General features: G+C 40.3%; 1 protein-coding gene across 2 annotated transcripts; it reads left to right on the top strand.

The window, feature by feature from the left end:
* Nucleotides 1–15,178: 15,178 nt before the first annotated feature.
* Nucleotides 15,179–42,706, top strand: FRG1 (FSHD region gene 1). Of its 2 annotated transcripts, XM_067144563.2 has the most exons (7): nucleotides 15,179–15,310; nucleotides 15,448–15,527; nucleotides 23,797–23,922; nucleotides 24,072–24,238; nucleotides 34,444–34,646; nucleotides 35,599–35,783; nucleotides 41,331–42,706. In XM_067144563.2, exons 1-6 carry the CDS (start codon nucleotides 15,252–15,254, stop codon nucleotides 35,744–35,746), a joined length of 783 nt encoding a protein of 260 aa, XP_067000664.2. In that variant the 5' UTR covers nucleotides 15,179–15,251; the 3' UTR covers nucleotides 35,747–35,783; nucleotides 41,331–42,706. The 2 variants fall into 2 exon arrangements, with proteins under 2 accessions (XP_067000664.2, XP_067000663.2); XM_067144562.2 differs by lacking the exon at nucleotides 41,331–42,706 and having other exon boundaries at nucleotides 35,599–35,850.
* Nucleotides 42,707–72,089: the final 29,383 nt, after the last annotated feature.

The raw sequence follows: 72,089 nt of genomic DNA, 5'->3' as shown, positions 1-72,089 counted from the left end.
TGACAGCGAAGCACACTAACCACTACACCACAGAGGCGGCATGTTGTAACTTCTAGATTTTAAAGTAGGAAAGACCATAATATATTATTAAGATAAAGTTGAATTGAAGAGGACAAATTTGGGTAAATGTTCATTTATAGGACGAGGAGAAAGAGATTAGAATACTTTATCAAGGGAAATGTTCGATAAATGTCCAAGTTCTTTGAAAACATTTCAGAAAAACTAGGTAAACAATTGATAGGGAATCAGCCACCTGGGGGACAGTCCTAAATGCAGATCACTAATGATTGATGATTAAAAGTTGTCTCCTCTTTTTCGAAGAATGAAAATATCAGCAAAAGGAAAGAAAGGGCAACGAAGAAAGTGAGATCAAAAGGCTTCCTAGGTTTCACAAACGTGATGATCGGAAGAAAACTGAAATCCCCCAGGAAGGTCTGATGGTAAAGAAAAGTATACAAATTGGCTCAAGTTAGTGGAAGGGCAGTAGCGGCGATTAGGTGGGCGAGGCGGGGAGGCAGTCCCCCCCCCCCCCACACACACACACACTTTTTGGTGAACATATTGCATTTTTATTCGCATTTTACTGGCTGAAATTAGAAGTTATTAAAAAAAGCAATTTGTACAAGCCATATTGTCTTATTAGCTAATTCTTTCCTTTATTTTCTTTAATTATAACAAAATGATTAACGGACATAGGCCTACGCACAAAATGTCGTTCATCCCGGCTAACCAATTTGTATAGCGCCACAGCAGGTATTTATTTATTTATTTATTTATTTATTTATTTATTTATTTATTTATTTATTTATTTATTTATTTATTTATTTATTTATTTAATTTATTGCCAAGGTCATGGGCACAGGTGTGATTCACCCGTTTGCCGCGCGCATTCGTCAGTATGGCAGTCACTTCAGTGTCTGTTAGTTTCTTAGTGTGTAGTCAAATACTAAATGATTTTAATTGTATAAGCATGGCGTACTTATATTTAATTAATGTATAATATTGTAATATTGTTCCTTTAGTGAAAGTTTTATTGTGTGCTATTGGATCAAAATCTTTTTAAAAAAAGGAGCTATTATTACTGCGCTTAAATTGGCAACCTCTCTGTCGAAATTCGCTCTGAGAGCATCAAAAGCTTGTTTCCTCAGTTATATCCCTATATCGCTATATCCCACAAACCCGGGTACTGTTTGTTGTCTGTATATTTTTTGTCCCCGCACATTTAATCCCCAATCGCCGCTACTGGAAGGGATGTCATGACTCAACTAGGTTGCATTCCATGGTTCAAAGTTGAGGTCTCCTGGGGAACACCAGTGAGTTCCGTTTCCCAGCAAATGATGTGTATTATTCTCGTTGGAAATGTACCGGCAGGTGAAAAAAAAGTGTGTGTGTGTGTGTGTGTGTGATTACATGTTCTCTAGATTCGGATAAACAATATAGAACCAATATTAGCATCCAAACACCTAGAAATCAAATATAGATTTACCTAGAGGTGCCGACGTGCCGGTGCTTTACAAAGAAATTCAATTTAGAATTAAACACGCACGGGATACTAGCACGGGATACTATAGTTACCCTTGTACTTACCAATAATGGCACCACACATGAAATGAAGTAATATGCTTGACAATGTGCAATAGTGAACTTTCAGTAACACTTGTCGCTAGTAGTATCATAGCAAGGTCTCTTTTCTTTGGTTGGGAGATAATCCTATCTCCAGAAACCGAGGACTCCTCACTGATACCGTATAACTGAGCATTGCATAGCCTTCTAGCCAGTGGCGGCGCGTTCTATATGTTCAGTGGTTCAGTGAAACCCCTAGAAGTACGGTAGATAACTTTTAGTAAAATGGTTTGTCAAGAACCTATTCCTTTAATTAGCTCATTATATTCGCGCGCGTAGCGATTTTGACACCAACACTGGTTGCTCTCCGTAACCAGCGAAGAGGTTCAGTTTCATGACTGTAGGACGTAAAAAAATGCGCATGGCGAGGGGCTCTGAGGAGCGAGGAAAACATAGCCCGGGAATCGCTGGCAACTGGACGAGCGATAGACACGAGCAGCCCCGAAATTAGCTGAAGAACTGTCACAGCGCGCGGTTAAAATTTGCTGTAATAGGTTTTGAAGGGTTTTTAATTTCATGATTTTACGATTATTCTGAGGTAATTCATCGTAATGAGCCAGAATATGTTGGTAACTACGGTTTTATATAGTATTAATAGGCGTACGTAGTCTAAGTTTGTATAATTAGTGAAACTTTTCATTAGTAATGCGCGTTTTATAAAAAGTAAGCAGCAAAATGTGTCAACACAAATAACAGTAGTCTGCCTAACACACTCTTGAAGCAGTTATTCCCATTCAAGCAACGTCTTCAAAATCAGAGGAAATTGGATCAGCTTAAAGTAATTGCACCTCATATTCTATGTCTTTTATTCTTCATTGCGTGGTAATTTCTCCGAGCTGTAGCTGTGTGCCTTCAAAGGAAAGTGGCGTTGCCAATCAAGCAATATCACTATTTTACATCTATGTAAATATCAAGTAACAATAACTCTGAACACGTTTATTTTCCACTGCAGTGAACCTTTTCAGACGTTTCATCCACGCGCCGCCACTGCTAAACTACTGGTATAACGCAGTGGTCACTAACAAGGTGAAGATATGGAAGAAACATCTGACTATGTGACCGAAGAACCTGATCAATTGTTTGATAATTGTCGCTAGTCTTATTTTGATGACAAGATGTTTTAGGATTAACTCGTTCATTCGACGTGCCGTCCAGGGTATTCGCAATATTCTTCTGTAGCACCACATTTCCAAAGAGTCGATCCTGCGGCAGTCTGTCATCTTTAACGTCCAGGTTTCTGCTGCACAGGTGGCAATGGGAAAAATTAGTGTCCACAACAAATTAAGTTTTGTCGTTGCAGTAATGACAGAGTAGCAAAATATTAGTTTATCCATGAAGTGGGAACCCGCTCGACGAGGTACTTTAAGGCAGAAACAGGTTACAAGAAGGACATTCCAGGAATAATTAATGAACAAGGGGAGTGTGTGTGTGAGGATCTTCAAAAGGCAAAAGGCAGTCAGCAGTATGTAAAGATTGTTGGTTACAAGGGTAATGTTCAGATAGAGGAGGTGACTAATACTAAAGAAGTATTAAAATGACATTTACAATAAGATACAAAAGTTGAAAACTAGAAAAGCGGCTGGAATTGATACGATTTCTGGGGATATAGTAAAGAAAATTGATTATTGTTTGGTTGAAGGAGCTATACCAAATAAATGGAGAGTTGCTATAGTAGCCCCTGTGTATAAAGGAAAGGGTGATAGACATAAAGCTATAAAAATAATGGCCTCCGGAAAGGCCTGGTGCAGGTCTTTTTCTAGTAGACGACCTATTAAGCGACCTGCATATCTGTGAAGATGAGGGCCCTACCTAGGATGACTTCTAATGTTGAATACGCCACACACACCCAGCCCCCGAGCCATTGGAATTAACCAGTTAAGGTTAAAATCCCCGAGCTGGCCGGGAATCGAACCCGGGACCCTCTGAACCGAAGGCAGTACGCTGACCATCCAGCCAACGAGTCGGACAGACATAAAGCTGAAAATTACAGACCAATAAGTTTGACATGCGTTGCATGTAAGCTTTGGGAAGGCATTATTTCTGATTATATTAGACATGTTTGCGAAATTAATAACTGGTTCGATAGAAGGCAGTTCGGTTTTAGGAAAGGTTATTCCACCGAAGCTCAACTTGTAGGATTCCAGCAAAATATAGCAGATATCTTGGATTCAGGAGGTCAAATGGACTGTATCGCGATTGACCTGTCTAAAGCATTTGATAGGGTGGATCATCGGAGACTACTAGAAAAAATGATTGCAATTGGACTAGACAAAATAGTGACTGAATGGGTTGCTACATTTCTAGAAAATAGATCTCAGAGAATTAGAGTAGGCGAAGCTTTATCTGACCCTGTAATAATTAAGAGGAGAATTCCTCAAGGCAGTATTATTGAACCTTTACGTTTCCTTATATATATCAACTAGCTGATGTACCCGTGCTTCGCTACGGGATTCTAAGAAAGATTGTCTTTGTGGTTTTCCTAACTACAGTTAGTTAACTTAGGCCATTACAAAAACGTCAGTAGGAATGTAGCGATCAAAAGCAATGTTATCATATAAAATACTCGCTCAAACGAAAGACCGTACATTTTCTCACTTTTAACGAACAGTACTACGATGTCGATCTAACAGTCCAAAGTTCCAGTGCTGCAATGACCAGACCGCAACAGCCGTGAACACTCCTTTGCCATTGTTCCGTAAAATATACACACTGCTCACTCCAATCAGTGCCTCAGAGTAGGGATTGAATAGCTCGAATGCTATGATGAACCAATGCGTTACGTACCAGTAGACCCTAGTATCAAAAAATGTATAACCAGAGGAATGACATGCTTAAGAAGAAAGTTATCTAACTCCCCAGCTACTTCTCGCCAATTCCCCAGCTACTTCTCGCCAATATTCAGGCAGGCTGTTATACTTGGTACGACCGGGCGAGTTGGCCGTGCGGTTAGGGGTGCGCATCTGCGAGTTTGCTTTCGGGAGTAGTGGGTTCGAAAACCACTGTCGACAGCCCTGAAGATAGTTTTCCGTGGTCTCCCATTTTCATACCAGGCTGTACCATAATTAAGGCCAGGGCCGCTTCCTTCACACTCCTAGCCCTTCCCTATCCCATCGTCGCCATAATACCTACCTGTGTCGGTGCGACGTAAAGCAAATTTTTAAAAAACGCTGTATACAGCAGTAAAGAAATGGCGTATGGCTTTTAGTGCCGATAGTGTCCGAAGACTGTCTTGTTCGGCTCGCCAGGTGCAGGTCTTTCGATTTGACGCTCTTAGGTGATCTGCGCGTCATGATGAGGATGAAATGATGATGAAGACGACACATACACCCAGCCCCCGTGCCAGAGAAATTAACCAATGATGATTAAAATTCCCGACCCTGTCGGGAATCGAACCCGGGACCCCTGTGACCAAAGGCCAGCACGCTAACCTTTTAGCCATGGAGCCGGACTATACAGCGGAAATCCAATCTATCGGACATGACTGGCAACAGAAGAAACAAAGCACATCTCAACAAACAATGGTCAATGTAATGTTATTGTTGTTCAATGTTATGAGCTTTGTGTATTGTAGGCCTTCACATTTAGTTTTCTTTCGACTATGTGACATACGAAATTATTTATAGCGTAGACTGTAGTTCCTTATTCCCCGACTTTACATAACGATTTTCATAAAATTATGTCGACCCATTTTCTCGTGACTTGGCGCTGATATGAGTTAGCAACAAAAGTCCAAATTCATGAATATCTCTGTTATCATAGCCGGTACGGTAAAAATGTATAAGACATAAATGATCGGAAAATTTAATACTATGTAACTTTAGTAATGTAGTATTTGTCGATAGGACCACTAATAACATCAATATTTGACAATTAAATTTTAGGTTTTCCTCTAAACTACCATTCCACTCAGCGTGAATAAAATTATTTATAACGACTTATTTCCCGATTTTGCATACCGATTTTCATTAAGATAGGACTACTAATAACATAAACATTTGAGAATTTAAATTTAGGCCTTCCCCTAAACTACCATTTCTTTCAGCGCGAATAAACTTATTTATGGCTTAGATTGTAGCGACTTATTTCCCGACTTTGCATACTGATTTTCATTAAATTCTCTTCAGCAGTTTTCTCGTGATGCGTGTACATACAGACAGACAGGCAGACAGACAGAAGGTACGGAAAATTAAAAAAGTGCATTTCCTTGCTACTATACAGAAATACCATCATTTTTAAATTCTGAGCAATGTACAGACAAAACTCTTATTTTATATATATAGATGATAGATGATATGAGTAAAGAAGTGGAATCAGAAGTAAGGCTTTTTGCGGATGATGTTATTCTGTACAGAGTAATAAATAAGTTACAAGTTTATGAGCAACTGCAAAATGACCTCGATAATGTTGTGAGATGGACAGCAGGCAATGGTAGCCTATGATGATAAACGGAGTTAAAAGTCAGGTTGTGAGTTTCACAAATAGGAAAAGTCCTCTTAGTTTTAATTACTGTGTAGATGGGGTGAAAGTTCGTTTTGGGGATCATTGTAAGTATCTAGGTGTTAACATTAGACTGTGGTGTTAATATAAGGAAAGATCTTCATTGGGGTTATCACATAAACGGGATTGTAAATAAAGGGTACAGATCTCTGCACATGGTTATGAGGGTGTTTAGGGGCTGCAGTAAGGATGTAAAGGAGAGGGCATGGAAGTCTCTGGCAATACCCCAATACCCCAACTAGAGTATGGTTCCTTGAGTATGATTACTTGATTCAAGAACTGGAAAAAATCCAAAGAAAAGCAGCTCGATTTGTTCTGGGTAATTTACGACAAAAGAGTAGCGTTACGAAAATGTTGCAAAGTTTGGGTTGGGAAGAGTTGGGAGAAAAAAGACGAGCTGTCAGCGGAGAGATGGCGTGGAATGACACTATACTGAGAGTCAACTCAAGACCTTAGCGGTCCCTTTGATGTTAGTCAGATTTCTGGTCGGTGAACAGGCTTCCGCAGCGCCAAATAGTTCCCTAGGTTTGTTACTTGTTCCTGAAGTCAGGAGCTTTCTTCAGTTTGGTTAGATATTCTGGCGAACTGACTTGACGAATTAAAATTTTCGACATGTATAAATACGGGAAATATATCACAGGTTATATGTTATTCGGGTTCGTTACCAACTCTTATATTTCATACGTAGATGGCTATGAATAGTTATTGTTTTCAGTGGTGTATGTAGCAAAATAATTTAATATGATGTTGGTATCTTATTGCACTGTGTACTTAGTAAGTTTGTTCGAATTCATTCCACTGCTGATAAGTTCGCATAATATGTGCGACGTGAAGGATGGATCCAAGAAAACTGTTGGCAATACTGGCTGCATCAGCATGTTGATTGTTGAGTATTCATAATGGCTGCCAGCTGTGAGCAAGACGTGTGTGATGCTGTGACGCTTGAGTCCCCTGTGAAATACTTTAAAGCTAACAAAAGTGGAGAAAAATAAAGTAGAAAATCTAAACCAAATTGTTTTAAACGTTTACAGTAGCCTACGAGATTAGAATCCACTGTGGACTGTGGAAGACGTGAAAAAGTCCGCGCAGCTGATCGGCGTTTCTGTGTACAGTGTTTACGCCGCTCGCCTGGAATTTAAACTCCACGGAAAATCCAAGTCCCGAGCGAAAGATCGATGTGTCAGCTCAGCATTCGCCGTAAATAAAACAGGAAGGGCCCTAACACGGTATGGGAATAGGATCCTTGGCTTATTCGATGATGATGGATGATAATAATAATAATAATAATAATAATAATAATAATAATGTATATTTACTTTATATTCGTAACCGCCCTCTACCTGCAGAAATGTTGTCATGAGAGGATCATGAGTTCGTTTTTACCTTCCGAATGACGAGACTACAATATTCATAACATTCCTGGAAGCATGTATTTTGCAATCCCACTCACGGGTGGGTTTTTCAGCTTTTTTAACTGTGAGAAACTGCCACTGACAGTCGTTGCACGAGAGCGGAATCGTCTACTTATGTTGTAAGTCTCCATGTGCCTCACACAAATTGCATTATGAAATAAAAATAAACCTCTTTCTCTTGCCTCGGTATTCGTCAGTAATCTGTAGGTTTTACATGGCCAATAAAGGAATAAATAGGTATGGTACGTAATCAAAGTACAGCTATGTGAAGGGAAGTGATTTCGTTTGATGCTTCACTATTTCAGAATGAAGTACTGTACTTGTCAGATGGACGCACGGCGTTAATGATAAGTTGGTTGTGACGGAGATGGAGAACGGTGACGAGACGGGAAGGGGGAACAGGGGGCATGTTCACATGCGGAAGGATACTTTTCCTAAGCTCTTGACTTGAATTTCAGTATAGTAGACGGATAAATTTGAGTGGCGTCTTTAAAAGTAGGTAAGATCACCGTAGGAAGATAAAGTTGGAATTCAAGAGGACAAATTGGGGCAAATATTCGTTTATAGGAAGGGAAGTTAGGGATTGGAATAACTTACCAAGGGAGATGTTCAATAAATTTCCAAATTCTTTGAAATCATTTAAGAAAAGGCTAGGATAACTACAGATAGGGAATCTGCCACCTGGGCGACTGCCCTAAGTGATCGATTGATTGAATTGACATTACATGGGAGGAGTTTTGAGTTTATGGTTATTTAATGTAACTTTAAAGCTTTTCAGTCTATCGAAAATACTGTAAAATAACACCAAATAAACAAAGAATGGCATGTTTCGTTCTACAAGGACGTCCTCAGATTCTATCAAATCACTTTAAATTACGCATATGTATGTACAGTATTGTTTAACGTTGCGTAAAATTATCGATGTCCGCCTCTGTGGTGTAGTAGTTAGTGTGATTAGCTGCCACCCCCGGAGGTCCGGGTTCGATTCCCGGCTCTGCCACGAAATTTGAAAAGTGGTACGAGGGCTAGAACGGGGTCCACTCAGCCTCGGGAGGTCAACTGAATAGAGGTAGGTTCGATTCCCACCTCAGCCATCCTGGAAGTGGTTTCCCGTTGTTTCCCACTTCCCCTCCAGGCCTAATGGCCGCATCCTTCCCTCTTCCTTGTCTATCCCTTCCCATCCCCCGCAAGGCCCCTGTTCAGCATAACAGGTGAGGTTGCCTGGGCGAGGTACTGGTCATCCTCCCAGGTTGTATCCCCCGACCCAGAGTCTGAAGCTCCAGGACACTGCCCTTGAGGCGGTAGAGGTGAGATCCCTCGGTGAGTCAGAGGGAAAAATCAACCCTGGAGGGTAAACAGATTAAGAAAGGAAAAAAGAAAAATTATCGATTGACTTCATGAACGAGTGAGACAAATGATGATTGCCACCTTAGTAACTTTGAGAAGGTTTTTTTTTACTTAGCCTAAGCTGCAGATCGTTTCTAATCTTACGTTTGGAATGAAGCCAATTGTCCGCCTCTGTGGTGTAGTGGTTAGCGTGATTAGCTGCCACCCCCGGAGGCCCGGGTTCGATTCCCGGCTCTGCCACGAAATTTGAAAAGTGGCACGAGGGCTGGAACGGGGTCCACTCAGCCTCGGGAGGTCAACTGAGTAGAGGTGGGTTCGATTCCCACCTCAGCCATCCTGGAAGTGGTTTTCCGTGGTTTCCCACTTCTCTTCCAGGCAAATGCCGGGATGGTACCTAACTTAAGGCCACGGCCTCCTCCTTCCCTCTTCCTTGCCTATCCCTTCCAATCTTCCCATCCTCCCGCAAGGACCCTGTTCAGCATAGCAGGTGAGGCCGCCTGGGCGAGATACTGGTCATCCTCCCCAGTTTTCATTCTGTCCCTGATGGTGACGCCGTCTCTCAGGCCAGGCAGATTTGCAACGGTGAAGGAGAAGGTGATAAGGTTGGCGACTATGGCCTATACTAGGAACTGTCCCGGCATTCACCTTAGTGCAGGAAAATGGAAAACCACGGAAAACCATTTCAGGACATCCGACAGTGGGGACCATTCCCTGTGCGTCTCCCGAATACAGAGGCGTAGAGCCACAGTAGAGCCGTTGCCACTCCTCCCCTGCTCGGTTGGTCGGTCGGAGTGCAGAGCTGTCGGACCACGGACTAGAAGTGGCCACTTGTAGGCCGGATCTTACCCTGCAACCGCTGTCCTCCCTTGCATCGGTCGTGGTTGCTATGAAGGAGTGTGCCTAACGTAGACAACAACTCTCTTCAGGATCTAGGGGCGGGGAAGTAGGGCGTGCTGTGGCAATGACAATGTTGTTCTGGGATGACACTGTTCAGTTCAGGGGAAATGCTGCTTGTCATCTTATAATGTATTTTGTGAATTACGGAGTAAATGAAAAAAATGATTTTGATGAAATAAATTAATGGCCGCCTCTGGGGTGTGGTTGTTAGTGTGATTAACTGCCACCCCCCAGAGGCCCGGGTTCGATTCCCGGCTCTGCCACGAAATTTGAAAAGTGGTGCGAGGGCTGGAACGGGGTCCACTCAGCCTCGGGAGGTCAACTGAGTAGAGGGGCGGGGGGTTCGATTCCGTCCTCAGCCATGCTGGAAGTGGTTTTCTGTGGTTTCCCACTTCTCTTCCAGGCGAATGCCGGGATGGTACCTAACTTAAGGCCACGGCCTCCTCCTTCCCTCTTCATTGCCTATCCCTTCCAATCTTCCCATCCTCCCGCAAGGCCCCTGTTCAGCATAGCAGGTGAGGCCGCCTGGGCGAGGTACTGGTCATCCTCCCCAGTTGTATCCACCGACCGAGTGTCTGAAGCTCCAGGACACTACCCTTGGGGCGGTAGAGGTGGGATCCCTCGCTGAGTCCGAGTGGAAAACCGATCCTGGAGGTAAAAAATATGATGATGAAGAAGAAGAGTATCTTGTAAGACTTTATTTTTAGTGATATATAATACGAATAACTTACTAAAATGTCTCGAGTAGCAAGAGCGCTCTCTGCATTCAGAGCACTGCAGCGGTTACTGGAAGAAGGATCCAAGTTGATATTTTATAATTTTAGAAAAAAGTACATCACTATCAAACACTGATACAAAATTAACTACCTATAGTTAGAAATATAGCACTTCACCGATGATCTAAAGCTATTTTCCTATTTCTAACATTTTCAAATTTTAAATATCATCATCATCATCATCATCTGTTTAGCCTCCAGGGTCGGCTTTTCCCTCGGACACAGCGAGGGATCACACCTCTACCGCCTCAAGGGCAGTGTCCTGGAGCTTCAGACTCTTGGTCGGTGATACAACTGGGGAGAATGACCAGTACCTCGCCCAGGCGGCCTCACCTGCTATGCTGAACAGGGGCCTTGTGGAGGGATGGGAAGATTGGAAGGGATAGAGACAAGGAAGAGGGAAGGAAGCGGCCGTGGCCTTATGTTAGGTACCATCCCGGCATTCGCCTGGAGGAGAAGTGGGAAACCACGGAAAACCACTTCCAGGATGGCTGAGGTGGGAATCGAACCCACCTCTACTCAGTTGACCTCCCGAGGCTGAGTGGACCCCGTTCCAGCCCTCATACCACTTTTCAAATTTTCGTGGCAGAGCCGGGAATCGAACCCGGGCCTCCCGGGGTGGCAGCTAATCACGCTAACCACTACACCACAGAGGCGGACAAAATTTTAAATATAACATTTAAAAATAAATATTGGGCCCTTTTTCTACAATCCACCTTTTCAAATTAGTAAAATCCTTGGTAAAATATCTATTCAGAATATATTTTGAAAGCAAATCGAATTCTAAAATTGTAAATTAATAAAATTATACTTCTGGAACATTACGTTGCTGTAACACAACTAGAATACTAAACAACAAATCATAGTTCTAATGTAATAATATAAACATCGAATATTATATTCCTGCAATAATGTTCAAATTATATTTTAAGTTCTATGATCTTCAATAATATTACTTTTTATACATATTAAACACATTCATTTCTTCTATATTGGAATGACACATTATTTCAAGTCTTACTTTTCATCATTCTCACCTTGCACACCATTACCTTTACAAGATGTCAGCTTCAGACAGAACAAGGACTGCGTATTTGTGATATATTTAAGAGCTTCTTGACTTTCCTTAGCTTTGCTGTCTTTATAGGTAGAATCATTATGTATACAGGTTCAGCAAGTTGGTTATGCGGTGAGGGACGCGCAATTGTGAACTTTCATTCGAAATATAGTAAATATAGTAGGTTCGAACCCCACTGTCAGCAGCCCTGCAGATTATTATTATTATTATTATTATTATTATTATTATTATTATTATTATTATTATTATTATTATTATTATTATTATTGTATTATACAAGTGCTGGGGCTGTTGCTTAATTAACGCCACGTCCGCTTCCATCCAACTCCTAATCCTTTCCTATCCCATCGACGCCATAAGACCTATCTGTGTCGGCGCGACGTAAAGCAACTAGCAAAGAAGTGAGAAACCACCCAAAACCACTTTGAGAATGGCTGAGGTGGGAATCGAACCCTCCTCTACTCAGTTGACCTCCTGAGGCTTAGTGGATCCCGTTTCAGCCTTCGTACCACTTTTCAAATTTCGTGGCAGAGCCGGAAATGGAACCCGGGGCTCCGGGGATGACAGCTAACCACACTAACCACGGTTACTAGACTATATAGACGGTAGGGTCATCAGTTGGGTGCGCAGTAGCAAGTAGTCTACTGATGGTGTTTACCTTGTCAACAGTGTAAGAGTTTAATTTTTCTGTGCTGTGCTATGCCATGGTGTGTTGTGCTGTCACCGGTTGCTCTAACCACGATAGACACCAGAAGGATTTAGACATTAAATTTCATCGTTTTCCAAAGAATTGTGACATTAAAGTGGATTAATGCCTGTAAACGGGTTGACTCGTTTACTATTGAGAATGCTCGTGTATGCTCTGTACACTTCGACAACTCGGACTACATAAGGGACTTGAAGGGTGAGTTGTTAAACCTTCCAATTAGACGTGATTTAAGGCCTGACGCAGTACCACATTTAAATTTGCCACTCCAGATTTAACGCCATAGTAGCCTCCGAAGACTACCGAATTCCACGTTTTAAGGAGACTTAACATCTAAGAGAAGATTTTGTTTTTGGGCAGGGGGGGGGGGCAAATGGCACACTGCCCCCAAGATCATTTGGTGGGGGCTGAGGACCCCCCCCCCCCCCCACACACACACACAAAATCGTCGTCACTGTGCTGAGAGGTGGAACCAACTTCCAAGTGTACGAATAGAAAAGCTGTAAAGGAAGTTCATATTTTTTGTGCTTTCTAGGATTGTTCATATATTTTCTGAATGTGATATATAATATTTGAGTTCATGTATTAAAAATAGCCGTTATGCTTTATCAGGTTCCTGCCAGAAAAGTTTAAACAAAAATATATTTACCGTATTTCATAAAACGCAGAGTGATCAGACTTCCGCCTCTGTGGTGTAGTGGTTAGCGTGATTAGCTGCCACCCCCGGAGGCCCGGGTTCGATTCCCGGCTCTGCCACGAAATTTGAAAAGTGGCACGAGGGCTGGAACGGGGTCCACTCAGCCTCGGGAGGTCAACTGAGTAGAGGTGGGTTCGATTCCCACCTCAGCCATCCTGGAAGTGGTTTTCCGTGGTTTCCCACTTCTCCTCCAGGCGAATGCCGGGATGGTACCTAACATAAGGCCACGGCCGCTTCCTTCCCTCTTCCTTGCCTATCCCTTCCAATCTTCCCATCCCTCCACAAGGCCCCTGTTCAGCATAGCAGGTGAGGCCGCCTGGGTGAGGTACGGTCATACTCCCCAGTTGTATCCCCGACCAAGAGTCTGCAGCTCCAGGACACTGCCCTTGAGGCGGTAGAGGTGGGATCCCTCGCTAAGTCCGAAGGAAAAACCGAACCTGGAGGGTAAACAGATGATGATGATGATGATGATCAGACTTTCTTGACACCCCTGATAACCACTTTATGGCTTAAAACAGTAGTAGGTCATTATTTTTCCTTGTAAATTTTGTATTATTCCACCCCCATGCGAAAAAGTCAGTGAGCCACTTTACGATAAAAAAAGAAGTAAATAATATTTCCCCTTACAAATTTTGTCATATTCCAGACCCTGGGGTTTTGAAAAGTAATTTTACCGTTAAGTTATTTCGAAAGTAATTAGAAATTCTAATAAGTAAAACATTTCTCAGGTAACTAGGACTATATAATTCGGCCCAATTGTTGTATATTTTTCTTGCACTTTTCCCATCTCTGCTTGTACTGTAGCAAATGCAGTAGAGTCTCTACTGTATTTGACCAAATACAGTAGAGACAATACACGACACTTACGGATTTCGCCTTGCTAAATTGGGAGACAATTCGACGGTGGCGCTCCTAGTGACTTGACCTGGACAAATCGCGCTAAATTCAAATATCAATGGAAATGTATATACGGAAATGGATAAATAAATCACGTCTAGAAAGACAGTGGTATTGAGATATTAACTTCGAAGTTGCTAAAGCAATTCTGGATAAATGAATGAAGAATTATTTAAAAGGTTATTATTCAAAGACTGAAATTAGACATATAAACAAGGTGTGAAATGGACTGCTGTGAAATGGTTTGATCTTTCATTTATGCATTACTTTTTTAGCTTTAGCATACCTGCCTGAAATCTTACGGTTGGATTTGTCTTTTTTCCTCATTTAAAAACAATGTATCATCACATTGAGACATTTGTCAATAAAAATATCGGCACATTCCTTACACATAGCTGGACAATTTTCCTCTTAACATGAAGCCAACTAACAGAAAGAAAATCTATAAAATCCCGGCTTTAATCTGAGAAGAGGGATAAAAGAAAGAAAAGTTTGAAAATGTTGCCGATAGTGATGCTTTGAGGAATATTTACGCACAATTAGAGTAAAAATGTAACATACCCTTGGCTGTATAGTCGAGGATTTTTAAAGTCGCTGGCCTGGAAATGATCTGAACAGATCTTATAATTCTTATACATGCGTAACGTCCCTTCTTTCTTGTACACTTTATCCAAATCGCTTCTGTGACATTTCAAAACCCACAGATCACACCTACAACAACACATCGGTATTGAAGGTTAACTGCTGCACTATACAATAAAATATGCGTATTATATTTTAAGCCCGTTAAAACATGGGTCGAGCAGGTCAGAAGATTATGAAGTACTATAAAAATCTCTGTCACTGGAAGAATATATATACAAACACAATATTACTTACATGTTCTTGTCACGAGGGAACCTGAAGAACGAACGCGCATTTTTCTCTACTTCGTAATTACTGCAGCCAAACACAGCACATACCTTTCCCCTCATGTTGAGAGGAGATATCAAGGAATGACACACGCTACTATTTAATTATGTCAACTCACTGAAAACGCATAAATAACACCAAAAACTTCACACAAAAATACACGTGCTCTTATGACAGAATCAGTACCATTCAGGTCTATCCGCTAGAGTGAGCTCCAATAGCTGTCCCTCGATATCTCGCTCAGTGTCGTGTATTGTCTCTACTGTATTTGATTTGACTCACCGCCGTCTCGAGGATTCAACACCTCACGGATATTTTGTGCTCGTAGTTGTATGCTGGCCAACCTGAGGCACTGATCTGAGGATGCAGTAAGAAACAAAACACTGACGTTCTGATATATTTGTAAACAATGTCAGAGTATGATAAAGTTCGGGTCGGCAGACTTGTATTGAAAGGAGAGAAACTCAAGTATGTATGTAATTTCTTACGTAGTAGTTATCATTCTTAAAGTAGGCATGATATTTGTTCTTTGAGTTATACTAATTTTTGTTTTAGATTTACTTTAAAAGATAGGTTATGTTACTTTTTCTCTGTTTTTCGTACAGAACGAAGAAAAGGAAACACAAGAAACAAGGCAGGGATGAAGAAGGAACTACTGTTAGAGATGAAGATGCTTCTGCCCATGGTAACTTTCGCACCTACGTGGTAGTTGATTGGAAATTGACTGTTATTTGTGTTTTCGGTAAAAATTCAACCCTCGTTACATATCGTTTGTAACGTTCTAAGGAAGTAGAAATTAAAGAAATCTTACTTGGAATGAGTGTTGGAGGAGAGATGTGTTAATAGCGATGTCCGGGAACCCACCATCCTGCCCCCAGAAGTGCATTTAGTTTTATAACCTAACTAAGAGTATTACACACCATTTCCATTGCTGAAGTAACAACTTGCATTCCTTTCGGCCAACAGAAATTGTCACATCGTGAATGATTTTACTTGGATTACGTTACCAATTCCAGCAGATTAAAAGCACAGATAATTGAAATACAGTTCAACCTGACTTATACGTATATCAAGGGGAAGAGAAAAAAACTACTTGTAACTCAGAACTACTTAGAAATCAGACTTATGCAATACATCACATATTTACTGAAAAACCAATGGAATAGACCTACAAATGTAAATCCTTGCAAATAATAAATACATTAAGACAGAAAATATTATTTTGAACTTGGCCCAGCCTTAAAGAAATCAGATAGTTTGGCTTGTTACTCTTTTCTTGCATTAAGAGTACAAACCTCCTTTAGCAAACTTAGTAATGAATTCAAAGCAGTTTCACTACAACTTTTCGCACTGATGTAATGCCTACACACTTCGATTGCACTTAACACTTCACTCAGTTCAGGTGTCAAGATTTAAGTCGTTATCTCCATCTACAATGTCACTACCGCTTGTAGCTGGTCGATCACCGCCGCCTTGTTGGCATACATCAGCAATAATTTTGTCATCCGGTAGTTCTCCACATACAGCCAGATTGTCATCGAAATGCACAAAAGTATCGAATTCTACACTCTCCGGTAGCGTTAGCTCATTGCCAGACAAAACTTCGTCCCCATAATCATCATTAGAGGCAGCCTCTTCTAGTAAGACACCAGGTTTGCGGAAACAGTTGCTAATTGTGGAGGACGACACCTGCTTCCAGGCAGCCGAAATAAAGTCCATGGCTTGAAGCAAATTAATGGAGAGAGGTTCAAATTCTTGCATCACTCAGTGTTATTAAATGTTGAACCAGCATTTTTCTATAATGCACTTTGAAATTTGCAATGATGACCAAATCAAGCGGTTGTAGAATGGTACAGTTAGGAGGGAAAAATTCCACTCGGACATTCTCCAAAACGATTTGAGGTGGATGTGCTGCACATCGATCCATAAGAAGAAGGATCTTCTTCTGTTTCTTTTTCATTTTAATGTCCAGTTTTTTTCAACCACTGTTCCATTGGATTCATATTCCTTAGGTTTTGTTTTCGCACCCTTAAAACACCTTAAATTCTTCGATTTTCTTGTCACAAGTGGAGGAAGTTTATCAGATCCATCTGCATTGGTGGCGAGAAGTGCTGTTACACGAATTTTAATTTTCTTCCCTCCATGGCATGTGTCACCTTTTTCAACTAATGTTTTATTAGGAAGGAGATTGCAGAATAGGCTGGTCTCATCACAACTGTAGATGTTTGGAGGCTGATAATCGCTTACAATACCCGGCAGAACCTCTTCTTTCCACTTTTGCACCGTGACGTCGTCCGCAGATTTTGAGTCACCGCAAATTGTTCTCCCTGTGTTTCCATGACGATCTTTAAATCCTTGCAGCTATCCTGGTGAAGCCTTGAAAGCAGCAGTGATACTCATCATTTTAGCTAAATCGATCGCCTTTGCCTTCTGCATGTTTCCACTAATTTGGTAGAGCTGCAGCCCGCTTTTCCTGGAACCATGTGAAAAGTGATTCCTCCAAATCTACATACCATCCTTCTTGCTGACGGCTGCGCTTTACTGATTTTGAACCCAGTTTTAAGAAATCCAAAATAGGGTTTCTTTTACTGATGACTGTACATAGCGTGGTATAATCAATCAGTCAATACTGATCTGCATTTAGGGCAGTCGCCCAGGTGGCAGATTCCCTATCTGTTGCTTTCCTAGCCTTTTCCGAAATGATTTCAAAGAAATTGGAAATTTATTGAACATCTCCCTTGGTAAGTTATTCCAATCCCTAACTCCCCTTCCTATAAATGAATATTTGCCCCAGTTTGTCCTCTTGAATTCCAACTTTATCTTCATATTGTGATCTTTCCTACTTTTATAGACGCCATTCAAACCTATTCGTCTACTAATGTCATTCCACGCCATCTCTCCGCTGACAGCTCGGAACATACCACTTATGATATAGATGTTGATTCCCATAGGGAATCTGAAATATTTGTCCTGAATGTGCAAATTTATAATACCAATTTAAATGGTCCGTTATTGGACATTATAAATTTTCCAGCTAGCTCATTCTTGGTTGCCAGCGTTTCGCCCTCGTGTGCTAGGGTGGGCTCATCAGTTGGTACCTAGCACACCTACCAATACGCTGGCTAGTGCATACCGTGGAGGCCACTGCGTAGGCTAACTGGAGCCACCGGCAGTGCCAATGCACTAAGAGACTTTGTCTCATCACTAAAAATTGATGCCTGCTTGGCCATCAGATGATATAGATGTTGATTCCCATAGGGAATCTGAAATATTTGTCCTGAATGAGCAAATTTATAATACCAATTTAAATGGTCCGTTATTGGACATTATAAATTTTCCAGCTAGCTCATTCTTGGTTGCCAGCGTTTCGCCCTCGTGTGCTAGGGTGGGCTCATCAGTTGGTACCTAGCACACCTACCAATACGCTGGCTAGTGCATACCGTGGAGGCCACTGCGTAGGCTAACTGGAGCCACCGGCAGTGCCAATGCACTAAGAGACTTTGTCTCATCACTAAAAATTGATGCCTGCTTGGCCATCAGATGATATAGATGTTGATTCCCATAGGGAATCTGAAATATTTGTCCTGAATGAGCAAATTTATAATACCAATTTAAATGGTCCGTTATTGGACATTATAAATTTTCCAGCTAGCTCATTCTTGGTTGCCAGCGTTTCGCCCTCGTGTGCTAGGGTGGGCTCATCAGTTGGTACCTAGCACACCTACCAATACGCTGGCTAGTGCATACCGTGGAGGCCACTGCGTAGGCTAACTGGAGCCACCGGCAGTGCCAATGCACTAAGAGACTTTGTCTCATCACTAAAAATTGATGCCTGCTTGGCCATCAGATGATATAGATGTTGATTCCCATAGGGAATCTGAAATATTTGTCCTGAATGAGCAAATTTATAATACCAATTTAAATGGTCCGTTATTGGACATTATAAATTTTCCAGCTAGCTCATTCTTGGTTGCCAGCGTTTCGCCCTCGTGTGCTAGGGTGGGCTCATCAGTTGGTACCTAGCACACCTACCAATACGCTGGCTAGTGCATACCGTGGAGGCCACTGCGTAGGCTAACTGGAGCCACCGGCAGTGCCAATGCACTAAGAGACTTTGTCTCATCACTAAAAATTGATGCCTGCTTGGCCATCAGATGATATAGATGTTGATTCCCATAGGGAATCTGAAATATTTGTCCTGAATGAGCAAATTTATAATACCAATTTAAATGGTCCGTTATTGGACATTATAAATTTTCCAGCTAGCTCATTCTTGGTTGCCAGCGTTTCGCCCTCGTGTGCTAGGGTGGGCTCATCAGTTGGTACCTAGCACACCTACCAATACGCTGGCTAGTGCATACCGTGGAGGCCACTGCGTAGGCTAACTGGAGCCACCGGCAGTGCCAATGCACTAAGAGACTTTGTCTCATCACTAAAAATTGATGCCTGCTTGGCCATCAGATGATATAGATGTTGATTCCCATAGGGAATCTGAAATATTTGTCCTGAATGAGCAAATTTATAATACCAATTTAAATGGTCCGTTATTGGACATTATAAATTTTCCAGCTAGCTCATTCTTGGTTGCCAGCGTTTCGCCCTCGTGTGCTAGGGTGGGCTCATCAGTTGGTACCTAGCACACCTACCAATACGCTGGCTAGTGCATACCGTGGAGGCCACTGCGTAGGCTAACTGGAGCCACCGGCAGTGCCAATGCACTAAGAGACTTTGTCTCATCACTAAAAATTGATGCCTGCTTGGCCATCAGATGATATAGATGTTGATTCCCATAGGGAATCTGAAATATTTGTCCTGAATGAGCAAATTTATAATACCAATTTAAATGGTCCGTTATTGGACATTATAAATTTTCCAGCTAGCTCATTCTTGGTTGCCAGCCGGTGGCTCCAGTTAGCCTACGCAGTGGCCTCCACGGTATGCACTAGCCAGCGTATTGGTAGGTGTGCTAGGTACCAACTGATGAGCCCACCCTAGCACACGAGGGCGAAACGCTGGCAACCAAGAATGAGCTAGCTGGAAAATTTATAATGTCCAATAACGGACCATTTAAATTGGTATTATAAATTTGCTCATTCAGGACAAATATTTCAGATTCCCTATGGGAATCAACATCTATATCATCTGATGGCCAAGCAGGCATCAATTTTTAGTGATGAGACAAAGTCTCTTAGTGCATTGGCACTGCCGGTGGCTCCAGTTAGCCTACGCAGTGGCCTCCACGGTATGCACTAGCCAGCGTATTGGTAGGTGTGCTAGGTACCAACTGATGAGCCCACCCTAGCACACGAGGGCGAAACGCTGGCAACCAAGAATGAGCTAGCTGGAAAATTTATAATGTCCAATAACGGACCATTTAAATTGGTATTATAAATTTGCTCATTCAGGACAAATATTTCAGATTCCCTATGGGAATCAACATCTATATCATCTGATGGCCAAGCAGGCATCAATTTTTAGTGATGAGACAAAGTCTCTTAGTGCATTGGCACTGCCGGTGGCTCCAGTTAGCCTACGCAGTGGCCTCCACGGTATGCACTAGCCAGCGTATTGGTAGGTGTGCTAGGTACCAACTGATGAGCCCACCCTAGCACACGAGGGCGAAACGCTGGCAACCAAGAATGAGCTAGCTGGAAAATTTATAATGTCCAATAACGGACCATTTAAATTGGTATTATAAATTTGCTCATTCAGGACAAATATTTCAGATTCCCTATGGGAATCAACATCTATATCATCTGATGGCCAAGCAGGCATCAATTTTTAGTGATGAGACAAAGTCTCTTAGTGCATTGGCACTGCCGGTGGCTCCAGTTAGCCTACGCAGTGGCCTCCACGGTATGCACTAGCCAGCGTATTGGTAGGTGTGCTAGGTACCAACTGATGAGCCCACCCTAGCACACGAGGGCGAAACGCTGGCAACCAAGAATGAGCTAGCTGGAAAATTTATAATGTCCAATAACGGACCATTTAAATTGGTATTACATACCACTTAGTCGAGCAGCTCTTCTTCTTTCTCTCAATTCTTCCCAACCCAAACATTGCAACATTTTTGTAACGCTACTCTTTTGTCGGAAATCACCCAGAACAAATCGAGTTGCTTTTCTTTGGATTTTTTTCCAGTTCTTGAATCAGGTAATCCTGGTGAGGGTCCCATACACTGGAACCATACTCTAGTTGGGGTCTTACCAGAGACTTATATGCACTCTCCTTTACATCCTTACTACAACCCCTAAACACCCTCATAACCATGTGCAGAGATCGGTACCCTTTATTTACAATCCCATTTATGTGATTACCCCAGTGAAATGCCTTTGCTGGCGGGACCTAGTGTTTACAGTGCACTAAGTCTTCTGGTATGGGCTAGAGCAATTTTGTTACTTTCATTGATCTGTCTCTGTCTTATCCTTGGCTTTGACAAAATGAAAGTGACTGAGGTATGAGCGATGCTAGTAATGCCATTCCTTACGCAGCCAGTCCCTGCTATGAATGGTGTGAAAATATTGCTCATAAGGTCTGTTGGTGCATGCATTTCAGTGGGCTTGGCAGACTGATATGTAATAGCAACTTCTGGCTCGGTGAGGAAAGCAACGGGAAACTACCTCACTCCTCATTTCCCTAGTACGCCTCTTCAGTGATGCCTAGGCCATCTATGACAGCTCATGGTGGAACTGTTGGGGATCCAACCAGCCTTCGGGCTGATGACTAAACATACATACACCCCAGTGAAGATCTTTCCTTATATTAACACCTAGATACTTACAATGATCCCCAAAAGGGGAAGTCTGAAGCAACTTCAGTTTTTGTTTTGTGTGGATTAGGGTCCACCTCTCGTTTAACTTCTCCTTTTTCTGCTCTCCATGGCTAATCAAAAGCAACTGAATGACAAAACTACTGTTCAACAGTAAACACCAGATACCGGCATCGTGGACATTTTACTTCTCTGTTGTTTCCACGAAAGAAATCCTCATATTCAAACAAATTTACTGTATTTTCTTCTGTTTCCGCACCGAAACCGACCACTCTGCTTATAATGTACTTTAATCTTTGGCGGCGTGTCAAAAACGACGAACGTAGAGGAGGAGCGAAGGGGACTCGCCTTTGTTAAGCCGCCAGTAAGTAAGGGTCAACAATGTCACTCGGCGAAACTCTGTGTTCTGTTTCAGCACCGAAACCCGATCACTCTACTTCCGCCTACGCCGACAAAGAGGAAACTTTGTAAATACAATAGTTCCTTTTTAAAAAGCACATTCTCTTTACAATTATGCAAAACTCAGTTATATTTCACTGGCACTTAATACGTATAACAGCGAATTACGTATAAACGGATTACGTATAAATAAGGTTTAATTAACACGCTTTAAATGATATTTTGCCGGGACCTAAAGGAAATTACGTACAAATACGAATTACGTAGAACAGAGTTACGTATAAAGCAGGTTTAACTGTATATGAAGGAAACAATGTAGATTACAGAACAGCAATAATGTTACATGAAACTTACCCTATTGTAGAGATCGGTACCAATTGTCTTTTCCACAGGAAGCCATAGGCCTAAGGCCGCTTCGTGGCTTCTAACGTGGCACCCCCTTTGCTTGTCTCCATATCTCTGGTCTTGTCCAGACCCTACCCTAACTTATCCAGAGCAGTGGTCTTGTCCAGGCCCTACCCTAACCAGTTCAGACCAGTCATCTTTTCCACAGGCCCCTTTTGTTTATCTCCATATCACTGATCTTGTCCAGACCCTATCCTGACCTATCCAGATCATAGGTCTTATCCAGCCTCTACTCTAACCAGTTCAGACCAGTGTCCTCTGCAAGAGGTATACAAACGACAGTCGTTCCGCACGTATGTGTGTAGAAAGTGGTAACAAGGGCCAAGGTATCAGTTCTTGTTACATATTGTTTCTAACATTCTAAGGAAGTAAAAATTAAATAATTACTTGGAATGAGTGTTAGAGGAGGGATGTGTTCATAGCGATGTCTGGGAACCTGCCATCCCACCCCAAGAAGTGCATTCACTTTGTGAAACGTGGCCCTGGTCGGTGCAGTCACTTTGACCTGCACTGAACTGCAGTATGCAAAAGTAGCTTCTTATGCTGCCAACTGCCAATCTGTTTCAGTGATCGTTTTTAAGATTAGATAGTCGCTCACATTTTTATTTGCACTTTTCCTTGTGTTTTAACATGATTCACAACTTCAAACCGTCCACCATGTCCAGAATCAAATTTTGATGTGCACAACATACATTGTACATTTTCTCCACTACTGGTGATAATAGGAAACTCATTTTGTATGTTACTGTTAAAATTACACCTTTGCTTCAGTACCGGTATGTTAAAACATTGATTTCGTAGCTAAAATCTAAACTCACCAGCTACCAGAAGAACTGAACCAGTCAAAATTAAAAAAATACAACTTAAAATCACACTAGTACTACCGATAACACAAAACATTGACAGTAAAAAAGGTAAGGAGTATTCAGGAAATTGTGCAAGTGGCGCCTCCTATGAAACAAACAAAATAATTCCTAAAACCATCAAAAGTACAGTAGTTAGTGGGACATAGAAACAATAACATTATTATTATTATTATTATTATTATTATTATTATTATTATTATTATTATTATTATTATTATGAAACAAAAATAATGTAGTGTAAAATACATTGGCCAAGCGGAATCACAAAAAACGTGGGAATTTTGAGTGTACGCAACAAAACTTTCAGGACATATGGACATTTTGCCCAAAAACGGGACTGTTCCAGAAAAAGCGGAATGAATGCCACCATAGACTTGATATGTATTTTTTTTTTTTTTTTTTTGTGGAAATTATATCTGAACATATAGAACCATAAATAATAATTGATAAAATGTTAATTGTGTTGACTCTGAACATTGGCATTGATATTGTAACACACTTTCCAAATGTTTCAGGTGGTTGGTGGAAGACTGTACGGATAGAAGAAATCACAGGATCCATTGGAATTGAATTTGGGAATCAAACTTATGTTAAAGCTCTGGACAATGGTCTTTTCACCCTTGGAGCACCTCATTCTGAAGGTAATTGAATAGTGTGTATTAATTTGCAATTTTAAGATTTTTTTTATCACTCTGTATGTAGTGTTACCAATTATCTAGACCAAATTTATGATTGTTCCTTCTTTCTTTTCATCCTGTTATTATTTTACATAATTTGGTATCTCTTCCAGGTGAAGGTCCTGCTCCAGAAGAAATCTTGACAGCAATTAAAGTGAATGATACAAAGATTGCTCTTAAATCCGGTTATGGCAAATATCTACGTGTTGGGCCGGATGGTGTAGTGACTGGAAGGTCAGATGCAGTTGGGGCCATGGAACAGTGGGAGCCTGTTTTTCAAGTAAAAATAATATTGTGTCATAATCTGTGAGCTTCATATCTGTATTGATGATTCACACAAATGCAAAAAGGAGAAGAATTCCACCTATTCTGGCTATACGATCTACTCCATCCTGTAGCAGGTAACTCTGGCCTGAAAATGTCATGTTTTGAATATATGTTAATACAAGTATTGATTAGGTGGAATTCTTCTCCTCTTTGCATTTATAATAATATTGGTTTTATATTCTGCTAACTACTTTTGCAGTTTTCATAGGCTTCAGGATGCCAAAATTTTATCCCACAGTAGGTTTTTTAATGTGCCAGTAAATCTACCAGTATTCGAGCACCTTCAGATACAATAACTCCGGACTGAGTCAGAATCAAACCAACCAACTTGGGCTCGGAAGGCTGTTGCTTCTAACATCTCAGCTACTCAGTCCAGTGTTTATCAAGTAAATTTCATACTACTATACCATAGGAAGGAATTCACAAGCTTGAAATATGTTAATGACTGTGTCTTTCATAGACTGGTTTAATGTAATTTTGCTTGTCACCCTATCCTACAACAACTTTTCCATTTCTGCATGATTAATTCAGCCTCTGCCTACTGTATGATTATCACATTCATGATAAGGACTACCATTACAGCAACACCTTTTTAAATACAAGTATCAATTCACTCTTTTACTTCTACTTCTACTTCTTCTCCATGCCTGTGCAGGGAACTCTTGGTTCGGGCAGTGGATCATTGAACTCCATTTCATTCTTTCCTTGTCTTGATCCACTTTGACACTTCATGTAAGATATTATTATGGTGGGTTCACCACATCCAAAGGCATTTTACACCTGATTGGCAGGTTTCATTGTGGCTGCCCGTAACCTGGAGAATAGATGTTGCATGCTAGATTTCAGTGGCATTTCTTCCACTGAGGGACCAGCAATCACCTAAAGGAGCTCCTCTACTTGATGCCATAGACCTCATTAGAGAGTCTAGGTATTTACCACATCTCAATACTTAGCATTGAGTTTCTGGCTATACGATCTACACCATCCTGTAGCAACATGAAAATCTCATGTTTTGAATATATTTTAATAAATAGTGATAGAGCAGCTAGATTCTTTTTCCAGAAATCAGAGTTGCATTCTTGTAAATTCTAACATTTTCTTCAGTTGTATAATTGCTGTTGATATTGTAGATATATTTTTCTACATGAGAGAGTAAAATCCATACACATTCATTATTTAAGAACTACATTAATTACTCTGTCCGGAATAGGCTTTGTGCTGGTACCAGGCTTCACCATCTCCCTTCCTATTTAACATATCACATCATTCATTCATCTCATTAACTCCTCTGATGAGGTTGTCATCAGGAAGGGCATCTGGTCATAAAAACTTGCTACAAAGATTCATCTCACTTCATACCTGACCCTGGAGAAACTGGGCAAGGTTTGAGCATACAATACATATATTACTCTGTCCTTTCTTCTTCTTCTTCTTCTTCTTCTTCTTCTTCTTCTTCTTCTCCTTCTTCTTCTTCTTCTTCTTCTTCTTCTTCTTCTTCTTCTTCTTCTTCTATGTGCCCTGCCCAGTCTCCCGGCCGTTGGCGATCAATGTGGAGAGTGCTTTTCTGTCTTCAGCAACACGGTACAGTTCTTTGGTGATTTTTATGCCTGTCCAGTCTTTAATATTCTTAAGGCGTGTTGTTCTCCTTCTGCCTACTCCTTGGCGCCCTTCAATTTTGCCTTTCAAAATTAGATGTAAAACTGTGTATTTTTCACCACACAAAACATGCCCTAGGTATGCAATTTTTCTGCATTCTATGATGGTTACCAGTTCTTTTTTTGCATTTTGCTCTCTGTATTACTTATTCATTGGTGGCATGGTCAGTCCACGAGACTCTAAGCATTCTTCTATGAAGCCAAAGTTCTAAGGCTTCCAATCTTTTGATGGTGGCCTATTTTAACGTCCAAGCTTCCATAAAGGAGAGTAGACCAAATATAACATTTCACCATACGCTGCCGAAGTTTTAAATTTAATGCATCATCACACAACAATGTCTTCATCTTCCTGAATGTTGATCTCGCAATTTCTGTTCTGCTCTTAATTTCTAGGTCTGGGTTCAAATCATCCGTTATCCAACAACGAAGATATTTAAGTTTATTTACTTCTTGAATTTGTTGGTCTTTAAGTTTCAGAGTAGCATTATTTCTTCCTCTGCTGAAAACCATTAGTTTTTTTTTTGTTTTTTTTTAATGTTGATGTTTAGACCCATCTCTTCCCCAACTCTATTAATTTTGCCTGGCCAAGGCGGTAAAGGCGTACTCGGTTCGCCCGGAAGGACTTGGGTTTGAATCCCCGCCAGGAAGTCGTAAAATTTAAGAAATGAGATTTCCACTTCCGGAGGTGCATATAGCCCTGAGGTTCACTCGGCCTACACCAAAAATGAGTACCAGGTTAATTCGTGGGGACATAGGCGGCCGGGCATAGAGCTAACCACTCTACCCCATCAAGTGCCGAGGTTACGAATAGTGGAAGTCTTTACCTTCCACCACTCCCAGGGCCTTCATGGCCTGTACAGAGATAACTTTGCTTTGCTTTAATAGTTGCAAGCTTTCAACACTATTAGCAAGAATTAGTGTGTCATTTGCATATCACAAATTACTTATTAGTTCTCCATTTACTTTAACTCCCACTTCCACTGCCTTAAATATGGCATCTGAATAGATGTTAAACAACAACGGAGACAGAACACAGCCTTGACGAACTCCTCATCGGATTTCTATATAGTCCGTTGTATCGTCATCAACCTTCACCACAACCTTCTGATGCCAATACAGGTTTTCAATCATTCTGATATCTTTATCATCAATTAGAGTTTGCCACAGTAGTCTGATGAGTTTGGTATGTTTTACTCTGTCTAAAGCCTTTTCATAATCTATGAAACAGGCGAAGACATCCTTTTGTTGATCACAACATTCCTGAAGAAGAGTCGTTAAATTGAAAATAGCCTCACGAGTTCCATATCCATTCCGAAATTCAAACTGGGTATCATCCAGGTTTTCCTCACATTTCTTCCTTATTCGAGGATGGATAACTTTCAAGAAAGATTTTAACAAATGGCTCATTAGGCTAATGAGACGATATTCACCACTTTTTTTGAGGTGGTTTTCTTTGGAAGGGGAATGAAAGTAGAGGATAGCCAATCTTGAGGTAATTTTCCGGAGTTATAGATGTTATTAAAAAGGTCCACTATCTTATTAATTTGCTCTTCATTGATAAGTTCTTGTTTTATTTCACTGCTTACCAATTTTCTTTGGTCAGTTCGGTTGAAATGTTTCTTTTCTGTAAAATTTTCAGTTTCAGTTGTACATCAGCAACTAGTGGATTATGATCAGAACCTATATCTGCTCCTGGGTGTCTAGTAACTCTTTTAATGAAGTTTCTGAACCTCTTATTTATGAGAATGTAATCAATTTGGTTCCTTATAGGAACATGATGTTCACTGTCATCAGGTGAAACCCAAGTGTATAATCGGCGATCAGGAAATTGATACGGTGTGTTTGTAATAACCGTTTCATTTTCTTGACAAAATTCGTATAACCTATCCTCGTATTCATTGGATTCTCCAAGGCCCCAATTTCCTACCAAATTTCTTCGTTGGCCCTTGCCGATCTTAGCATTGAAATCTCCCATTATCATGGTTATGCTACAACTTTTTGTTGATTCCAGAATGTTTTGCAAGCTTTCATAGAATCTTTCCACCTCAGTATCTTACTTTTTATCTGCTGTTGGAGCATATACTTGTATTATATTGATCTTGAAGGGTTGTCCATGTAGTTGTAAAAGCATGAGTCTGTCTGATATTGGCACAAAATTGGTGACATATTTCACAAATTCTGATTTTACAAATATTGCTACATCATTTCTGTGACTTTTATCAGTTTCAGGACTGCCAGAATAGTATAGATTTCCATCTTCTCTTTGACAGGTATCTTTACCTGGCCACCTCAGTTCACTTATCCCAAGGATAGAAATTTTTAACCTCGTCATTTCTTTAACCATGTTATCATGTTTGCCAGCCATGAACAAACTTCTTACATTCCATGTTGCTAATCTTGTGTTGGACTTCATTACTTTGAGCCAGGGAATTCTTCGCACCCCCTGCCCACTAAAGGGCTGCCTGGGACTAGGGGCCATTATTTCATTTACTCTCTCCATAATGATATTCTGGGGAAAAATATACCAGAGTGGTTTCCCGTTGCCTTCTCTAGTTACTATTCAGCCGCCCCTAACCTGGGGAACATAAGCTATTGGTAGCCGCCCCTAACATGGGATACAGTGGCATTTCCTCCACTGAAGGACCATTACCCACCTAAAGGAGCTCATCCACCCTAAGATGTTGGCTCCTATAGGGTGCTGGGTTATTTCCCGCCACCCAACACTTGGTGTTGAGACTCTGGCTGTACGGTCTACTCCATTACCGTAGCAAGATAACCTTTACTTTTATCAAAACCTTACAAACACAAGCCAGTACCACTACCCTGGGTACTGTATTCTGTGAATGTTTAGTAGTGGAAACAACATTTAAGTTTATGTGTATCTACTGATTTCATAGATTTTACTCCTCTGACAACGGATGTGTTATTTTCACTCTACATTTTAGAGACTTTGATAGACTTCAGCAATAGAACCAAAATTTAAGAATTGTAAACGTTTAAGGAGACATATTAACAAAGGATATTGAATGGATTATGTACATTTATTACTAGACTAGCTGATGTACCCGTGCTTCGCTACAGAATTCTAAATTGTATACAGAATTGTAGGTTAGGTAGTGTAAACGTTGTGAACAAGATTGTATTAAGTTGCATAGCTCTTAACCTTGCCCTAAAAAGACGACGGGGAAGTCACCAAGGTCTTTTCTCATATGAAGACTGGGTTAGGGAATTTTCATTGTAATGGTAGGCCAGGTTGCCTACCGTCAGTCACAATCAGGTTGGGGAGTTTTAATTATAATGGCAGACACTCACTCTCCGCCTGCCTTTATAGATTCTCAAAAAGACTCTCTTAGTGGTTTTCCCAACTGAAATGAACATGGGTCATTACAATGACGTCAGTAGGAATGGCCCGATTAAAAGCAATGCTTTTAAATGAAATACTCGATCAAATGAAAAACCATACATTTTCTCACTTTTAACGAACAGTACTATGCTGCCGAACTAACAGTCCAAAGCTATAGAGCCGGAATGACCAAGACGCAGACATCCGTGATCCGTGAACACTCTTCGTCCTTTTTTCGGCGGGGGGGTTCGAATAGTGAATAGTACCGGAGCAAAACCTATGCCCATTTACTTATCTGTTTCCTGGGAGTACCCAATGAGTCGGAAAATCTCAATTCACTACACTGGCAAGGGAAATAACTATCTGACGTGGAGGCAATTTTTCCTCCAAGCCAGAGAAGAAACCACATCTTTGCTGCTAATTTGGAATAAAATGAATGTAGATTTAATAAAAGTGAAGAGGAAGAAGCTTTTCTTAAGAAACGGCTCTTTTCAGGGTTGAATTTTGAGTTATGTAGTGAATTGTGGTACTATAATTTGGAATAGGCCTAAATTGTAATTCTAGATTGGTTCATACTACTACTACTACTACTACTACTACTACTACTACTACTACTACTACTACTACTACTACTACTAACTGAGCCTCTGACTTAAGTGCGCACACTGCTCATTCATAACAGCGCATCAGAGTAGGTATCGAATTACTGGAATACTATGATGAACCAGTGTGTTACGTACCAGCAGTATCAGAAAATGTATGAACCAGAGGAATGACATGCTAAAGAAGAAAGTTATCTAACTCCTCAGCTATTTCCCACCAATATTCAGTTAGGCTGTTATACTCGGTATGCAGCAGTAATCCCATCTATCGGAGCATAAGAGACAAAGAACATTACAACAAACAACGGTCAGTGTAATGTTATTGTTGATCAATGTTACGCGCTTTCGGTATTGTAGGCCTTCACATTATTGTCTTCCGGTTCTGAAATACCACTCTTATCATAGTTGATAGGTGAAACTGAATAAAACATAAATGATCAGAAATTGTATTCTCTACAACTTTTGTTATGTAGTGCTTTTCCATAGGACTAATAACATAGGTATTCAAAAATTAAATTTTAGGTGCCTTCCCCTAAACTACCATTTCACCCAGGGTGAATAACATTGTTTATAGCTTAAACTGTAGTTTCTTATTCCCCGACTCTATATACCGATTTTCATTAAATTCTGTTTACCCATTTTCTCGGGGCTCGGCGTTGATATGGACTTAGCAAAAAAAATCCAAATTCAGTGAAAATGCATAAGACGTAAATGATCGGAAATTTAATTATATATAACTTTAGTTGTGTAGTATTTATCGATATGACCACTAATACTATAAATATTTGAGAAATAATTTTAGGCCTTCCCCTAAACTACCATTTCACTCAGCGTGAATAAAATGATTTACTGTATAGCCTAGATTGTAGTGGCTCACCCCCGACTTTACATACCAATTTTTATTAAATTCTCTTTAGCCATTTTCTCGTGATGCGTGTACATACATACATACAGACAGACAGACAGACAGAAATTACGGAAAAGTAAAAACTGCATTTTCTTGTTACTGTGGACCTGTTCGATACAGAAATACCATTCCTTTCAAATTCTGAGCAATGTACAGACACAACTCTTATTTTATATATATATAGATGTGTGTTAGATAATTTAACTTGCTAACTGAATAAAAAGATAGGTCATTTGACTGTGATATACCGAAACACAGAGAAAGTAATTTTAGGACAAAACTTATAGTTATTTAATTGCAGTAATTTTCTCTAATTATATTGGCTTTAAAAGAAATAAATGTGAATCACGTTCCTCAATATGTCCTTTAAAAGACAGGTCAGTTGATGCATATGAAGATGGTGGTGGTGGTGGTGGTGGTGGTAATGATGATGACAGTGTTCTCCCCAAGACCTTTTTAGAGGGTGCACCGCCCTGCCTTTTCACAGACCGCCCATCTAACATAACCTAGATATGTGTGCTAGTTACATAATATTAATACCTATCTGAGTCTTTTGGTGCTCCAATTAAAATCTAAATACTGCAAAACTGTTCATTTAGATGATAAATCTTCATTACTGTCAGCTAATTGCATCAATTACATTGGAGTTTAAATGTTTAGGTTGACTGTCACGTAGTGTCGTGCGTGAGCGGTGCCTGGATTAGCGTGGAATTGCATGTGATCGGTGGTCTCTGTAGTGAGCCTCGGTGTTGCATGATTATGGCAGAGCAGTAGAACACTAGAAATTCAAAATACTCTGTTATGTCTTTTTTTGTGATAGTAACACTAAAATAATTCAATTTTGCAGTTAATGTTTACCTGTCTGATATTATAGCCCTGAGGGTTATACAGTGAAATGTTAACATTTTCATTTCTTACGTAGTATGCCTTTGCTGGCGAGACGTAGTGTTTACAGTGCACTATCTCTTCTGGTATGGGCTGTATCAAATTTGTTACTTTCATTGACCCCTCTCAGTCTCATCCTTGGCTTTGACAATATGAAAGTGATTGAGGTATGAGTGATGCTAGTAATACTATTGCTTATGCAGCCAGTACCTGTTATGAATGGTGTGAAAATATCGCTCATAGGGTCGGTTGGTGCATACATTTCACTGGGCTTGGCAGACTGATATGTAATAGCAATGGCTGACTCGGTGAGGAAAGCAATGGGAAACTATCTCACTCCTCATTTCCCTAGTACGCCTAATCAGTGACGCCTAGGCTATTTATGACAGCTGTTGGCGGAGCTGCAGAGGATCAAACCAGCCTTCGGGCTGAATACCCAACATACATACATACGTAGAATTCCCCCACCCAGAATCTCATTCTTGCCGCCTGGCTGACAAAAATTTCTGGGCAGAACACTGGATGATGATGATGATGATGATGATGATGATGATCTTGCTGGGTTTAGGAGCTTGTGTGTTATATTAAATGGGTTTCTGGAGAAGTTGGTCTTTTTTTGTAAAATTTTTCCAGATGCACTGCTGCCTATAGGCTAATTATACTACCTTGTTTAGAACTAACATCAGGCCATAATTCCTGTGTTCTTAACTAGAGTATATTAAAGTAGAAATGATCACCTGAATGGGTATTAGTATTGGTAGAGTGCCAGCCTCCGGATCCCAAGATAGCGGGTTCAAACCCGGCAGAGGTAGTGGATTTTTGAAGGGCGGAAAAGAGTCCATTTGACACTCCATATCGTATGACGTCAGCATGTAAAAGATCTCTGGTGACACATTTTGTGTTTACCCGACAAAATTCATTAAAACTCAGCTATAGACACACAAGAGAAATTCGGTTTATGCTGTCTGCCATCTAGTAGGCCTAGAGTAAAACGGAATGTCAAAATTGACTAGCAGATAGCCAGATGGCGTCAAATTAAAATGTCTGCACACGGTAGCTAAGGCCATACGAGTATTATTATCCCGTCAATGTCACAATGTTTTAGTGGCACACTGCTACGTGGTACTAGTCACATCTTTTGTTGCACAACTCACACACACAACAATCGCTCGGACTGTGGTACAATTTATCCATACATATCTTGTGATGGAAGCTTTGAATGATGAATTGTGTCACTACGTGTCTTAATTCTTGATTTTCCTTCATCCAGTTTCTTTCAGTCATGGCACTTGGTGCTTAGAAGTCTAGTTATATCTCTCTCCTGTTAGTCTGTCTTCTATTCAGGTGCTTGGTGTGCTGTTCTGTAGACGGGAGGAAGAGTCGTATTCTGGGGTCTTCATTGTAAGACTCCTTAGCGAGTTGATGGATCGTTCTTGATGGTGCTGTTTTCTCAACTCTCAGAGCGTATTTAATAATAATAATAATAATAATAATAATAATAATAATAATAATAATAATATTGTTTTTACATTCCACTAACAATTTTTTGGTCTTTGGAGCTGCCATAATTTTGTCCCATAGGAGTTCTTTTATGTGCCAGTAAATCTACCGACGCAAGGCTGACATATTTGAGTACCTTCAAATGTCACCGGACTGAGCCAGGATCAAACCTGCCAAGTTGGGCTCAGAACTCAGAAGGCCAGTGCTCTACCATCCAAGCTTATTTAAGAAAGCGCACTTTGACACTTTCAATTTGCTCAGAGTCCCTGTGTTGTAGCTTTTCCCAAATCAGCTCCAGTCTGTGGGGAAGATAGTGGAGTCAAAAAGCATCGTTGCTGTTAGAGATAGTGGTGGCAGAGAGCTGACAGATTCTTTATGGAGAAAATTGCTCTTGTGGCTGCTGCTGTTCTTTCATGAATATGGCATCTGAAAGACCTTGTTGTAGATTGGAGGGTGATTTCTAGATATTTAAAATTTCTGACATTTGTTAAGGGTTCGCCATTCATATTGAGAATATCCCTCGCCAAGTTTTTCCTTCGCCGGGTTGAGTGGCTCGGACGGTTGAGGCGCTGGCCTTCTGACCCCAACTTGGCAGTTTCGATCCTGGCTCAGTCTGGTGGTATTTGAAGGTGTTCAAATACATCAGTTTTTCCTTCCTTTTCTAAAGGTCAGTTGGGTCTTCTTTAAATTGATAGTGAGACTTTTTTTTTTCCACCCATTTGTTCAATTCTAATACAGCTGCTTGAAGGTCGTCTCTATTTGATGAACCCAGTACCGTGTCATCTGCATAAAGGAGTTTTGTTTCCGTTGTACATTTCATTGTATCTATGATGTCTGCTGTTAGTGTATTGAATAACAAAGGGCTCATGGGATCACCCTGTAGGACCCTCCCTTACTTTGTTTGAAGGTGTCCAATGTGTCAACGCTATCATCAATTTGTACAAAGTTGACTGCCAAGATGTTTTATAATGACCTGACTGGTGGATGTGTTTTCCCGATCATATCTTTTATCTTCGTTATATTTACGGTCTGGAGTATACAGCTCCAGTAATGAGTCTTTGTTTTATTCCTCTGGTTTGGACATTATATTCCCAAGTACTGTATATAATTTGAGTTGTGCAGATTATTATGATCATTAGTTTATGGGAAATGTTGCTGTAACTTACATAAAGATAATTAAAAGTTCAAAATTGTGGTGGTAGTCATATATTATTTGTTCCAGTATGGAAGATATTTTACATTCGTTTTCTCGTGGTCTGTTTTCAGGATGGCAAACTAGCCCTTCTTGGATGTAATGGTTGCTTTATGTCTGTTGCTCAAGATGATGATTCTGTAGTTGCAGTAAGTAAAACTGCTGGGAAGGATGAAATTATGCAAATTCGATCCTCAACTGCCAGGGAAAACGAGAATGTTAAAGAGTTACCTGCAGAGGAACAAGGTAGCCTTGCACAAGTGGAGGAGAATTATGTGTAAGTATCCAATATTACTACTTGATTTTAACATTAGTCTTGGAATTTTTTTCTTGTTTTCATTTTCTGCTTTCATATAAAATATGTCCCTGTACATAAAAATTTAATAATACATTCATATGCCAGTTTACAGCGTTTTCAGGTTAAAAATGGGTGTCAGGAACAGGAATAATGGGATTAACATTTCAAAAACCAGTTTATTTGCAGTTTTCTATAAAAATACCTAAGAATAGACCATAAGAAAGAAAAAAAGAAAGCATGCATTTGCTGGGACTGGACTCAGCATAATGTTATGTTCACTTTTTTTTTTTGTCCGTTACATGTAAAAACTACTTTCATTCTTCAGCATAGCAATGATTACATTGGTTGCTTCCACCCCGTAGGGACTCTCAGCTTGGAGAATAAACCATAGGACCCTTTACTGAGTCTGACACTGCATCTAGTTGTGTACTTACTTGTTCCATTCTTCTCAGTTTATCTGTCTTAACTTTATTTATGGTCCTATTTATGTGCTTATCCCGTTAAGACCTTTCCTTATGTAAACATCTAGGTACTTACATTGATCCCCATTAGGAACTTTCACCCCATCAATGCAGTAATTAAAACTGAGAGGATTTTTCCTCTTGGTGAAGCTTTTAAATTTTTACCATTATACCAGTGCATGCTGTCAATCTCACAACATTATTGAGGTCTTTATTGCAGGCACTCACAATCTTGTATGTTATTTATTACTCCATATGGTATAACATCAGCTGCAAAAAGCCTGATCTCTGATTCCAGTTCCTTTAACATTCTGATTGTTACCATTCTCATGTCAGGAAACCTAGCTAATTTTTGTATAAATACAAATGAGAAAACTACTGAGATACTGGTAGTGTTACTTTTAGGTTTTCTTTTCTTCAATAATTGGTTATGTATATTTTATGATTGTCTTCTCTTTCTTTCTATTTAGTCGTAAATTCCAGAAGTTTCAAGACAAGAAACTACGTATCAACACACAGAGTCGCTCTGGCCTTCAAAAAGCTCGTGAAGAAGGTAATCTTCATGAAATTCTTCTGGATCGACGCAGTAAGATGAAGTCTGATCGATATTGCAAATGAAGTTTGTTAGGTTGTATGTAAATGGAGTCATATGCAGGTGATTGAATATGTTTATGAAGATTTTATTAAAAAATGAGATTTTTTTTCCAATAGTGTACTAGGCATTATAAATATATTTTCCTATATCCCAGTTGTGAAAGGTCCTTTTCTTACTACTTCACCCTGGCGGGAAGAAGGATCTTCTCAATCTGTTAATCTGTGTCTTTCTCCAATTGTACCCTAAAAAAATGTAACTCTGTAGCACATACACACTATTATGGGCATTGGAATCTAAGAGTTGCTTTCATCTAGATGACCTGCAGGTACTCTATTGGTGTGTCACTTAGTCAGCATGACAGTTTCATCACCCTGTGTTGTTTGACTTTCTTGAATGGGATCATTATACCCTGTTACAAACATTGTATCCAGTTGTTATTTTGTTTGGTTCATATTTGCTCAGTTGCCTTTTCTCTCTTTCTGTGCATCTACCTGACATTTGAATAATCTGTTAAGTCTGTAGCCTGGAGGCTGGTTGGATCCTAAAATAGCACCACCAAGGATTATGCAGTTGTAGGGAAACTGCAAAAATGAATGGGGGATCATGCGGCATATAAGGTAAGATGAGGAAAGAGGTAGTTTGCCATTGCTTTCCTCACTGGGCCAGAAAATGCTATTGCAGCATGACTGGTCATATGACTAGCATTTTGTAACATCCAGGCACATTAGTCTTGCTCCAGATTGTATTAATCTGCACCATCCATACATCTGCAGCTTCCATAACGTCATAGCCATAAATGATACAGAGACTCTGATGTTGGCACCAGAATAACTTTCGCATTGCTCCCAAGCCACGTTGGGATTATGGGAATTGAACTTGCGGATGAAGCTGCAAAGGAAGCGGTACAGTACTGTACTTTTATCTCCTAGACCTATGAATGTACCTGCTAGGGATATTTGTTCTCAGCTATGTCGAACCATCTTGGCGTCCTGGGAATCGGAGTGGCTAGCTGTCCGTACTCCCAACAAGCTGACAGCAATTAAGAAGACAGCTATCATGTGGCGTTCCTCTTTCCGGCCTTCACAGAGAGAGGCGTTATTTTTGTGTAGGCTGAGGATAGGTAATGGAAGATCTATGCACTCTTATCTCCATATTCTTGTAGTGCCGACTTTACTGTGTCCCACACCTCACAGAGTGTGCCGATCTCTCTGGCCTAAGATGGAACCTCGGTCTGCAGGTGACATTCAAACTCATACATCCCTTTTGATGCATTTGTGACCTTTTGGGCTTAATACAATATTTTTTAATTTATTTTTTAAATTACTCCATTGATAATACTGTAAATTAGTTTAAATTTCTTTTCTACTTAATTTGTTTCGAGAGAATGATACCTAGTTGTACATCCTCTTAAAAAAAAAAAATCACCACAATCATCTGGTGGAAGCTACATTTTACACTAACCTTTGCAAAGAGACAGATGGAAAAATACTGCATCCATCAAGAAATAGCAACAGGTGGCATGTGAATAGCATCACTCTGTTATCCAAAACTCTTGTTACTTGAGCGAGAACATTGTCATATCAGTGTGACCTATGGATAATCCCTGTCTCAAACTATCCTAACCACCATTTGCACCAACAAACTTCCATCTTCCTAATGCTCTCGCCATTATTAATATTACCAGTATATGTGCATAAGTTGAAGAATATGTGTGTCCACTTCCATGATAGTCAGTTATGATTTGTGGCTCTTTAAGGGCAACCTCCTGTGGGTGGGGGCAGTAGAGTTCACCCATGGTATCCCCTGCCTTTTGCAAGAGCCAACTAAAAGGGGAACCAGAAGTATCAATTTTGGAACATGGGTTGGCAACTGCAGTTCCTCTTGCTGTACTCCACACTGCTTTACTTCTAAATTGACGTCTGATTTTTGTTCTGTCTGGTGGTTATGCAGTGAAACATAGACATACAACCAGTCCCAAGCTGCCATTCATGTCGATTTCTATCGGCAGAGTGCGATCTCAAAACCTAGTTGCCAACTCTAATATTTACATTCACCACGTGGTTAAGCTATCTCGCTCAGCGGTGCAGTTCACGATCTTTTGCATTTTTCTGCAGTAATTAGTGTTTTTCATATTAGTCTTTAATTCCCTAGTATAGAACAGTATGGCATAGTAACAGTTTAGCATAGCATAAGTTAGTACGATACAGGTTTAATAGTTCAGTGTATTGAAATAGCTGTACTTTAGTTTTATTTTCGTCCATGTATTGATTAGTATACTTAGTTCTTGCGTGTTTAGCAAGCATGTCTCAGTGTAGTTCGGGAAAGGCAAGTGGCAAGAAAGTGACTCTGAAGTCAGTACCTACCTTTGTAGGCCATCCTTCCTGTGCCAGCCATTAGCGGTGAGTGACATGTTATTTCCTCATTCTCTTTTATTCTGAAAAATGTATTCTTTCTTTAGTGTCGGATGTTGTTAGTAAGTGTAATGTTTGTGAATTTGTTTCCAATCCCGATTCATTAGCTTTTCTGAGTACGGTACCTACATTTTACGAGGGCTGTTTACTGCAGTCGTATTGTTTCAACTGCTCTCGCGGCAGAAGCACACTGACAACAGAGGTAGGGCGATGCTCATTTGTTTTGCGAAATGTCAGTTTAGAAGTAAAGCCGTGCGGAGTATGAGTTTGGCATTGCCACTACTTACTTGTGTCAGGCTCATCACTGTCATCTTTCCTACCCAACCACCCCTGGTCAGCTCTTCTTCTCTTCCAACTCCTATGGTTTCAGCTTTACAAAGCCTAGGAAGTCTCTCCTTTTTATGCCTTTTGTGGCTTTTCGCTTTCTTTTGCCAATACCTTTGTTTTTTAAAGTGTCAGATCTCTTCCATTTTCCATCTGGTTAGCATTAAGAGAGGGTGGTTGCCCAGTTGTACTTGCTCTTAAAAAACATCATCAAAATAAGTTGTGATGATCTTGAATACTACCTTTGAAAATACACTATGTTAAATTTTGACAAATTCAATGAATGTGGTGTATACTTCAGATGATACTAATGGTTTGTTAGTATAGGGACATACCATTGAATTACTAACATCACATCTCTTACGTTCATTTCTTATTCTAATTCTTAAAATCCAAAATGTAAAATCCAGGTATTAGAGAGGCTTCTTCTTATTTATTTATGTATGTATTTATTTATTTATTAATTAATTAATTAATTAATTAATTATGGCTTCTTTCATGTGGCGAAGTTAGGGCACACGGCCCTCTCTTACACTTAACCACAATACAACAACTAATATTAAGGTTGCCTATTACTAATTATACTACTTATACTATTTCCTAAATTAAACTTAAGTTACACACCCACACAATATGCAGCTTCTTAGCTCGTTACTTCAGTCCTCTTTTCTATCTCACACAGACACTTGCACACACACTTACAATGAACACACTTATCAACTACCCTTACGTTTACATTATATAAAACTAACAGAAACAATTTTTAATTTTACAATTACCAATCACACGCACACAATACACACTTCAATCAATAACTCTCAACAGGAAGTCTCGGAAAGATATTTTAAATTTGAGGAAAGAGTCAATGCCCCTGACACTTACTGGCAGGGAATTCCAAAGCCTGGAACTGGTTACAATAAAAGATTTATTATACACAGAAGAGTGGTGAAGAGGAATAGCTAAAGTGGAGCTCGAGCGAGTGTTACGGTTATGGAAGGAAGAGAGGAAGTGAAGTTTAGATGAAATATACTGGGGGGAGTTACTGTGCAGGAGTTTGTGTATTAAGACAAGTATATGATATTCACATCTCTTATCATGTTTTAACCAGTGCAGTGCTTGATAATAAGGAGTAATATGCACATCATACCTTAGGTTAAAAGTGAATCTAAGGCAACAATTCATAATACGCTGCAGTTTCCTAGTTTGTTCTTTAGTAGCATCTACCAAGATAACATCACAGTAGTCAAGGATAGGAAGAATTAGGGTAGGTGTTAATCTTTGCCGCATATTTAGTGGTATAATATCTTTATTTAATTTCAGTGGGTGTAGAGTAGCAAACACCTTCTGACTTACGTTTTTGATATGTTCTGTCCAATTTAGAGTTTCAGTCATAGTCACCCCAAGATTTCTCACTGTTTTACTGTATGGGATTGTGCTATTATTTATTTGTAGAGGGGGAATGATCGAATCGTTGATCTTGTATAGGAGCTTCTGGGAACCGACAGTGATAGCTTGCGATTTTGATGGATTTATGAGAAGTCTGTTTGCGAGATCATATTCACTGAGTTTTTTCATGTCATCATTTATGCATTTTACTGCGTTTGGTAATTCGCTTAAGCTGCAATGGTAATACATTTGGAGATCACCAGCATATAGATGATAATTGATGACATGAATTTTTCTTGCATCCAGATTTTGTATCTGTGATATTGAAACACCTTACCCCTGTGATCTGTGTTTTCCCTTCTTTGCCTTTCCCCAATAAATGGGGTGGACAGGAGGAGGAGGATGGTTTCTGGATCAGTTACAGGGTGCAGTAGTGTGTTCCTCTCCTGGTGTTTGAGTGTAAAAAATTTGTACTTACAATTCTTTTAATATATCAGGATTGCAACATTATTAATTTTGCACCCCATTTTAAATTTTTTTGTCTAAAACAGCATTTCTTTTACTAATAACTGTGCAAATTAATGTATAAATAATTCCTAAATCTCCAGCAATTTTGGTTTTAGTTTTATGTGGATTTTTGTCCACTTCTCATATAAATTTTACTTTCTCATCCGCCGTGTAACGTTTCTCTTTCCATTGTCTATGGCCAACTGACAGCAACATACAGTAAATTTATACTGATAGAACTGCAGTTTTTATTATTCAGTACAGCAAATGCCAACTGGATCATTTTAATGTTTCCCAACTGCAGTTTTTTTTCTTTTTTCACTATAGTGATAGCATCATTTTAATATGTCTTCATTTTCAAACAGTTAAAACGGAAGCATGTCCTATGTCCTGAACGCATGTCTCATAATCTTTCTGCTTTAGATTTATACCGCACAATCACTTCCCATGACCTCCGCTACACCACCGCACCTCTCCAGCATCTGCAGCTAAAGTCCCATCGCCAACAATGCTGACTCTAAGAATTGTATTTCTAATTCACCTGTATTCTGGTAATAACAGGAAATGCATGCGTGTATGGCATTCTGTTAACTCTTGTTACATGCAAATAAACTGTCTTGTAATCATTCTCTTTTAGTTAAATGCTACACAGTCAACCTTTGTTACACTACCACAATACACTCCTCCAACATCTGCAGCTAAAGTCCCGCTGCCATCAATGCCGACTGTAATGTATCAGATTCCTAATTTGCCTGTGTTTTGATCAGAGGAAATGACACTATTTTAACTTTGTTACATATGAATGAGGTTTAGTCAACATACTTTTAAGTTATATTTTGCCAGGACGTATGGAAATTTACGTATAAATAGATCTCATAGCTGCTTTTGACACTGTGTGGAGGGACGGTTTAATGTATAAACTCCTGAAAACCTTACAATGTATAAAACACAACAAATCTAATCAATTGCCTGCTTTCAGATAGATTAATGCAAGTGGTCATGAACAACACCCTGAGCAAACCAAGAAGACTAAATAATGGACTCCCGCAAGGTTCCATATTAGCCCCTTTGTTATTCAGAGTTTATCTCGCAGGCATCCCAGAAACGGTATCAAGACAATTTGCCTATGCCGATGATATTTGCATAGCCATGCAACACGCAATATTCCACAGCCTTGAGGACATGCTAATGAAAGATCTCTGCTTACTGACAAATTTCTTTCAAAAGTGGCGCCTGACACCTAGCACAACCAAAATAGAACCATCTTGCTTTCATCTGAGTAACATGCTGGCTCAGACCACCTTGAAAGTGACTCTCCATTATAACATTTTACCGTACAACCCAAACCCAAAATATCTCTGTGGAACACTGGACTGTACACTGTCATACAGTAAACATCTCTCCAACCTTGCAGCGAAACTAAGTACAAGAAACATCTTATCTAAGCTATCTGGCAGCACATGAGGATCCACAGTAGAACCTTTACGTACTTCTGCCTTAAGTCTGATGTATACAGCAGCTGAATACTGCTCTTCCGTCTGGCTGAATAGCACCCACACCTAGAAAATTGACTCCATCCTGAATCAGACAATGTGGATTATCAGCGTTGTCATCAAAACAACCCCACTGTTGGCTTCCTGTCCTTAGCCACATCCTTCCTTCAGATCTACACCGCATGAACAGTCTTGTCCCAGAAGCAAAGAAAATACAGGCCAGTAAATCACTTCCAATTCACCAAGACTTCCAAAGAATCGTTTCAACTCGACTGAAATCCAGACACCCTCCTCTGCTGCTGGCTCTAAAACTGATGAAAGGAAACTACTATGGATATAAACTTGGAATGAAGAATGGACTGCTTAGGCTGCCGATGAATGGAGATTGATCTTTGACCTTATGCAGTCCCCATCCGGATTTCATCTCCTGCGGAGTGTGTGGGCCCCACTAAACAGAGTGTGCACTGGGCATGGAAGAAGTGACTCTGCGATGCATTCTTGGGGCCTTCAACCTTCTCCAAGCTGTGACTGTGGTGAAAAATTCCAGACAATACAACACATCACTTTCAGATGCCCACATAGAGCCTTCCGCAGAACTATCGACGACCTTCTGATAGTTTCAACAATGGCTATTCAGTGGCTGCAACAACTGGACATCCTACTTTAGTTTTCATTTGTTAATTTATGTATTTACTTATATTTTACATCATTTCTGTGTTTTGTACTTTTTCTCTCTATTGTACATACCTCTGGATTTCTACTTTATGTTTTACCTTTACTTTTTATATTTATTCTGTTTTGTAAATTATTTGTTGCTTTCATAATGTTACCCAATTTGTGCACAGCTTAACTTGTACCATAAGCTAAATAAATAAATGGAATATTTAATTAGACTTCATGTTATTAATATCATAGTACTGTAAGAATTAACAATAATGAACATATATTAGTTAGATCAATGTTAGCAATACCAGAACTGAAATGGAAGCAGGTAATCCCAGTTAATGTATTGGTAGAATAGTAGAGGTTTTATACCAGCAGCTTTGCCCAAATCCTTATGCTTGGCTATTTTAACTCAGTATTTTAAGGCCAGGGAGCCCTGACACAGCCCTGTGTGGGTGAAATCTTTGCAAGGCAAAAACATGTGGGTTTGTGCAATGTGGGACAGAATTCAAGCTTTTAAGACAAAACTTTCATTGTTTGAAAAAATTACAGGAGAAAGGTTTTGAAGAATTTGCATCTTTAATGTGATTTGTCCAATTGTAACACTGATAGTAACTGTGAAGCCCTTTAACAAGTCACCACTGATTTAGAAATATCAAAAGAATTAAACATTTGTTAGGGCATTTTTTCATCATCATCATCATCTAAAGGCTTCGCCTTGTCGCTGCAACCATTGATCTCTTCTCTCTGCGATACTTTTCAACTCTCCATAACCTGGCATCCCATCATCTCAACTACCTCTTCAATGATCTTTTTCCGTGGTTTCCCTCTGCCTTTCTTTCCCATCACCTTGTCTTCGAACAAGTTCTTTATGAAGTTATTATGCCGGAGAATGTGACCGAAAACTGATGCTTTTCTCCTTTTTATCGTTGTTATTAAATGTCTCTGGGTGTTTATTTCTCTAAGCACTGCTTCATTAGTTTTCTTCTCAATCCATTTCTGTAAATTTTGAGCAGGCTGTGGTCAGATTTCAAAAAGAAGTGACAAGGCTTCATTGTAACAAAATTTTGAAAGATAGGTGTTACAATATTCCAGGTGGCCTCCTTGCATTTTATTAACATTTGGAACAAGAAGAATTTTTGTGTATCCAGACATTATATTTATTTTATAAGCAGAATCAATACATAATGAGAATTATTATTACAAATAGTACAGAGATAAGCTCGAACAAGGTTTTCTGCTGTTGACTTTGGTGCTTTGCTCCAGCTCTAAAGTCTAAGAAGTAAGACAGGAAAATTTGTCCAGTGGAGCGTTAACTGGAAATGAGCCCATAACGCGGGCAGCATTTCCTCGCTGGATAGCAATTCCTATGCGCTGCCTCAGAAATTCCATTGAAAAAGGGTCTCAGTAATTGAACACGTACCTTTGCAAACACATATTCTCAGCCATTGACATGAGTAAGAGTAAACTTAGGTCTTGTTTTTCCAATATTGTGTTGGAAGCAGGGTTACACATTTATTCTGTTGAAAACAATTTTCCCTCACATGGTAAAATCAATGAAATATCAGGTGTCATCCTAAATGCAGAAAAAAGATGGTTTTATTTTATTGTCTTATTTTTTTAAAGGCATATGTTTGTAATTCTTTCTATGGCTCATAGAATGTGCCGTCCATACACCGCTCTCTCCTTTGTCTCTTTCCCACTTGTTTGCAATCTCTCTCTTTCAGGGCTCACACTCAGCACTGTAAGCCTGGTTCTGTCCACTTGGAATGGCCTTCCTTATGCTATCATTTGGGTTGCCTATTCAAAGTGGACTTGTGCTTTAGGTACACTAGTATCTGTGGATGGTTCCTCTACATTTACTCTTTTACTTTACTTTTCTCCACTCTGTTTTCATTACTATGTTCTACTCCAGACCTCTTTGCTTTATACTAGTTTTAACCAGCTCCATTCATTGCAGTCTTCAATTCCTTCAGCGTCTGTTTGCTTTCATATGTACAGTACTGTACTTAGATTGGTTCAATTCTTCACTTGTTCATTTAATATGTCCAATGTGGACAATGATTTTAATTGCATATTCCTTCATATGCTAATGTTTATTACATACAGTAAAACCACAGGAATCCAAACATTAATAATTAAAATAAAAGTCAAATGAAATGTGTGAATATTAGTACACTGTAATTTTTGCAATATTAAGAGAGGTGCTAGTTTTTTTTAATTCTTGTAATAAAATATCAGTTTAGCAAAATCATGCTGTAGTTTCATTAGCACTTTCAGTTAGGAGTCTAACTGTAGGTTGTAGGATGGGAGCCCTATATGAAGAGGTATTAATTTTATTACTGTTTTCCTAATTAATCGAGGTCCTAGTTAATCGACCCCCACGCCTTTGGGAGCCACTTTACTATACCATCTCTTTCTAACAGGAACGCCCATAATTTAGCTTTATCAGAGAGCATGGGTTGACGCCAGGGCGTGTACGGTCCATGCCATGGATCTCCTATCAGCACCATGGCACCACATTATCCCATGGCGGTTGACAGGTCTTGAAGGACGCCTGATGATCAATTACGTTCAATTTGGAATTATTGATTTAGTAGTCTTTAATTCCACTTCGGTCCCATGAAGAGAGTAAAGAAGTGTATAGGCATCACACAGAATGTCAATGATATCTGGTATGACATTTATTTACTGTTCTTTACTGCACATTTTGGCAAATTAGTACCTTCACTGAATTCAAGTGAAACTAAGGATAAACTATCATTTTACAGAGAAAAAAGATCACAGGTCAAAAGAATACTGTAGTTGACATTGAGAAACGGAAATGAATTGAAGTTCTTGCCAGTAGAATAGGGCAAGACAAACACAAGAAACTCCTGTATACCATTGTTAAAAACAAAAACAAAAATGATAATAGTACTATCAACACAGTAGAGCTTCCAAACGGAGAGGTAACTGGAAATTAAAATGAAATCTTACAGGAGTTCAGTAGATATTGCAATCACTTACTGATCTGTAATACAACTGATGACACACAAGATGACCCTGTAAACCCTATAAATGATAATGTAGAAAGTTTGACATGGCTGGAAGTGGAGGCAGCAATATGTAAAATGAAGAACAAGTGTGCAGGATTGGAGGAGTTCAGTGTGGACATGATCAAAGCAGTTGGAGAACCTGGAATTAGTAATGGGCAGTCTGAGACTAGGTCTCGAGATTTCTCGGAATTTCTCGAGACTGGCGCAGGCACTATTTCTCGCGAGAAATTTCGAGAGATCTCAGGAGCGTTGTCCACGCATTGTGCGGCGAGCAGCGTGTCGTAGGCCTACAGTAGTCAGAGCTGAATGTTGTGTATGCCGGGTATGCGAATAGCCAACCACGGGTCATCTCCATTTCGTAAATACGTGTCAACAAGCGACTAGGGCGTTCATTTCTACCGTGGTCTTTTTTGACGCAGTATAACATAAAGGATACCGTAAGGTGGGGTTACTTTGCACCGTTTTACTGTCAATTTTAAGGTTTAACGGTATATAACTTAATGTATTAGAGATATTAAGGTAATTTTTTGTACACACATGTATGAAAGCCTGTTAATCCAGTTACTTGATTTACAGAACTTGTAGACTTGCAATTTTCAGCACTGTGGATAATTAAAAAGTGGTGCAATGTATCCTCATAGGGGGAGGATACTTTGCACCACTTAATGAATAACATGGAAAATGAGGCAGGACATGACAATGGAGCATAGTTAGCACATTTAAATGTTACTTTACACCATAGTAGTATGTCAGCATTATAGAATATTTTTATTACAATGATTAGACAAATAGAAATTTGGAATTTAAACATTTAAAAAATTGTTTCTGAACACTTTTCAGTTTTTTATCTCATTATTCACCAACACAAAATCGAAACACACTACAAACGAAACTTTGCTATGTCCAAATGTGTAGCAGCTCGGGAACTGAAAAATATCCACGGTTATTAATTGGCTTTGGTGGTTTAATGGCTCCCAAAATGTCCTCCCAACTGTACTCCATACTGTCAACAGTTTTTGGCCACTTCCATGCTCTTGCAGATCGTTCCATTGATGATATTACCACAGCATCTGAAGTAAAAGAAACTATTTTACCAGGAAAGAGCTCGTCTTCATACCTGAAAATAACAAACTCGCCTTTCTTTCTCTTGATAGGTTGCCACTTTTCTCCACTTTCCTCCACTTCTTCGGTTTCAGACAATCCAACGTCTGAAGAACTTGATGAGTCTTGAAGCGAAAGTGTAATACTTTCTTTTTCTGATTCAGACTCTGTTACGCTTAAATGAGATTCCCCTCTCTTTTTATCTGGCATTGTTGCTGTTAATTTTATTGCTTTCTGGGAACTTGGTTTTGAAGGGCCTGCGTCAGCCAAATCTTCTGCACAGATCTCATGAGCAATACTCTTCCCGGCTGGAACATCAACTTTCCTTCTTTTTCTTTGGGTGTTTCCATTTACTATGCTAAATCTCTTTTCAGTCAAAAACTCCCTGAAGCTATTTTCGATACTACCGTCTGTTTCACAACCCTTGCCAGGAAGACGCTCTGACAGTTCATTAACATCACAAGGATGAATGCCACATTTCCGGAAGCCAGATTTCAGATTTTCTTCTGCGTGTGGAGATTTTGCATCCATTAACTGATTCAATAGCCGGGGAAAGTGTTGCTTTTGCAACACTGCACTATGAATTCCAGCTTCACTCTCTTTGTACTGACCCAAAATCTTCCTCCATGCAGCTTTCATTGGCCGGAAAAAGGCTACATCCAGCGGCTGTGTTAGGTGGGTACTGTTTGCCGGTAAGCAAACAAACTGAATATCATTCTCTCTGCACAACTGTAAGACAATTGGTGTAATATGGGACGACATGTTATCCCCTATAAGTACTTTCTTCCCTACAAGTTTCTTTAATCTTGGGAGCATAAGACTTTGAAACCAGTCAGTGAAAATTTCTGCAGTAAACCATCCAGATTTGGAATTATTGTATCTGCATCCTGTTGGACCTCCTTCACGCCAAGTTGACCACATATTCTGTGATCGGTAAACCACATATGGGGGAAGGAGTTCACCAGCAGCTGAGCCACAAATCATGACAGACACACTTGCCTTTGAAGCATTACGAATATTTTCCGGGTACTTCACACCTCTCTTAGTTATAACTCTTTTGGAACCTGGGTCGTCTGTGAGGTTACTTTCATCATAATTCCATATGTTTTGCGGAGGTACCCCCTCCAGTGTGCCCCTCATATTACCTACATATTCTTGGAGAGTTTCTTTGTTTATTGATGCCCTAGATCTCTTTATATTTGCAGCAAATCGTACAGTGAGTTCTGGATGTCTCTTTAAAAAGCTTCTCACCCACTCTTTTCCTGGTAGGTTGTTTTTAAATTGCTTGACTTCCCTGCCCATCCTACCCAGATAAGCACTAACAATGCACCGCATTTCGAATTCATCAATAGGAAATCCAAACTCACTCATAGCAACAACACAGTCTGAAAATATGTTCTCTTCTTTTTCGCTGAAAATAGGTGGTTTTCCAGGAATAGAAGAGTGATGTCCTTTTATCTTGTTAATAATAGTTCGCCTAGGTATACCAAAATGTGCTTCTGCGGCCCTGGTCGACATTATTCCATCCCGAACGGCTGTCAGACATTCATTCATCTTTTCCAGAGAATAGTCTGCATAACGCCTGCTCCCAGGTTTTCTGACGTATATTCTTGGCATAGTTCGTCTGCAACACAACAGGATTACATATCTGAGTAGTGTGTTCATATAACATAGTTCATATAATTAAAATACACTTATTTTAAAATGTTGGGGTTACTTTGCTCCACTTTCATGCTGGTGCAAAGTATCCCCAAGTAGCTCAGAATGTTGACATGCATATGCTTTCACTCGAACTGTGCATTTCCAGCTTACTGTTTTAGAATAAACAGTATAATTCTCAGATGGTGACTTATAAAGGTATTAAGTACAATTGGTCTTACCTGATTAGCACATCAGCAAGTATAGGATACACACAAAAGTTAAAATAAGAAAAAATCACACGTCTTAGAGCTTGAAATTCAATGGAGGCTCACAAGAGAACACAGCATTCTGGGAGGATTCTGTAACTTCAAAAAGTACCACAGTAATGACATCTATTTGGAAAGTTACAAACTAAATCAAACTAGTCCACATTTTACTCGTCAGAGGTCATTCAATGTCATTCGGCAAGTGGTGCAAAGTAACCCCTGTAGGCGCAAAGTAACCCCACCTTACGGTACGTATTCTGGCATTGCATGCACTGGTAGGTACACAAATGAGTGGTTTAAGTACAGAACCTGACGGCTACTGTAGGTACACGAACCTAGATACTAGAGGCATGCGTAATTCGAACTCGATACGAGGCAGGATGCGCCTTGTTGCATATGCAACCACCATTACGCATGAGTGGAATGTGTAATCTAAAATGCTTCAGTTTTGTTCCAATTCTTTCGACAGACAGGTGTACATCGGTATCAGACCCCACATTCAATAACATGTCCGACTCGTTGGCTGAATGGTCAGCGCACTGACCTTCGGTTCAGAGGGTCCCTGGTTCGATTCCCGGCCGGGTCGGGGATTTTAACCTTCATTGGTTAATTCCAGTGGCTCGGGAGCTGGGTGTTTGTACTGTCCCAACAACCCTGCAACTCAACACAAATAACACTATCCTCCACCACAATAACACTCAGTTACCTTAATGTACATTAATATTAGCTTCCGGAGTCCGACTCACTGGCTGAATGATCAGTGTTGAGGCCATCGGTTCAGATGGTCCCGAGTTCGATTCCCGGCCGGGTCGGGGATTTTAATCCCGTCTGATTAATTCTTCTGGCTGGGGACTGTGTGTTTGTCCCAACATATTCATATTCAGACAACATACTACACTACCAACCACCAAAGAAACACACAACACTGATTACATCCCTCTATATAGGGTTGGCGTCGGGAAGGACATCCGGCCGTAAAACAGGGCCAAATCCACAGTGCGACACAGTTTGCACCCGCGACCCCACAGATGTGGGAAAAGTGGGGAAGAAGAAGAAGATGAAAATTATTATTAGCTTCCGGAATCCGCACGAATCCACCACTCTTACTTGGATCCAAGGACACTCATTTCCTTTTTCGGTATTCTACACCACCTAAACTATGGAAGTTTGGACACCTATCAAAATAAAATTCTGGATGAATGGGCCCCCCCCAAACTGAAATCCTGGCTACGCTACTGGTTACCTACACATGGCAGATGCCACCCACCCACATCGGAGGATCTGCCACACAAGGGCTGCACCCGGCTAGAATTAGCCATACGAAATTATTATTATTATTATTATTATTATTATTATTATTATTATTATTATTATTATTATTATTATTATTATTCAATAACATACCGGTACGACCACTGCTTGTGTTTACCGATACTGGTGACGAAGGAAATAATTCCTTACAATGTTATAGAGTATTCCCGTCATAATTAGGTACTTCTATATATAACGGTGCAATGTGAAATTGTACTAGTTGTACGCGACAACTTGAAGACGATGTCCGAAACGCAACGTAAGTCGTGGATGTCGGTTATTTTGAAGAGATGTCACATAGCACAGCCCGCTGTGTTGCTTGTTCACAAGAAGTAAAATACGTCGGCAGGAATACTTCTGGGATGATCCGGCACTTATAAACGCATGATATCAATGAAGAGAAATCGTCACGGAACACCTCTGGCCTGGTCTGAATCACGAGAAGCTACCCTATCGACAATGATTGTGAGGCATCCAGGTAGGTTTACATTCTAATAATAGTTATTAACAAATTATACGGGTTATTCAGCTAAGAAGTCCACCTGAAATAACTCGTGAACAGTTTAAGATACTGGCATTCTACCTTCACTTTCGTTGATGGTGCTAAGGAGCTCATAGTTCAACATGCAGTGCTTTCCTAGGCTTTTGACAAAATTTATCGCCACACACGTTTCCATACGAGAACTGTTGATAACTATCAAGCTTACACTCGTAGTTACTGGGATGTCGCACAGCTCGCAGCACACGAGAATCGATCTCGAGAGCGTTGTCCATCACCCCTGCTGAAGGAATTGGAGCAAAGTCGGGCATTTTAGATTACACGTTCCACTCGTGTAATGAGGGTTGCATATATAACTAAGCACATCTTCCCCGTCTCAAGTTCAAAGTTCACTTCTCTAATATCCAAGTAGGTGTACATCCTATCTACAGTTATTCACAAACTAGCAAATGTACCCGTGCTTCGCTACGGTATTCTGCATTGTATACGAATATTAAAGTAAATACTGTACATGCAGTAAATAAGATTGTTTTAAAATAGCATGTCTCTTAGCGTTATCCGAGAAACAGCATGGAGAGGTCCCCATACGTTGTTTCCAATGTAAAGTGCTTGTTACGGATTTGAGATGATAAGGACAGGCTAACTTGGCTACTGCCATTCACAATCGAGTTGGGAAGTTTACATTATAATTGCAGGCCCCATTGCCTACTGCGCGGTCACAATCGATTTGGGGAGTTTCCGTTACAATGGCAGCCCCCTTTCCTACTTCCAGACATATTACAAATTGAGGAGTTTTTATTATAATGGCAGGAAACTTCCCTACAACCAGTCAAAATTGAGTTATGCAGTTATCATTATAACGACAGGCCCCTTTTCCAACTGCCAGCCAGCTTACTGCCAGTCACACCAAGTTGGTGAGTTTCCATCAAAATAGCAGGCCAGTATGTCTAATGCCAGTCACATTTTAGATGGGTACATCTGTTTATAACTGCGGTAACGCTTGCCTACAGCCAAACACAATCGGGTAAGGGGAGTTTTGAACAAAACTGCATGCTCCCTTACCTTCTGCAAGTCAAATCGAGAAGTGAATTATTCATTACAATGGTAGGCCTGCCTTATTAATGCCAGTTACACAGGAATTGGAGAAGGACCCCATTCCTACTGCCAGTCAAAGTCGGTGTGGGGAGTACTGATTACAACAGCAGACACACCCTTTCTCGATCGCTACAAAATCGACATAATTGAATATATATAGTTCGACATACGAAAATATGTGCTTGTTTACAATATTGCAGACTTTCATTTACAGATTAACTGCTGCTAAACGGTACATCATATCGAGAAAGGATTGTACCATAAGACGCCGGATTTAGCGGCCTAAAGTGATGGTCTTATGATATCTCATCTATTCATGGGTCAGATTGAGTTGGAAACGTGGAATAGGGTAAAATTTGTGTAAGATTATCTCACATTGCATTGCTTTTCGGATAATTAAGTGACAGCTACATACATAGCATTTGGCTCATATATGGCTACTGGGTGGACCAATTTTCGTGTAGAGTTTGATGATTCTATCTTTCCTATAAGTGATGGAAGGTATGAATTATGTATGTGAAAAGTCCAGATTTACTTAACATCGAGAAACAGAGAAAAATCAAACGTAAAAGGAATAGAAATACGACAAAATGTCGTAAGACCAAGGTTGTAGATCACTCCAAATTGAACGGGGATTGTGCCATCCGTTATGTGATAATACTTCCCGAAGGTCTGCACCATCACTAAAATTGCCTCCATATTTCGATATTCTTCGGGATAAAAAGGGAAAAATTTAAAGATCTTGGAAGTTTTCCGTCCGTTACAGGCTAAAACGTATAATTTTGCCAAATTCAATATCCCTCTTCGACTGGCAGATTATGCCGCAATCTGGGTTTTCGGTGAAGAGTGTAAAAATTAGGATTTTCAAGAAACTAAACCAAAAAATATGCAGATGGACATTATTACCCCTTAAACGTGTAGCTGTACGAAAATTTCGCCAAAATAGTCAATGTACAGGCACACAGTCGTTACGATTTTATTTACATAGATAGAACTTCGCCACAAGAAAGACGCTTTAATAATCGTAATAATAGATAAGGAGCCTGCTCCACGTACAACACCTTTTGGGCTATATCCGCTGGACTTTACCTGAAAAACGTTTATGATATCTCCCGTATTAATCCTCATGTCGAAAAAATGCACATGAAAAAAGTTTTAGAGATGGAATTCCATCACGTTTAGTCGATTTCCAGTCAGGTTGGTCTTGTACTGTGTAAGAGTAAAATCACCATTTCGGTTCCCTATAAACCGCCAGTCCATTCCGGGAACATGAAATGTTATTGACGATTAACACCTACCGTTGGACAGGTGGATATTAATGTAAAGTTTGACTCAAATATCTTCAGTAGTTTTCAAGTTGTAAAAAATACGCTTTACACGCACCCGCTCTTGAGTTAAGTCCGGTGGGACTTGTACCGGAAAACGGTCCGTTAATGATATCTCCCTTATTAATCCTCGTATTGAAATGATGCACATGAGGAAAAAGGCTTAGAAATTAATTTCCATTAAGGCAGGTAAATTTACATTAAGTTTGGTTGTGTATATTTTGTGGGAATGCATAATCACGGTTTCGGTTTCGTATAATCCCCCAGTCAATTCAGGAATTTAGAAACAATATTTGCCCTAAAACCTACCAAAGGACAGGTGGATTCTAAATATCAAGTTTGGTGGAAATATATCCAGTGGTTTCCAAGTTATAGACAAACAAACAGACAGACACACCAAAACTGAATATACGCAGATGGTCATTATTACACCTGAAACGGATAACTGTACGGAAATTTCGCCAAAATTGTCAATGTACAGACACACTCTAGAAGTGCAGACCTTTATTTCGATAGTTACTGCTTTGAAACTGTACGACGTATCTACAAACGGACTTCACCATCAGACGCCCCTTTCAGTGCTCTACCTGGTTGGTCCTATGACATCTTCTCGTATCTCCTATATTTATGGGTTAGATTGAGTTAGAGTCACTGAATGGGGTGAAATTTTGTACAGTTTTCCCATACTACTTTATATTTTTGATACTCATGTGACAGCTAGAATCATAAAATTTGGCTATAACATGGCCAATGGTCATGTCAATGTGCGTGCCGAATGTCATGATTCTACCTTCCCTATAAGTGTGCAAAATGATAACATATACGTGTAAAAGTACAAAATCAACTTGAAATCGAGAAATACAGCTGTGCTTAACGTATTAGGGATAGAAATACGACGAAAAGTCATAAGACAAAAGTTGTAGATCTCTCCAAAATGAAACGCCATTTGCTTTCTGACTTGTGATACGACTTACTGATTAGCCACCAATTACCCCGAAACGAAGGTCTGCACCGTCGTTAAAATTGCATCCATATTTCGGAATTTTCCTGGGCCAAAAATTATACATTTGCATAGCTTAGAATATTTCTTCAAAGAAAAGAGTGTCCAGCATTCAGGATTAGCACTCGCATACATACGTGGTAATTAAAGAAAATAATACAGTTTAGTAAGTTGAAATTAATAGAAAATGGATTATAACTGAGGACATCCGGATGACGACAAATATGTAAATACCCAGTGAATGTATTGGAAAATTAAATGCTCCTCAATAAATTATGCTGGTGTGAGTTATGGATATAAGAAAGCGGTAATCGGAGAGAAATTTAGGCGCAGGGATTCTTAGGTAATCAGATAAGAAGATGAATATTAGTGTTATTACTTCAGCTATTCGAGGACGGTTATAACCTCCAATGATATTCCGCCAATATCCCGCAGAATGGCCGATTGACGACTCTCTTGCTTTCTACCCAAGGAGCAACCACGAATTTAAAGGAATGATGAGGAAAATGGCAATACGTTATTTCCCTGCTGGCAAGCAGTCAGAGACGTTGCCATGGTAACCAATATATTCGTTGTCGGTCTGTCGGTCACTCAATGCAGAGCATGGTATCGGCAGAAGATAGTAAATTTCTCCGTCATTTGAAGAGTAAGGTAAGTTATGAACATAACGAAAGTTGTTTATAATGAAGAGGCCTTTCACATAAGGTCCACAGAGTTTACAGAAAATCAATAGTATAAGAGAAAATGGAGGAAAACCGTTGTGGTTTTCCTATAAAACCCCCGTCTTTTTAAAGATTTTAAAATGAAATGCATATCGAAACCTTCCCCGGGATGACTATACTCTAAATATGAAGTTTGGTTGAGATCTATCCAGCCGTTTCGACGTGATGGTGGAACAGACAAACAGACACGAAAATTAAAAATTACCGATTCGGTCTTGAGTTGACCTAAAACGGATAAATATTTGAAAATTTGGCAAAACAAAAGGAATTACAGACAGTGGACCCCCTACAACTTTATTTATAAGATTATGTAGGGTTATTCAGCTAAGATGTCCACCTCAAATGAGCGGTGAACAGTTTAAGATACTAACGTTCGGTTTTCACTTTCGCTAATGGTATTAAGGGGTCCATAGTTGAACACGCAGTACTTTTCCAGGCTTTTGACTAAATGTATTGGCTCACACGTTTTCATACGAATACGTTATTTCACGCAATAACTGCCAATGATTATACTCTCAACTTTACTGTCGTAGTTACTGGTACGTCGCACAGCTTGTGACTTCCCCTTTCGGAGAACAATCATTGAACGAGAAATGCAACCATGCAAGCTAAGGGCGCCAATCTTTAAGTTGATGACTTAAAGATAAAAATTTATAATCAAGCTTGGACGGACTCTTATCACAGGGGTGGGGTGATAGTGCACAAATCATTAAGCCGGAGAATTAGAAATCAAAAGGCTAATTAAGGCAGATTGATTAAAGTGAACTAGAAAAATACTATTTATTATATTGAATATAAATGACGATGGTTTAACGAGAACTGAATTTAAAATAGGAAATGAATTTAACAGAAAGTTGAATGACTCTACTTCGCGAAAACTTGCAATATTTTTAACTCGCTTGCTCACCATGTAGTCTTGTTCTGCTGGTCCTTGGAAAGCTTCCATCCTTGTAGCTGGAACATCACCGGTCGTCTTTGAGATCTCTTCATCTGCAGCTAAGTACCATTCCTGCCTTGCTAAGTGCACCGACCACTAACTGGAAGATGGCTTCGACACTAACACTCCCTATTATGCTCTATCCCATATATTGTAGATGAGCCCTAAGTCATAGTTAGAAAAACCTCCTTGGGTTGTGTGGAGAGGATACACAATTAATAATCCTTCCAACTTTACTGAAAATGTGCCCTGAAGTTTCATTTCTATCTAGTTTAATACTACCTATTGTCTTAGACTGGCACAAACCGGTCTAGTAGCCGAGCTGTACGTACTTCCTGATGAGAGTGGCTATACACCCCTCATTCAGAAATTCCTAAGTACCACGTCGTGGTAACAAAGTAATTAATGTAGAAGTGATAAACTATCACACTAGTCCACTATAGTACAACAACCATAAGACAAGTTCTCAGACCTACAGCGATATACAAGATCGAAGAATCAAGAATCCAGAAGAATAATAATAATGAATGCAGAATCAAGAAGAATCAAGAAGAATGAAGCCAAGAGCTCCAACACGCCCTTTTATAACCTTCTCTGGCTCTAATTACAGGTCGCTACACGTGGTCCAATCAGTTGACACGTCTCTCCCCACTCCAGATATTAGAGTTGATGGGTCTTAACCATGATATCAACTGTTCTTCTATTAGCCCTTTCACTCAGTATCCATGGCAACATGACGCTCCTTTGAAAATATAGGCGGTGATCAGTTCGAATTATTCTGGTCGAAATACGGTAGCTGTCGTTATAACGCTTGAACACGTGCTCGCTTTTCCCAGAATTTGATGTCTAAATTTGTCCTTCCTTCTTCCTCGGTGATGTGGCAAGATAGAGGAAATCTACTGCAAGTTAAATTTAAACGAATGTCGCAAGAATCTAAGTGAATACTAGGATATTCAGCCCTCGTTTACAAGTCGTAGTTACAAAGTAATGAAATGATAGTGAGCAAATGATCAACCATGAATCATAATACAATTACATACCAAGATAAATATCATGACGTTAAATTCCTGAATTAATTACATATAATAAAATTAACATAATTACACTGTGACGTCTGGAACGTTACATACGCCCCCATGAGTTCTTAACAAATATCACATGAGTTGAGAACTCACACTCTTACTCCCACATTGACTTGAAATACCTCTATTACCTGCCCATTACGAGCGACATTATTTTCATACAATTAATTATATCTCACTGTTTCCATATCTCTCTTAGACTGCTTACCATTGCGAATGTCTGTTATTTCAGTTCATCTTGAGGTTTAGATACTAAATTATGTCCAACGTGAGCAACTTTCCATTTTTTAAAAAACAAGATTATCTTTGAGAATATAACATAATATATATACAATTCAGATTACAAACTCTCCCGAGTGTCTATTAGTCCTTTTACTCTCCATCTTTCCGACATTCTTTGCTAGATAGCAGTAACACGTTCTCTTCCAATCTTTTACATTAAAACCATGGAAAACAAATGATACAATCAATTTACACCTTAATCACTCTCTCGAATGTTTCAACCTTATCTTGAAGCAGGATGCAATACACTCCACACGAATACACACGCGATTTAAGCTCACGGTAAAATTATTGCAAGTTAGAAATGCACATACGGGAAAATTAATTATTTGCCGTCGTCAGCTTTAATTAGCCTTCGGTAACATCTCAGAAAACAGATAAGATATAAAATTCCATGGCCTCACATACAGAAAACAGATGATCTATCGGCATGAACGAGCGTAAATCTACCGCTACACACAAACACCTCCCTTGTTTACAAACACAACTAGGAAATACCACCACAATTGAGAGGCAAACTCATTCCGCTCGTAGTCTGACATAACAGGTAGCAACTTCCCCGAGTTACTGACCTATATCTTACAATCCGGTTCAGCCACCTCACACGACAGGTATCTCCGTAAACTACTGTTGTATGAACCATTCTCTACGCTCTCGCATTCAATACACAGACGTATTGATCCATCAGACTTAGGCACGACAATTAAGGGATTAACGTATTGACTGCTTGGTAATTCAATCACATCGTCTGCTAACATAGCTTGAATTTGATCCTCTACGGCTATGGCATATTTGTGTGGTATCGGATACCGCGGTCCGCTAAATGGAGTCTTATCCAGCACAGAAAAAGAATGCTCGTACAGATGGGTAACACCAGGTTTCTCAGAAAAAATCTCCATGTGTTCACATAACACTTCAAATAACTTGTCCTTCTGGACTTCATTTAATTGATTTCTACCTACGGCTTCTTTCAAGCCACATATTTTATCCTCATTAATCCACAACTGGCACAACTTCAGGCCCTCACTAGCCTCTTCATTAACTTTAGAAACCTCTCTCATTCTCCACACTGTACTAACTTCCGTTTTCCTTTGAATTTCCTCCTCAAACTTGACCTTGATATCCTCATTATTCCACCTCAAATTTAGCACTGAATCATAGTAATTTAACTGAGCCAATTTTAACGTTAACCAGTCAGATCCCAAGATAAGATCAAATATCAAATGCGGAATTACCAAACATATCTGAACGCTAATAAAATTATTAATACAGATCGGAACAGCTACTTGTTAACAAATTTGCTTAGACTTCTTTCCAACAGCCATAATGATGAAAGTAGACTTAACAGGCATTTCCTCCAACTGAATACCCTGTTTCACTAATGACTCATACCACTGAGAACTAATACATGATATATGGCTACCAGAATCAATCAAAACTTTAACCCAGGCCCCCCAAACTTTCAATTTAACAACGGGATTGACTACTTTATTACTTGAATCTTCATTATTCTGCTCGGGTTCATACAACAAATAGTCTCTAACATCTAGGTCATATGGTAACACTTTCATGACAAGACACTTCGCTACCTTCGTACTAGGCTGGAATTCTGACCTAAGATTACAGCCTCTAGTTAGTTTAAAGGTTCCCTTTGTGTATTGACGTTGGACTCATTAGTACATTGCTCTGGCCCCCGTTGGGAATTTCCTGTCCTATATTCAGGTGCTCCGCTCCTACTGTTATGCTGAGGTCTGAACTGATTGCGAGCTTCGTGATTCTGTGTTCTTCCGTTATGTCTCATTCCGTTGTGATGACTAAAGTTCTGAATATTCTCCGTTCTACTCCTAAGGTTACCTAAAGCATCAAAACTGCCTAGTAGGTTCTCCATCTCCTGAATAGTACCAACTCTTTGCATGCAGGCCGCTTCTCTCACCCTGTCCGGAAAATGTCTCAAAAGTAGTCTTACTACATCAGACCCCTCGGTTATACCATCTAAGTTCTGACAAATCATGACATGGGCCAGGAAGTACTCGGTCATAGTGACTCCCTCATGCTGTTTGTACCTCCCAAATACCACCCTTTCTCTCTCCCGAGCTTGTATCGCTTCATTCCAGAATTTCTCTCTAAACTTATTTCTGAATTCTTTCAGGTTCGTCATCGTTTGCCTATATACCAAGAACCAAGACCGAGTTTCTTGTACAAAAGCATGGTCAATATTTTCCATAACGTCTTCCCAGTCCATAGACCCTTCCTCTAGACGCTTTTCAAACCGTTTTTCTATCATCTTAAGGAAATCTAGCGGGTTCGTTTGTTTCCCATTAAATTTAGGTAGTTCAATTTCCCTAATGTAGCTATTTCCTAGACATTGCCTTCCCGTGAAAACCTGTTTATCCTTTGCCACCTGTTTTAACTGATTTTCTGCTTTCTCCATCCGGCATTCTACATCTTTGTCTCTCCTATCAATTTCGCTCTCCAAATTAACCTGCTTCTCTTTCAATGTCCTAATTTCAATCTTATTCTCTTCAGCTATCGCAAACCTTTCTTCACTTGCCCGGGTCTCATCTTCTATTCTAAGCTTTACTGTGTCAATCTCTTGTTGGACGTGGTCTTTGAATACCCGTATTTCCCCTTTTTGAGTCTCAACTCTCTTATCAATACTAGTGACCTGCCTCATTACTTCCTCCCTAGTAGAGTTGTTTTCCTTCCCCATTAACTCCAGGAATTTACTTCTCTGCTCCGCAAACTTTTCTTCTACCTCTTTCCCTTGCCGTTCACATTCACTTTTCTGGTCCTCTAATCGCTTATTAAAATGTTCATTTTTACCACCAGATCGCGTAACTGCCTACTGTGTTCGTCCATTCTCCGATTCGCTTCCTCCTTATTTTCCCTCATCTCCCTGCTTAATTCAGCTTTAGTTTGCTCTAACTGTTCTTTAAGTTCATATTTAATATTCTCAATTTTAGTGTTAGTTTGTTCTAATTCACTTTTAAGCTCAGATTTAGTTTGTTCTACATCTGTTTTAATTTGTTCCAATTCATTTTTTATTTCACATTTACTGTCCTCTATCTTACTCAACATTAACTGCATCATTCCCATTAACTGATCATTATTATTACTTTCATTGGTAGTGTTTACTTCCGCTTCGCCCCCCATCCTACTATCATCTGACTCCATACTGACTTCTTTCTGCTTGCCTTCACTCTCCATACTACTTACACTTCTATCTTCAATTTCCTCTACTAGACTACACAACTCTTCCTCTGAACTCAATACGTTATTGCCTTTTATCGCCCGTCCACTGCGCAACATCCTCTCCTCTTTCGTCTGATCAGCCATGACCTTCCCCACAATCAAACACTCCTAATGCAACGTGGATATCCAAATTTTGCCCATAATACGAATTCTGATATCGTTACTGTCATTAACTGCTCCGTACTTAATGATTTTCTCGCCCTACGTTGGAGCGGCATTTATGTGACTTCCCCTTTCGGAGAACAATCATTGAACGAGAAATGCAACCATGCAAGCTAAGGGCGCCAATCTTTAAGTTGATGACTTAAAGATAAAAATTTATAATCAAGCTTGGACGGACTCTTATCACAGGGGTGGGGTGATAGTGCACAAATCATTAAGCCGGAGAATTAGAAATCAAAAGGCTAATTAAGGCAGATTGATTAAAGTGAACTAGAAAAATACTATTTATTATATTGAATATAAATGACGACGGTTTAACGAGAACTGAATTTAAAATAGGAAATGAATTTAACAGAAAGTTGAATGACTCTACTTCGCGAAAACTTGCAATATTTTTAACTCGCTTGCTCACCATGTAGTCTTGTTCTGCTGGTCCTTGGAAAGCTTCCATCCTTGTAGCTGGAACATCACCGGTTGTCTTTGAGATCTCTTCATCTGCAGCTAAGTACCATTCCTGCCTTGCTAAGTGCACCGACCACTAACTAGAAGATGGCTTCGACACTAACACTCCCTATTATGCTCTATCCCATATATTGGAGATGAGCCCTAAGTCATAGTTAGAAAAACCTCCTTGGGTTATGTGGAGAGGATACACAATTAATAATCCTTCCAACTTTACTGAAAATGTGCCCTGAAGTTTCATTTCTATCTAGTTTAATACTACCTATTGTCTTAGACTGGCACAAACCGGTCTAGTAGCCGAGCTGTACGTACTTCCTGATGAGAGTGGCTATACACCCCTCATTCAGAAATTCCTAAGTACCACGTCGTGGTAACAAAGTAATTAATGTAGAAGTGATAAACTATCACACTAGTCCACTATGGTACAACAACCATAAGACAAGTTCTCAGACCTACAGCGATATACAAGATCGAAGAATCAAGAATCCAGAAGAATAATAATAATGAATGCAGAATCAAGAATAATCAAGAAGAATGAAGCCAAGAGCTCCAACACGCCCTTTTATAACCTTCTCTGGCTCTAATTACAGGTCGCTACACGTGGTCCAATCAGTTGACACGTCTCTCCCCACTCCAGATATTAGAGTTGATGGGTCTTAACCATGATATCAACTGTTCTTCTATTAGCCCTTTCACTCAGTATCCATGGCAACATGACGCTCCTTTGAAAATATAGGCGGTGATCAGTTCGAATTATTCTGGTCGAAATACGGTAGCTGTCGTTATAACGCTTGAACACGTGCTCGCTTTTCCCAGAATTTGATGTCTAAATTTGTCCTTCCTTCTTCCTCGGTGATGTGGCAAGATAGAGGAAATCTACTGCAAGTTAAATTTAAACGAATGTCGCAAGAATCTAAGTGAATACTAGGATATTCAGCCCTCGTTTACAAGTCGTAGTTACAAAGTAATGAAATGATAGTGAGCAAATGATCAACCATGAATTATAATACAATTACATACCAAGATAAATATCATGACGTTAAATTCCTGAATTAATTACATATAATAAAATTAACATAATTACACTGTGACGTCTGGAACGTTACAAGCTTGCACTACAGGAGGTTCGGTCTCGAGATTCTCGTGAGAGTCTCGAGATCTGCGACGTCAGTCTCGAGCGAGAGCGTTGCCCATCACTACCCCCTGTGGCAAAAGTCACGCACCGCCAGTGCTATGGAAAGACTCAGCCTCATTTGTCGTTCGGGGATCGCTTGAAGGACAACTTGCCCATAACACCGGTGGACATTTGGCGTCATTAGTGGTGTAGTTTTCGAATACATACTCGACGAAAGCATTCATTTGAGAATTATTAGGAATATTATGCTGTGCAATTCAACAAACCCACCACCTACATACAGTATCTAGAGGCAAATACTGCAAACCGAAGAAATATTGTAGATATTGTCCTAATTCTGAGCTTTTATTCATGTATTGACGTTTCAGCCCGATGTTTACAATTTTCCTGTCCCAAATGAAAGATGCAACATTTAAGACGCGCGTTCAGAAACACATTTCTTACAGCAGTTACAGCTGCTAATTCAAAGTCTAAAATTATACATTCAGGGTTATAATTGTACATAACTGGCGAATACCGCTCCATATGTACGTTTCAACAGTTTTGGATAAAAATAAACAAAATATAAGTCGAATATATCCGGCATTTGTATGTGAGTGAATGGTATATGTCTGATAAAAATACTTTGGGCTCACATAAAATGTGCCATCTGCTAATATGGTATTAGAATTAATGCACAAAAAAAAAAAATTTGTTTCACACTAGTGCCTCGTCAGCAGAACAAGGTAAAAGTGGTAGTAATATCCTTCCTTTTCTGTACATTGATAAACGAATTCTGTTGACGTTTCCTTTGTGGCCGGGCTGAGTGGCTCAGACGGTTAAGGCGCTGGCCTTCTGGCCCCAACTTGGCAGGTTCGATCCTGGCTCAGTCCGGTGGTATTTGAAGATGCTCAAATACGTCAGCCTCGTGTCGGTAGATTTACTGGCACGTAAAAGAACTCCTGCGGGACTAAATTCCGGCACCTCGGCGTCTCCGAAAACCGTAAAAGAGTAGTTAGTGGGACGTAAAACAAATAACATTATTATTATTATTATTAGTTTCCTTTGTGAATATGATTTGCATTTGACCGACAGAGTTCCTTAGTTGTCTAGACAGGATCTCTGCAGCTATGCGTTTACAACTATTTCTAATTATATGATTTTCGATACTTACACTGTTCGCTTTCACTTTCATGCGTATGTTCACCTCTTGTAAACACAACTTCATTAGCATCCGAGTTAGTCTGTGATGTAGCTGCACAGTTTTTAACAGTGAACTGCCACGATATATATTTCCAGTACTCATTACACGTTGTCTACGGTATTTAAAATTATCTCAGACTACGCATTGCAATACACGGTTGGTCACTGTTTTCACAAGCTCCATGCCGGCACTAGTACTGACACTAGTGATGTGCGCGAATGACGCCTGGAATCGCGAGAATAGGTTCCCACGACCCCGAGGTCGCACTCAATGTCACATGCGAGGAATCGGTTCCCCGATGACGTCACCAGAGCGTGCTGGCGTACTCACTAGAGCGAGTCGTCCGTATATAAGTGGGGCTAATCCGAACGTGGGAATTAACGACTTCACTTCTCTTGGGGAGCGGACGCATACTCCCCGTCGCAGCAACTTCAAATCTTTTGTTCGGTCGGGTGGCCTTCATCTATATTCGCTACCCAGCCGACCTCAAGACAAACACATAGGCTGGCACCTAGTTGGAGGTCAGCCTTCCCAACACCACCATGGACACCTGTCTTCTCAGCGGTGCTGATCCCGCTCTCACCGATACTGACATCTATCACGAACTCCGCTCAACCGGCGCCCCCATCTACGATGCCTGCAGGCTGTTGGATGGCACTACTGGATTACGGTCATCAAATGTTCTTCTTTATCTCCCCAGAGTGGACGATGTGACCCGTCTCCTCGACACCGGCGTTACTATCTATCAACGCTTTTACCAAGTGGAGCCTACTCCTCCGAACATCATCGCCCAACTCAACACAGATCCTGCTAACCTGCTCGCCGAAGTTGATTCTCCACCCAGGACGCCGCAAGAAGAGTCACTGCCCCCTTTTCCCACTTCCACGACCACCACTACCACCACCACCACCATTACGCCTTCAGTCTCTGCCCCTTCCAATACTCCCCCCGCTACTGTAACAACCTGTCATCCTTCGTCAATAATGATATCATCCCTTCCTCTTACTTCACTTTCCGCACAATCTATCCCCCAGCAACCCCCTACGAACGTCTTGGATTCCCACGCAGCACCACCACCGCCACTATCTCCATACCCTGACGCCGCAGCAACCGCCGAGTCTCTGTCATCGCCAACGCAGCTACCACCATCATCCACAGCTATGCCTAGCTGTGTACTTCGCGGCATCAACCCTACAATCTCATCACGGGAAATACTCCGGGAACTTCAAGCAGCTGGTGTCCCCGCCCGCCGTGCGTCCAGGATCCAGAACGCCTCCGGTCCTACATACATGGTCAGAATACACCTTCCAAATGACAACGATGTACACCATCTTATTCACAACGGAGCAACTATCTACCGCCATCGGTATAAAGTGGCACCCTCTCGTTCATCGCCCCTACAACTTCGTCATTCCCTTCCAAACACATCTCGTCGCCCCCGGCCAGCCCCTCCACCCTTCGAACCTCGTCAACCAGTCTGTCCGCCCCTTCCCCCGACAAGTTGCTTCGCTACACCCCTTCCGACGTACGAACTCCTTCGTCTCCTCACTACCTCCCTTTGTAATCTCACCGCTACCCTCAATCTTCTAACCTTTCATCTCCATCCAAGCACACCGCTCTAACCTCCACACCTCGCACATAGCCCATCTGTCCTTGTAAATCTGTCACTAAAGCAATCGATAACCGCCACGTCCTTTCTTCCCATCTCCATTAGTTACTCATACCGCATTTTACCCATCTCCCTCTTTTCTCACTTCTTCTCAACCCCGTCATCTCTCCTGGCCAGAGAGAGGGCGACACCCTCTAGGTGGCCCGCCCCACCCCTTCAGGGTGGGGAATGAAAGCATTGAAACAACAACAACGAACGTGTACGCCTCTGTGGTGTGGTGGTTAGTGTGATTAGCTGCCACCCGCGGAAGCGCGGGTTCGATCCCGGCTCTGCCACGAAATTTGAAAAGTCGGTACGAGGGCTGGAACGGGGTCCACTCAGCCTCGGGAGGTCAACTGAGTAGAGATGGGTTCGATTCCCACCTCATTCATCCTGGAAGTGGTTTTCCGTGGTTTCACACTTCTCCAGGCAAATGCCGGGATGGTACCTAACTTAAGGCCACGGCCGCTTCCTTCCCTCTTCCTTGTCTATCCCTTCCAAACTTCCCATCCCCCACAAGGCCCCTGTTCAGCATAGCAGGTGAGGCAGCTTGGGCGAGGTACTGGTCATCCTCCCCAGTTGTATCCCCCGCCCCAGAGTCTGAAGCTCCAGGACACTGCCGTTGAGGCGGTAGAGGTAGGATCCCTCACTGAGTCAAAGGGAAAAACCGACCGTGGAGGGTAAACAGAAGAAGAAGAAGAAGAAGAAGAAGAAGAAGAAGAATGTAATAACAATTTATCCTGGTAGTCTGGAAATCACATTATACATTTCGACAGGGGGTGTAGCAACCGACATTGTTATTTATGCTTATACTGTAATTTCCTAATGTGGTTTCCAAATATCACTAGTGGAAGTTTGTGGAATTAAGTCTCATTTTTAATAAGTACACAACTTGTTTCATAGCATACCTGTCTTCGATTACATTTAATTTGCAACGAACATTCCGTGCCATTGTCCGGCTCACTGGCTGTATGGTCAGCATTGAGGCCTTTGGTTCAGAGGGTTCCGGGTTCAATTACCGACCGGGTGGAGGATTTGAATCGCCTCGGATTAGTTCTTTTGGCCTGCGGACTGGGTGTTTGTGTTTGACCCGACACTTTTCACTTCATATTCAGACAACACACTACACTACCAACCACCACAGGAACACGCAATAGTGATTGCATTCCTCCATATAGAGTTGGCGTGAGCAAGGGCAGTGTCCTGGAGCGTGAGACATTGGATCTGGGGATACAACTTGGGAGAATGACCAGTACCTCGCCCAGGCGGCCTCACCTGCTATGCTGAATAGGGACCTTGGTGGGGCATGGGAAGATTGAAAGGACCGGGCGAGTTGGCCGTGCGCGTAGAGGCGCGCGGCTGTGAGCTTGCATCCGGGAGCTAGTAGGTTCGAATCCCACTATCGGCAGCCCTGAAAATGGTTTTCCGTGGTTTCCCATTTTCACACCAGGCAAATGCTGGGGCTATACCTTAATTAAGGCCACGGCCGCTTCCTTCCAACTCCTAAGCCTTTCCTATCCCATCGTCGCCATAAGACCTATCTGTGTCGGTGCGACGTAAAGCCCCTAGCAAAAAAAAAAAAAAAAAAAAAAAAAAAGATTGAAATGGATAGATAAGGAAGAGGGAAGGAAGCCTTAAGTTAGGTACCATCCTGGCATTTGCCTGGAGGAGAAGTGAGAAACCACTGAAAACCACTTCCAGGATGGATGAGGTGGGAATCGAACCCACCTCTACTCAGTTGACCTCCCGAGGCTGAGTGCACCCCGTTTCCGCCCTCGTACCACTTTTCAAATTTCGTGGCAGAGTCGGTAATCGAACCGGGCCTCCGGGGGTGGCAGCTAATCACACTAACCACTACACCACAGAGGCAGACACGTTCGAATTTGCCCCACTTATATGCGGACGACTCACTCTAGTGAGTGCGCCCAGCACACTCTGGTGACGTCATCGGGGAACCGATTCCTCGCATGCAACATTGAGTGCGACCTCAGAGTCGTAGGAGCCGATTCTCGCGATTCCAGTATCATTCGCGCACATCATTAACGCGTTGTTTTCCCCTCTCGCATTTGGCCCTACATAGCCGGGCGGTGGTTCTTTTAGCAATGTAGAATTATTGGGTCACAACTACCATTCTTAGAGAAGCATAATATATTAGCTGGTTGCCAAACTGGCTTTCTAAAAATAGATCTACTACCACAGCTTTCATTAACTTTATTGAATTTATATATATGACACACTAGATGGGAAGGGAGCATGTTTAGGTATTTTCTTAGAATTAACAAAAGCTTTTCATATAATTGACCACAGCTCACTTGTAGAAAAGTTATACATGTATGGAGTTTGGGGAATGGCCTACAACTGGTTCAAATCATTTTTAGGAGATAGAAAACAGATTGTTGAAATCTTATATACTGGTTCTGATTTGAGCAAAAATGGAATTAAGAATGTGTATTTCTGTGCCAGAAACATAGACCATGGTGTTTCACAGGGGTCAGTTTTAGGACCATTAATATTTTTTAGTATTCACTGATGTAGTCAAAATTGTCGATAATATGATAGGAGTGCAATTAACTTTGTTTGCAAGTGATATTTCTGCTTTTGTAGGTGATGAAAGTTCTGAAGGGTTAGAATTAAAGGCAGGCAATGTGGTGAGTAATATCCTGAGCTAGCTTGAAGACAGTGTATTAATCTTAAGTAAACAGAAAAGTTCTGTGATAAGATTTCACCATAAGATTAATCTAAATACAGTCTAGTAATTTATCCAATATCATTTGGAGAGACCATAGTTGAGCACTCATCACAAACAAAGTTTCTTGGCTTGTGGATGGATGAATCATTAACCTGGAGAGACCATAGTTGAGTACTCATCATCAACAAAGTTTCTTGGCTTGTGGATGAATGAATCATTAACCTGGGAAAATCATACAGAGTTTATAGGGGGAAAAAATAGTAGAATTTATTTTATGATAATATCTTTGAAAAATAGTTTTAATTTAGAAGCTTTTCAAATAATGTATTTTGCATATGTCAATCCCATACTAAGCTATGGTATCATTTACAGGGGGAATTCATGATATAGAGAAGTCATCTTCAAGTTACAAAAGAAAATAACTCAAGGAATGGACAGTGTCAACAGGAGGATAAGCTGCAAAAAAATAAAAAACTTTAAACTTTATTCGATTTTACCATTGCCTAGCCTTTATATCTTGCAAACACTTGTATTTATGAAAAAGAATGTAATCAGTTTAACCATAGACTCAGATGCACATAGGTATAATACTAGAAATAGACACAATCTGCACATAGAACCACACAAAACTAAGCTTTATGAATTAAGTTTGAGTTATGCAGGGGTGTATTTGTTTAATCAATTGCCAGACTTCATTAAGAGTATAAAACCATGTTCAAAATTTAAGAAAGAATTATTCAAATTTGTTTCTAACCATTGTTTTTAGTCCATTGTTGAATACTTAGCTCTTGAAAATTAACTTATGTATTATTTTGGGGGGTTTATCTGTGTTTCCTTACTAGATTGTATATTTCTTTATATTTCTCATGGTACAGTATGTATATTACTGCTTTATCCTTTGTTACTGTAAATATGATTATTGATGTGTCCCTTACCACTGTATGATCAGTTGGAAGAAATACAATACAATAAAATACAATACAATCTTTACATGCACAGAGGGAATTGTTCATAGCATAGTAACTGGAAATCTGTTCATGCATCTTCCTAAAAGATGAAATTCTAATGTTGGGAGCAAGTAAATTCCATTGTTACAATCGCGATCCCAGCCCCTCAGTCTGCTGTTTTGTGAGATTCATATCGCTCACTAAGTTATTTATTCTGGGCTGATTGACCAGGAGTGTTCATTTTCAGGTTATTGGTTATAATCTGGATCAAAGGAAGTGGACGGTTTGGGCTCATCAACTTGTTCATTTACTGAAATGGTTTCTTATAAATATGAAGGTGGGCTAGGAACTGGGAGCTCAGGTCCATGTGGAATGGGTTTTCTTACAGAGGGAACATTAGGATTTTGTTTTCTTTGAATGTCCACCAACTTTTGTTAGACAAAAATAACAGTAATTTACATGATTTGTTGATTTGCACCAAACCATTGGCACTGTGAAAGGCATAGTGATCCAATTAATAAGATTAAATAACACCTTATGCAGCACATATGAGGAACCCACTCTTCAGCTTCATCATCAACGGGACAGCCAAAATAACTGAAATATGCTCATTTTAAAGATTTTGTCAAAGATCAATGCAGATTTTTTATAGTGAGCTGCCCACACGTGTAAGATAAATTGTTTAGTGAATTTACACAAGCACAATGATATTTCCTCATTGCAGAGAAAATAAAATTAAAGATCACGACAGCCACTTGAAACCAAACCAGTTCTCATGTGCAAGATAAAACTGAAACTGAACCTAAAATGTGAATGTTTATAAAGGGACCGGACCATCTTGGTCACTTCCTGCTGGTCTGGTGCCTAGAGCACTAAAGCAATAAATCACTCATCCCTTACCCTTAGCAAGGTCACACATATTGTAAACTAGGCTTTTATAATAAGCTCTGAATCCTGGCTAACTGAAAAGAGAAGGACTGTTTGTGAAAACTGATTTTATAGGACATCTGGAGAATTTATAAAGGTTCATCTTTTACTAACTTGAATTTTGCTAGTTTTTAACACTAGAACGGCCACAGCGGTCATTTTGACCGTTAGCCAATTTCAAGGTATTTCCACGCTCGTAATTTTTTACGCACGAGGTTGTTCATTTGTGACTTTTAATCTTTTAGGGTTATGTACATTCACGCCAAAAACTACATCCGTAGATAATAAGGGAGCACCGATATTGTCCCCTATACCTAGGAAGCCCATAAGCGGTCATTTTGACCGCTTCACTTCCTTGATACGGAGAGCTCTATTCTGCTCACTGCTTGCTTCCTGTGATATATTTACAAGTGGCGCTATAGGGGCGTATGCTGTAACTAAATAGTATGCCTCTAGCAGTGGTTGCGAGTGGACGAGTTTGTGCCTGTCCCTTCTGTCGTATAGTGCGTAATAATGGCTCGGCGGCAAAAACTTACTCCTGTTCAATTATTAGCAGAACTTGAAAAGCTAGGAGAAGACGAATCAGGTGACGAAGATACATTATCAGATATAGACGCAATGGGTGACGATGAGGATTTTATACCTCAACAGTGTGATAATATGTCGGATAGTGATGGTGATTCGGCTGATGAAAATATGCACACAGTGGACTTCGCACCTACGATAGACGCAGTTACTCCTTCAACAAGCCGTAATCAATCTTGCAGCAGAGGACGATCTCTTAGCAGCAGGCAACCTATTCGAAGAGTAAGGGGACGAGGTGGGAGAGGTCATGAACTGGTAAAGTCTTCTTCATTTGCATCAGGGCATCAGTTATGTGGTAATGATGGAACAACTATTTGGACTGTTGTCGACAGTAGTGGGAACCCCCCCTGGAAGGATGGCTGCTCAGAATGTACTGTACTGAAAGAGGCAGCAGGGCCTACTTCTCACGCTAAGCGTAACGTAGAGACTAACAGCAAGATTAGTGCCTGGCGTTTATTCATTGACGCATCCATGTTGAAGCATATAAAGATGTGCACAGAGACCGAGCCTCGTAGACAGACAACGGGTAATAATTGGTCTATTTCTTTGGAAGAATTAGATGCTTTTATTCCTTTGTTATACGCCCGTGGAGCTTATAAACTTACTGGTCTAGCTGTAGATCATATGTGGTTTTCTTTATGGGGTCCCCCTGTTTTCACTAACACTGTGGCAAGAAACAGGTTCAGAGAAATTCTAAGGTATTTGCGCTTTGATCTCCGTAAAACTAGATCCACTCGTTTGCAGACAGATAAATTTGCTTTGGCTTCGACTATTTGGAATAGATTTATTGAGAATTGTTATGCATGCTATAAACCAGGAGCAAATGTCACAGCTGATGAACAACTCTTCCCCAGCAAAGCTCGGTGCAGGTTCACCCAGTACATGGCCAACAAGCCAGATAAATTTGGCATAAAATTGTGGCTACTGGTAGACGTTGATTCTAAGTATGTGTGCAATAGGTTTCCTTATCTTGAGAAAGACGAAATGCGACCCGCCAATGAGTCACTGCCTGAAAATGTTGTCATGAAACTTATGGACCATACATCATGAAAGGACGTAACGTGACCACTGATAACTTCTTTACATCGGTAAAGTTGGCCGAGAGACTGAAAAGAGAAGAAAACTAGTATTGTTGGAACAATCAATCCAGTGAGGAAGGGAATCCCGGTGTCAATCAAAGCACTACGTATGAATCTGTACGAGACTGTCGTACTTCAGAAGGAAGATCACATTACTCTCACAGTATATCAAGGAAAAGTGAACAAGAATGTGCTTCTGCTAAGCACTCTACATCCAAGAGTTCAAGTCAGTGAAGATAACAAGAAGCTCCCTAGTACTACTGAATTTTATAACGGAACTAAGTATCGTGTGGATGTAGTTGATCAAATGGCGCGTAAATACTCCACTAGAGCTGGATGCCGAAGGTGGTCTGTACATGTATTTTACAACGTACTTGATCTAGCAGCAATAAATTCATGGGTAGTCTACAAGGAAGTTACGGGACAGAGAATCTCTCGACATGATTATATTCTTGAAGTAATACAAGAACTAAGATCTGATTTTGTGAAAACAAGATCCCGGTTGATTGAACTCCCTACACTTCAGCCTGAGCCTCAGATTCAGGTTCAATGTGCCAGTCGTAAGCGACGACAATGTCAAGTGAACTCCAATTGTAAACAGAACAAAACCTCTGAAACATGTTCATCGTGCAACAAAGTAGTCTGTGGAAAATGTTCGTGTAAGGTAATACCTTGCATAAATTGCTTGTCAAGTGCCTAAATAGCCTTGTAAACAAATAGAGACTGTTATTTTTATCATAATTATTCACAAAGGCACTCAATAGCATGTCCGCCGAAATATTTCATTGTTACCTATTAGAAGTGAGAGAATATGAACAATTATTAATATTTAACAATGGATTGATCTGTATACAATACATCCTAATGGTTAACTGTTGTTTTAAAATAAATTATTGAACATTCTCATGTTTCCCAGATCCTGGATCCTAGGTATATATCAGTAAGCGGCAGCGGTCAAAATGACCGCCTGCGGCCTTTATAGGTATGAGGAATGTTCGGCCGTTCTAGTGTTAAACAGATTTTTATGATTTAACAAGAAATTGGTGGGTGATAGAAAATTTTCACGTTCATAACTGTTAATAGGAGCCCCTGTGGCTCAGATGGCAGCGCGTCGGCCTCTCCCCGCTGGATACCATGGTCAAATCCCGGTCACTCCACGTGAGATTTGTGCTGGACAAAGTGGAGGCGGGACAGGTTTTCCTCTGGGTACACTG

The sequence above is a fragment of the Anabrus simplex genome, chromosome 3 (assembly GCF_040414725.1).
Source record: "Anabrus simplex isolate iqAnaSimp1 chromosome 3, ASM4041472v1, whole genome shotgun sequence".
Lineage (NCBI taxonomy): Eukaryota > Metazoa > Arthropoda > Insecta > Orthoptera > Tettigoniidae > Anabrus > Anabrus simplex.
The sequence above is the reverse complement of the archived record's forward strand: the minus strand, read 5'-3'. Positions and strand labels throughout refer to the sequence as shown.

Excerpts from the sequence above, each read along its gene's own strand:
- FRG1 (XM_067144563.2), top strand. The coding sequence starts at position 15,252 with ATGTCAGAGTATGATAAAGTTCGGGTCGGCAGACTTGTATTGAAAGGA. Across the intron at positions 15,311-15,447 it reads TTGAAAGGAGAGAAACTCAA|AACGAAGAAAAGGAAACACA; the intron begins GTATGTATGTAA and ends TTTTTCGTACAG. Across the intron at positions 15,528-23,796 it reads TGAAGATGCTTCTGCCCATG|GTGGTTGGTGGAAGACTGTA; the intron begins GTAACTTTCGCA and ends CAAATGTTTCAG.